The sequence below is a fragment of the Heterodontus francisci genome, chromosome 42 (genome assembly GCF_036365525.1).
Source record: "Heterodontus francisci isolate sHetFra1 chromosome 42, sHetFra1.hap1, whole genome shotgun sequence".
Lineage (NCBI taxonomy): Eukaryota > Metazoa > Chordata > Chondrichthyes > Heterodontiformes > Heterodontidae > Heterodontus > Heterodontus francisci.
Genome location: NC_090412.1, coordinates 23,715,855 through 23,786,627, shown reverse-complemented (window position 1 = coordinate 23,786,627; position 70,773 = coordinate 23,715,855). Strand labels below are relative to the sequence as shown.

General features: G+C 50.7%; 1 protein-coding gene across 1 annotated transcript; it reads left to right on the top strand.

Annotated features, from left to right (window-relative positions):
- The first annotated feature begins 35,559 nt into the window (after window positions 1–35,559).
- On the top strand, window positions 35,560–67,835 carry ghitm (growth hormone inducible transmembrane protein). The gene is made up of 9 exons (XM_068020221.1): window positions 35,560–35,666; window positions 37,647–37,808; window positions 43,439–43,538; window positions 45,396–45,507; window positions 48,049–48,190; window positions 62,734–62,842; window positions 63,089–63,277; window positions 63,367–63,538; window positions 67,532–67,835. Exons 2-9 carry the CDS (start codon window positions 37,677–37,679, stop codon window positions 67,617–67,619), a joined length of 1,044 nt encoding a protein of 347 aa, XP_067876322.1. The 5' UTR covers window positions 35,560–35,666; window positions 37,647–37,676; the 3' UTR covers window positions 67,620–67,835.
- Window positions 67,836–70,773: the final 2,938 nt, after the last annotated feature.

Below are 70,773 nucleotides of genomic sequence, written 5' to 3'. Positions count from 1 at the left end.
ACAAACTGACTCAACGACAAGAGTGCTAAGACTGAGCCTAAATTGACACCCACATAGACAGGCAGTCAAGTCATGAATGGCAACATGTCATTCGAGGAGAAGAGCTGAAAACAGGCAACACTGTGACACAGGATGGCTAACTGGTTGAATATTCAGATGAGGATGATATGGACCCTATTCTCACGGATCTACTACTTTTGATTCAAGAAAGCTTCCTGAACGAAACTATAATTATAACTATAACTTTTGGTGGTCTTTATCTTTGAATCTCTGATCTAAGTGTAAAGGATTCATAGTCTGATATCTGTGCCAATTCTCTCAACGTCTGAATGATTTGACTCCATCAATAGCCATCTGTGAAGATGAAGCTCACTTCCTAACCATTTGGAGAAATGCAAATCTCCTTCTCTGGGCTGATTTAACAAGAAAACTTGGATCTCTCACAGGATTGCAAACACTACGAACAGAACCATCTAATGCCTCTTTCCCATAAATAAATGAATTGATGTCCTGTGGATGATCATAATGCTGGCAATGGAGGCCTAATTCCCAACCAAATCAGCCTGCTTAGTGTGCTAGGAAAACCTATTCAGGATTTTGTATGATTTAGTTGTGGGGAAACAGTTGCCATGGACATGACATGTCCATCTCAGAGAATTCATCTCAATATCCAAAACATAGCATCACGTGCTATGTCACACTACAAACATTATATAACACTATAGGGACAAAATGTAATCCTATTGGATTCAACTGAATGACTGTTTCTGTTGTGACAGCGACCAGTCAATACAAGCCATCAGAGGACGTGTCTTGTTCATTCTAAAATACGTCAGGTTTGTTAACAAGAAACTGCATAATGCGATGTCCCTGAAGGGCAATAGCGATAAAAACATAAATTGTAATGTAATTTGATGAGTCTTTGGATCTCGTTTCTCTTGCCTTTCTCTTGGGTTTAATAGAGCTGATGCTCTTTCTTCACTGATCTCTTGGATAGTGGAGATATACTCTCAGATTTCAAGTCCCACTCAATCATATTCTCTTTCTCCCCATTAGTCTGCTCTTCTCTGGGTCAATTCTTCTCTAAGTTAGTGTTACTATTGTTCCTTCTAAGTAGCAGTTTTTCTCCATTATTAGGTTACAGCTTGTATTCAAAATGTTCCCCTTCTTTTCCTGCTATAAGCAATGTATTTTCCAAAACCAGAATTGCCTTTATTCCTTTTGTTTTTGTCCTACTTTCTAGCCATATTTATTTTCTGTTTCTTTCTTCCTGGTTTCTCCGTTATAGTCTTGTTCTTAGCAGTTGGTATATTTAATTCAAACTTTACACGTTTACTGTTTCAAGGAATGTTTAATTAGCTGTCAAAAAGCTGTGAAAATTTTGGTAAAGAGGCCATTCGGCCCTTTGTATCACTGCTGTTGGTAGCTCCTCTGCCCCTTCATTGGTCCAATCTACCTGACCCATTTCTCTGTTCTTTTTCCTGGATCCTTTGATGTTTTTCTTCTTCAAATATTAATCTAACTTCTTTTAAAATAAAGTGAATAGCTTGGCTTCAACAGTCAGTAGCCATAATATACTCCCCATTCTAATCACCTTTGTATGCCTTTTTGTGTTGTACGACTCTCAAGCTTATGTTCAATTTTTACCAAGTGAAAATATTCTTTCACTATTTGTTCTCTTGAACACTTCCACCAGATCCTGTGAAGTTTAATGTCCTCTTGCACCTCTGATTCGTTTCTTGATTTCTTTTTTGTTCTGGCTCTTTGCACTTCACGCATTTTTTTCAACTTTCCTTCTGTTTCAGCCTGGAGAGTTTTCCCTCTGACTCCCATTGACTTCAGGTTTGCTAGGGCTCCTTGATGCCATACTCAGTCAAATGCTGCCTTGATGCCAAGGGCAGCCACTCTCAACTCACCTCTTGAGTTCAGCTCTTTTGTCCATGTTTGAACCAAGGCTGCAATTTGTGGAGCCACCTCCTCCAGTTAGTTGTTTAATTGTCCACCACCATTCATGCTGGATGTGGCAGGACTGCAGAGCTTAGATCTTATCCGTTGGTGTGGGATCGCTTAGCTCTGTCTATCGCATGCTGCTTACACTGTTTGGCATGCAAGTAGTTCTGTGTTGTAACTTCACCAGGTTCACACCTCATTTTGAGGTATGCCTGGTGTTGCTCCTGACATGCCCTCCTGCACTCTTCATTGAACCAGGGTTGATCCCCGACTTTATGGTAATGGTAGAGTGGGGTATATGCCGAGCCATCAGGTTACAGATTGTGGTTGAGTAAAATTCTGCTACTGCTGATGGCCCACAGCGAGCTATGGATGCCCTGTTTTGCTTTGCTATATCTGTTTGAAATCTATCCCATTTAGCACGGTGATAGTGCTACACAACATGATGGAGGGTATCCTCAATGTGAAGATGGGACTTTGTCTCCACAAGAACTGTGCGGTGGTCACTCCTACCAATACTGTCATGGACAGACGCATCTGTGGCAGGCAGATTGGTGAGGACGAGGTCAAGTATGTTATTCCCTCTTGTTGGTTCCCTCACCACCTGCCGCAGACCCAGTCTAACAGATATGTCCTTTAGGACTTGGCCAGCTTAGTCAGTAATGGTGCTACTGAGCCGCTCTTGGTGATGGACATTGAACTCCCCCACCCAGAGTACATTCTGTGCCTTGCTATCCTTAGTGCTTTCTCCAAGTGGTGTTCAACATGGAGGAGTACTGATTCATCAGCTGATGTTGGGGGGTTGCAGTTGGTGGTAATCAGCAGGAGGTATCCTTGCCCATGTTTGACCTGATGCCAAGAGACTTCATGTGGTCCGGAGTCGATGTTGAGGACTCCCAGAGCAATTCCCTCCTGATTGTATACCACTGTGCCACCACCTCTGCTGGGTCTGTCCTGCCGGTGGGACAGGAGATGGTGATGGTGGTGTCTGGGACATTGTCTGTAAATTATGATTTGGTGAGAATGACTATGTCAAGCTATTGCTTGAAGTTGGGTTTTTCGTTGTCATTTCCGGTGCCTAGGTCGATGCCGGATGGTCCGTCTGGTTCCATTCCTTATCGACTGTAGAGGAGAAGATTCAAAAGTGGAGGAGAGTGTGAAGTATTTGCAGTCTGATTAACAGTCTGAGAAGTCAAGCTATGAACCTCCGTCCATGGCTTTAACCATCCTTATACTGGTCATTAATTATGGCAGGAGAGTAGTATGGGATGCCATAACCCGTGTAATGAGGTGAGGCTACATCCATCAGATGTAAATATCCTGCTAGGTAGCAACCCACAATTCTGAGCTAAAGCTTCAGTCGCTATTCACTGAGTCTGTTGGTGAACCCTTTGCCTTCTGACTCAGTGACAGGAATTTTACCACAAACCCAAAGACACTCTCTGGCAGAGATGAGATGTGTGAATAAGGTAGATCTAAGCAAGTTTTCAAGGATTTCTGTGCAGGTGCAGTGTTGGCTTGATATGCTGGAGGTTTACTTGACTACCCTCAAGAGCGTAGGAAAAAGTTCACATAGTTTATCTTCACGGAGATTGATTTTAGATGATTATTTCTTCAATAAACTTGTAGGTATTGGAGGCAAATTGTATATAGTCTTTACGGAAATACAGTTTAGCATAAACTAGTGCAAACCTATTAAAATACAAAGTTGACCTACCTGTTTTTTCTCCTCTGCCTTGTTTTATATCAGGTCTTCTGATTTTTATGGCCTATACATTTATCAGATCTACACAGGCCTCCTCCGCACTGCACAGTTTCAGCTTTAGTTCCTTGGAAAGTGTTTCCAAAATGGTACAGCTGAAGAGGTAGAGTTCCCCGTCACATTCTCGTTTAGCCATTGCATGGGAGGCGGGGTGCAGGGGAGTGAGTTAGATAGTCACATGGGGCTCCTTCTGACCTTTCTCAAATCACTTCCAGTATTCAACAGTTTGCCATTGAAGTATTAGACTGTAATCCTCTCTAAATCTCGATTTTTGGATTTTGGAAGACTTAGGGTTCCTTAGCACTTTCATCTTTACTTCATCTTTAATTTCATGCATGTGCACATGCCAATCTAGAATGCAAGTAAAATCTGACTGTCATGCTCACGCAAGGACCAATTTTGAAAATAAAGTGGCCTGGAGCAATTATAAACGATAAAAATGAACTGGTGAATTAAACTCCAAAAAATGAATACATTTTGCTGCAGACATGATGTAGTAAGAAATCAGGTGACCATCTCCTGTACTGCAAATATACATTGGACTGTTGGAACCTAAACCATCATCACATCTGAACTAGTTCTGGGGAAGGCACATTAAAATGCAAAACAGGCCATTCAATGTTAAATTGCTCCTATCTCCAAGAATTGGGTTGACAAAGATCTTTGCATGCAAAGGATGCAAAGCCAAGATACAGGGCTGGATTTTACAGAACCCCCGACATTGGGTTTGGGGCGGAGGGGAGCCAGAAAATGCTTCGGGAGAGGGCTGCCATGTACCTTGATGCTGGGAGGGCCTGGCCCGATATTGCTGGCGACAGCGAGGCCTCGTGGTGGCCCCCTCGCCGCTCAGCGATGGGACTCAATTTGCATATTTAAATAAATGTAAATGAATTAATTAATTTTACTTACTCTTCAGCCCGGTGGCCAGCATTTCCGTGCCTTTGGATCCCCGTCCAGGGAAATGAGGTGAACATTTGGGGGAGGGAGGAGGTAAGTTTCTCAGTGCTGTGGGGAGGGGGGAATGGGGTCAAAGTAACAGGTGTAGGGGATGGTGGGAAAGGTTTGAGGTTAAAGTTTTGCATTTTGTGGGGGGGATGGTCAGGTGGACAAGGTAGGCGTTTTTTGGGGGCAGAGGGCATGTAATTAATGTAATTGTTATTGGGGAATGGGAGAGGGGCAGATGAAATGTCTTTATTTTTATTTCCTTGCGCTTTAACTATTTAAATTTAACAGTAGGGGTCAAAACCCTTTAAAAATGATGTCAGCGCCTGCAAACAGGCAGACGACGCCATTGCTGGGAACGGACAGCCCGCCCCCTCCCTGTGATCGGGGAGGGGGCAGCCCGTCCCGGTTGTTTAAATGAGCCGCTGTGCCTAGGATCGCAGCGGCTCTACGACGTGCAGCCCGTGCAGGTGGGCTGCCATTGTTTTTGCCCATCACCAATTTCGGCGGCAGGCTTAAAAAATTTAGCCCACTACGAGGGAATCTTCGCTTTATCAAGAAAAGCCACATTCAAACCCCATTGTGTAACAATGACCCCGCACTAAAATACATTATATGAACACACCAGGGGAGACCATCCATGGTCAACCTGATAAGGTTTTTTCTCAAAAAAGAGATTTGTCTGAAAGACAGAGAGAAAGAGAGGGAGAGAGAGCCAGCAGCTGAAAGATTCCATTTCAGCCAAGAAGAGAATCCTACCTTCGACATCTTTAAAAACCCCCAAGGCAGAAACTGCAGAGGTGACCTTGAAAACTCATCATCTGAGAACTTTTAACATGATTGTCTACCGACGTTAAGTAAGTTTTAAACAAAGGAGTCTGCTATACTTCAGTAAGCCAGGGAATGAAAGATCAGGCCTGCATCGCTGTTAAAAACCCCTCCCAGAGCACCAAGAAGGTTTTTTTTACAGCAATCAGACTTAAAATGCATGCTATCCTCTAATCTCTAGCTCTTGTGTGTGGGTATGTATATGCATGTGTGAGTGGGTGAGGTTGCGAACATTTTCAAGTGTTGTTAAATAAAGTTATCTTTTTTTAAACCCATGAGAAAATCTGTTGTCTGTTTATTTGACCCTTAAAAACATAGGGATTAAAGCACTATATTTGAAAACATAAACTCAAACTCACTTTATTCTGGGCATGGTGGCAGTCCCTCTATAATCTGTGTGAAGCTTGTCCTAGTTTTCAAATTCTTCAATGACCTCATCTCTCCCTATCTCTGTGTCTTCCTCCAGCCCTACAATTTTCCGAGGTCTCTGCACTTCTCCAATTCTAGCCTCTTGTGCATCCCTGATTTTAATCACTCCACCGTTGGCAGCCATGCCTTCAGCTGTCTGGGCCCTAATCTCTGGAATTCCCTCCCATAATCTCTCCAACTCAGTAACTTTCCTTTCTCCTTAAAACCTACTTGTTTGACCAAGATTTTGGTCATCTGCCCTAATATCTCCTTATGTGGCTCAGTGTCAAATTTTGCTTGATAGCTCTCCTGTGAAGCACCTTGAGACATTTTACTACGTTAAAGACACTATATAAATGCAAGTTGTTGCTGATGGCAGCGTCAATGGATGTGGTTGTACTTTCAGACAGAATCAGTGGACTAACTCTCGTCTTGAAATTCTCTTCGCAACCACAACGGAGTGGAGTTCGGTGCTGAAACCTGATTCTAGTAACTAAGGAGCATTCATCCATTATTTAATGGGTCAGTCGTGTCCATTACACAAAATTCTCTGTACTAATTTCCCTGTCGGCCTGCTGTAACTTTATAAGCTCTACTGAGTCGTTTTGTCCTCTTTCACATTTGTGTCCCAAACTGTTTTTTGTTTATTGTTCCTTATTACACCCAAGCTGCCCACAATTCTTATCTGACAGCTTGCATCCAAATTTTCCGTTATCTGCTCAAGATCATCTAATGGCATCAGAATTGTCTTTACTCCTTTTGTTTTTGTCCTAGTTTCTCTGGGTCTCCATTTCCTCCTTGGTTTCTCAGTTACAGTGCTGTTTCCATCCTTGGACTGAGTTAATTTACTCTTTTCTCTGAATAATTTCTCAGTTTGTTTCACTTGTTATTTTCTTTGCACTCCTGTATGTGCAGTCCTCGCCCCTGTCCCTCAAATCCTTTTCTTGATATCTCTCTTAATTCTTCTGTTAACTGCACTTCAATGTTCTGGTCTCTGATTGTCTGTTCATATTCTTCATACTTTTTTGTAGTTCCCTTGTATATTTTAACTGTATTTTTGTGAATTCTTATGCTCATCAAAGTTAGGGTTGTCAGTGCTAGGGACTGGAACATATTCCCAAATTTTGCACTTAATTACAGCATTGAGTATTCATAATTCAGGGGTCATGTGGATTGGATGCATAGTGGAACTCCCTTTACAAAAGCAAGCAATGCGCCTTAAAGAGGATGCTTGTTCTGCTGAATTGTCTTATAACCCTAAACCTATTAAAGCAAGATAGTTCTGGGCGTCTCTCAGTCACACTTGTTGCTCTTTTTCATGTTTTATAGGAAGCTAATTTCATCATGGATGGGAACAGGAAATTTTAGTAGATTTCCCCAACCATGATGTCACAATTCCACAATCTAGTTGTGCCCAGTACTATCTGAGGAATGGCAACATAACTTGCCACGGTGTAGACAATGCAGATCAGGAATAATCAAGGGCTAATGAAGGAAAGGTATCAAAAGCTTTCAATGTGGCTTGAACATAGCACTCTTTCCTTTGAGTCAGGAGATTGTGGGTTCAAGTCCCACTTTAGAATCTTGATCCCAAAAATGTTGGTTAATACTATTGAGGGAGTGTTGCATGATCAGCAGATGCTGTCCTTCAAATGAAACATTCAACTGAGGCTGTCTCTGTCCTCTCAGGTGAATGTCGAAGATCTTAAGGCACTTTCACAGCAATGGATACTTCTTCAAAGAAGTGATCTCTCCAGTGTCCTGGACAAAATCTTATCATTCAACCAACATCATTGAATAGATTATCTGGTCATCATTACATTGCTATCTGTGGGAGCTGGTGTTTGTAAATTGGCTGTTATGTTTTCTACATTATAACAGTGACTACACTTCAAAACAATTTCATTGGCTGTAAAGTGCTTAAGGGTGTCTCGAGTTGTGAAATTTGCTATGTAAATAAAAAGGGCCTGGGGTATAAAGGCCACCTTCAAAAAAAATAAGAAAAAAAGGTTAGATAAGAAAAAAGAAAAAAAAAACGGGGTTAGGTACAGATTAAAGCTCCCTCTACACCGTCCCATTAAATACTTCTAGGGCAGGTACAGCACGGGTTAAATACACAGTATAGCTCCATCTGCACTGTCCCATCAAGACCTGACACATCCTTAAATGAGATTGGCAATTGATTGCACAATTCAGGACAGTTTACATGCTAACGGTTGATTTTTTTGGGGGGACTGTGTTGACACTGTTGCGATTCATTTCACTGAGAGCAGAGACTTTACAAGGGAAAAAAAAACAAAAGTTGAATGCCTTCCCAGTAGCTAATGAGAGCATCAATGCAAAATCACTGCAGCAATTCTCACCATGCATCACACTGAGATGCCAATGGGAATGATTAAAGAAAGCCTTGCAGAGATCAATGCCATCTGGTCAGTGTACATTAACTTTGCAATGAAATTTCTCAGGAAGGGCACAAAAATGTTATCAAAAATGTTACTCTCATGATTTAGCAACGAATGAGTCTGCACCCAATGGTCCTTCCCCTTTTTAAGAATCTCTCTCCTTGAGGCCACATTTAAAGAAACACAGGATCCAATTTATTTCCTATGAAGATTAACAAGGAAAACGTTCAGGCCAAGCTCAATGTGTCCCATACTTTCCCAACCAAGTCATCCATAGTAGTGCCATCCCCCATTGGGAGCCATTCATCAGAAAACAGCCAATTTGATAGCAAGAGAATTCAGCCTCTGGTGCCTGCTCCATCATTCAATAAGATCATGACTGATCCACGAACTGCATTTTCCCATCTTTGCTCCACAACCCTTGATACCCTTACCTAACAATCTCAGTCTTGAAAGATGCAATTCTCCTAGAACCCACATGGTTTTGGAGAGGATGCTCGAGAGTTTCACTCACCTCTGTATGAAAAAGCACTTCCTGATTTTCCTCCTGAATGACCTAGCTCTAACTTTAAGATTATGCCCACTTGTTCTTGATTTCCGCACCAGAGAAAATAGTTTCTCTCTATCCACCCTATCAAATCCTTTTAATATTTACAACATCTCAGTCAGATCATTGCTCAAGTTTCTATGCTCAAAGGAATACAAACTAATTTTATGCAACCTGTCCTCATACTTTAACCCTCGTGACCCCAATGTCATTCTGAATGAAATGCTGTTTGGCATTAACACATTTAAATGAAACCAGATGGTATGATTCAATTTTTTTTTTTCTTTGCACTGACAGGTTTGGGATTAAGGTATATTTGAATGTTGTGTTTTAAAATTAAGTGAGTTCACACATTTAAAATCCACCTAACAAGCATTAAGGTAAAGAGGGGATTGATGTGTTAATGAGCTACTGTTTCCATAATAACCAGAAGCAATAAGTAATTTGTTATCTCACTGCAGACTGCCAGTATAGATCATAAACTGGACAATGGGATTACTGGGGGACATCTGCTAAATCTATACCCTAGGAAAGGAGGTAGACAGCTTGGTAGACAGGAGCTTAGTAATGAATCCCTCAACAGGGAAAGAATCGGCGGAGGGGGCACGGGGGTTGGGGAGGAAACTCTCCCACTTCCTGGGAACACAGTGATTGAAAAAGGATCAAGGAACAACTAAACCGGTCAGTCCCATTAGGTGTGGGGGGTGGGAACATGGTCTAGTGAAGGAAACCCTAGTCACTCTAAGCTCAGGTGGTCAGTAACAGAAGGCTGACTAGGAATATTTGAGTAGAGTGAGCTTTAATTTGAACCGTCATTCTGCAGCTTAATGGTTCGTACCATTTCTTGTCTTACTGGAGTGTTTTCAGTCCACCTACTGGAAGATTGAAGAAGTGCGCTTGATGACACGTGTGAGTGGCACACCAGTTCAGATCACAAGGGGTAGTATTCGTACACCCATTTTTACACTACCCCCAAGTTACGTAGTTGTAAAATTTGATAATGGGATGTACAGACATACAGCTCAATGTCTCTGTGAAGTGCCATGAGATGTTTTTCTACATTAAAAAAGAATAAAAGGCTTGCATTTATGTAGCGTCTTTCACAACTCCAGATTGTTCCCAAAGCATTTCACAGCCAATGAAGTACTTTTGAAGTGTAATCACTGTTGTAATGTAGGAAATGTGGCAGCCAATTTGCACACAGCAAGCTCCCACAAGTAGCAATGACATAAACGACCAGATAATCTGCTTTTTAGTGATGCTGCTTGAGGTATAAATATTAGTCAGGACACTGGGGAAAACTCCCCTGCACTTCTTCAAACAGTGCCATGGAATCTTTCATGACCACCTGAGAGGATAGATGAGGCCTCGGTTTAATATTTCATCTGAGAAACAACACCTCCAACAGTGCAGCACCAACTCAGTATTGCATTGGAACTGTCAGCCTCCATTACGTGCTTAAGTCTCTGGAATGTGACTTGGACCCACAATCTTCAGATTCAGAGGCAAGAGCGTTTCTCACTGAACCACAGCTGACATATATTAAAAGGTGCTAAATAAATGTAGATTGATGCCCATTTACCTATCACTCCCATACCTTCTGACATCCCGATACACCAACTCCTCAATTTTAAAATTCTGATTCCTCCAAATCCCTCCCCGGCCTCACCCAACCCTACCTCTGTAACCTCCTCAAGCCCTACAGTCCTTCGCGATCTCTGTGTTCCTCCAACTCTGGCCTCTTCCAGCTACTCCTACTCCCTTTGTCCCACCATTAGCAGCTGCCCCATCATCTATCTAGGCCCTAAGCTCTGGAATTCCCTCTTTAAACCACTCGTCCTCTCCAGCTCTCTCTCTTCCTTTAAGATGCTCCTTAAAACCTACCTCTTTGACCAAACTTTTGGTCATCTGTCTAAGTAGCTCCTTTTTTGACTCAGTATCAATTTTTGTCTGATAACGCTCATATGACACACACTTGGGATATTTTCCTACATTAGTGGCACTATATAAATGCACATTGTTCTTGTTGTTGTAGCCGTAAAGTCTGGGCACACATATGGGAGTGACCGGAACTATGTATGGGAATGAGCATAATTTCTATCAATTAGACTGATCAACTTGTGCTGTATTCCCGAAATGTACTCCACATCTGGGAAGCACAGCAGAGAAGATGGATACCCAGATCAGGATGTGCCAGGTCTGAGAAAGAAGATGGAAAATTTATGCTGTCCGCACAACATCTGCAGAGTGGGGCGAAGCCCTTTAAAGAGCAGGTGAACAGAATCACTGTTACAGAATCAGTGAATGGAGGCCAATTCCCTCAATCCCAGGACAGCACTACAGGAGTTCCTCAGAGTAATGTCCTCGGCCCAACCATCTTCAGCTGCTGCATCAATGACCTTCCCTCCATCATAAGGTCAGAAGCAGGGATGCTCGCTGATGATTGCATAGTGTTCAGTTCCATTCACAACTCCTCAGATAATGAAACAGTATTGCTTGCATATGCAGCAAGACATGGACAACATTCAGGCTTGACTGATAAGTGGCAAGTAACATTCGCTCCACACAAGTGCCAGGCAATGACCATCTCCAATAAGAGAGAACCTAACCATCCCCTCTTGACATTCAATAGCATTCCGTTCACTTAATCCCCCACCATCAACATCCTGGGGGGTGGGGGTGGGGGGGTCACCTTTGCCCAGAAACTTAACTGGAGAAACCACAAATAAAAAGAGTGTCATCAATTCCCTAATAATATAACTAATATTATAGAAATGGGCAGGGGGGTGAATTTTGACGATACTGGCCTACTGGAAGCTAGGACGGCGGGGGAAGCGGGGTAGGTGAGTGGTGGTGTTGGCAATTAAAATTGTCATAGTCATTTTCTGGCTCTAAAGCTGCCAGGTACTGACCTATGATTTTCACCCCCATCTGTGGGCAGATGCCAAGGATACACAGCTAATGCTGGGGGGGGGGGGGGGGGGTTCCTGTCGACATACGTACGTCAGGTCATCGGGAAATGCTGCAAATTTTATTCGCTGGCCCAAACAAGAAACGGTAGTGAATTTCCTGCCAAGTCTATCCAGCAAATACCATAGAAGAACCATAGAAAAGTTACGGCACAGAAGGAGGCCATTCAGCCCATCGTATCTGCGCCGTCTGAAAAAACTAGCCACCCAATCTAATCCGCCTTCCAACACCTGGTCCGTAGCCTTGCAGGTTACAGCAATTCAGGTGCACGTCCAGGTACCTTTTAAATGAGTTCAGGGTTTCTGCCTTCACCACCATTCCTGGCAGTGAATTCCCGACACCCACCACCCTCTGGGTGAAAAAGTCTTTCCTCATCTCCCCTCTAATTCTTCTACCAATCACCTTAACTCTGTGCCCCCTGGTAATTGACCTCTCTGCTGGGGGAAACAGGTTTTTCCTGTCTACTCTATCTAGGCCCCTCATAATTTTGTACACCTCAATTAAGGCACCCCTTAGCCTCCTCTGTTCTAAGGAAAACAACCTTTGCCAATCCAATCTTTCCTCTTACCTGCAACTTTCAAGCCCTGGCAACATTCTTGTAAATCTCCTCTGTACTGTCTCCAGAGCAATTATGTCCTTCCTGTAGTGTGGTGACCAGAACTGTACAGAATATTCCAACTGTGGCCCAACCAGTATTTTATACAATTCCAGCATTACATCCCTGCTTTTGAATTCTATACCTCAGCCAATAAAGGAAAGCATTCCATATGCCTTCATCACCACTCTATCTACCTGTCCTGCCACCTTCCGGGACCTGTGGACATGCACTCCAAGGTCTCTCACTTCTTCTCCCTTCTCAATATCCTCCCCTTTATTGTGTATTCCCTTGCTTTATTTGCCTTCCCTAAATGCATTACCTCACACTTCTCCAGATTTAGTTTAGAGATACAGCACTGAAACAGGCCCTTCAGCCCACCGAGTCTGTGCCGACCATCAACCACCCATTTATACTAATCCTACACTAATCCCATATTCCTACCACATCCCCACCTGTCCCTATATTTTCCCTACCACCTACCTATACTAGGGGCAATTTCTAATGGCCAATTTACCTATCAACCTGCAAGTCTTTGGCATGTGGGAGGAAACCGGAGCACCCGGAGGAAACCCACACAGACACAGGGAGAACTTGCAAACTCTACATAGGCAGTACCCGGAATTGAACCCGGGTCGCTGGAGCTGTGAGGCTGCGGTGCTAACCACTGCGCCACTGTGCCGCCCTAATTGATTGAATTGCATTTGCCACTTTTGCGCCCACTCAATCAAACCATGGACATCATTCTGGAGTCTACAGCTATCCTCTTCACTATCAACTACAGGGCCAATTTTTGTGTCATCTGCAAATTTCCCAATCATGCCCCCCAACATTTAAGTCCAAATCATTAATATATACCACAAACAGCAAATGACCCAACACTGAGCCCAGTGGAAAGCCACTGGAAACCGCTTTCCATTCATAAAAATATCTGTCAGCCACTACTCTTTGTTTCCTGTCACTGAGCCAATTTTGGATTCAACTTGCTACATTCCCCTTTTTTCCATTGACTTTTATTTTTCTGACCAGTCTGCCATGTGGGACCTTGTCAAATGCCTTAACAAAATCCACGTAGACCACATCCACTGCACTACCCTCATCAATTCTCCTTGTTACTTCCTCAAAAAATTCAATCAAGTTAGTAAGACATGACCTTCTCTTTAACAACCTGGGATACAATTCATCCGGCCCTGACGATTTATCTCACTTTTGAATGCCTCCCACTGGTTTGCCACTGATTTTCCTTCAAGAAACTGTATCCAGTCCACTTTCGCCAGATCACCTCTCAGCTTTGTAAAATTTGCCTTCCCCCAATTTAGAACTTTACTCCTTTTTCATCTTTGTCCTTTTCTATGATTATGCTAAAACTAACTGTATTCTGGTCACTATCTCCAAAATGGTCACCCACTGCTACTTCATCCACTTGCTCAGCTTCATTGCCGAAGACTAAATTGAGAAATCCACTAGAATAAGTGGAATGGGGCCAGAATATGCCCAAAAATCTAAAGCTTATATTTTACTCTACTTTCGTTGTGGGGTCGGGAGGAGCAGGTGTCTTCCCACTGGCCTCCACAATACTGCCCCCATCACGGGTCCCTCACTGGATGGCCCAGCAGCCTAATCCGCTACTTACCTGGTCTCAATGGCTATTCTCCAGGTCTTGCAAATTTTCGCTGTTTCCCATCGATTTCCCACCCGGAATGTAAATTCAATGGGGACTAAGTAGGTTCTGTAGCAGCTGTGTTTTGGGTGCTACGAGGCCTCCTACGGGTGAAAAATGGCATCTGCGATGTGCACTCACTCTTCTGATGGAAAGCATGCTGGATGTCACAATTGTAATTGGGTTTGCATGTGCCCATCTAACAAGCACCAGCAGCATGCAGAGCAGGCAGATCATGACATCAATCAGAGTGAACGTCAACTTGATGCCAGTGCTGCCATTTTGGAGCTCTATGCTGCAGTCTATGCCTTTCTTAAACTTGCATGGTTGAACACAACCTTCAACGGCTTGAAGGACTCCCCACCAGCGTTACTTAAAGCAATCATAAACCACTTACAGGTTTGATTATTGCAACAATTCTACCCTTTTTTGGAGCTTTCCTATACTTGTCTAAAGTTTGAATAGTCCACAGAGAAGGTCTGGCCAGTGCTGAAGTCCTTTTTTTGGTGAATTAAAGGCTTGTGCCGAAACCAGTTGCTCCCAGACATGGGTGGCCAAGTTGAAATTGAAGATGGCGGGGAGAATGAAAATTGTGCCTGGTGTTTCGCCACATGCATGACCCTATATCATCCTCTCCTTTAAAATATATGTAGTGTTAGTATCTGAGCTGGTGGCTAGGACTGTGAAATCGAGTGATGGTGTCTCTTCATCCTCACTTTTTTCTTCCTCTTCCTCCACTGCTTGGGCAGGTTCCAGTTCTTGGGTATCTGAAATGAAAAAGGGACAATGTTTGGGTGGGGTGAGGGGAGACAAGAAAGTAAGTAGTGCATGCTGATACCATCTTCAGCTTCTCAGTCAGAAGCGATTGAGGGATGAGGAAGAAGTGAGATGGGAGAAGGCAGTTTTGGTATACGGATACCCTCATCATCAATTGCCTCAGCCCCACTGGTTGCCATGGTCTCAGTAATGCCCTTCCCATGAAGGCCAGTATTGTCTCCGCCATGGGAGTTTGAACATTTAGGCCTCTCCACCTCCAGTTAATTCCTGTTGTTTTGTGCCACCTTCGTCTGCAAGAAAGAGCCAAGTGTGGCAGTGAGTGTCCTACAATATGTTTGCGTGATGTGACTGTAATGGTTGAATAGCTGCCAGTCTGTGAGTTGTGTGTACGAAGCTTGCAACAGTATTAAATGTGTGAGGGTGAGGTAAAGCATTGCTACAGTCAGGTGGTAAGGGGTGTGGATGGTTCCCACTCTTCACCTCCCAGCCGACCGCAATCACGCATTTTCTCAAATGAGTTAGCCTCTGAGTGTTTTTAGGGGCAAATAAACAGACAAACAACAGGCTTTCTCATAGGTTTAAAACAGAAGATGAACTATTTGTTCAACAATATTCATTCCCCGAAATGTTCACAACACCATTCACGCACGCATTCACTCTCACATGCATTCTCAGGAGAAGATAGATAGAAGATAAAGAGTAAGAGTTCAAGGTGTGCTAGATGTTTGTGGTTTACGGTAAACCGTTGAATCTTCTTATGTAGGGCAGTCTCTTTTAAAGGTGCAGGCCTGGGTATTTACCATTTTGAACTTGTTGAGGTGTTGTAGATTTCTGATGGTTAAGATTTCAGACTGGATGTGGAGGTCACTTTCAGTTCTCTGCTGCACCAAATTGAAGTGTAGAATTAGCACCAGGGCTGCTTCTTCTTGTTTAGGCTGGATCTTTCCACAGTCCCTTTTCTGTGATGTTGCTGTGAACACTCCCTCTGCCTCCAGGGGTTTACATTTTAAGGTCAAAATTGATCATATTACCCTGTCCATTATTTGACAACTGGCATTCTCCCCTGCTGTGATCACACAATGGACCGGGATGTGGAATCTATGGTTATCTATTGCTGTCTGGTTCATAATCATTTTGTTAAGATGTGGCCACTTCACACCTTCTTTGTCTCAGAAATGTCTAGATGGTTCTCGGATGGCTGTAGTCGACATCTGTTAGTCGGGAATGTATCCTTTTGAGACAGTGAGGCAGTTTGAATACACAGGCCAGGTAATCTGACCTTCGGTGGCCATCTTGCAGCACTTTGCCCACTTTTTTAAAGGAAAAGTCAATTTCAAAGAGTCCACATTAAATAAAGTTTGTATCTTAAAAGTAGGAATATTATATGTCTTTACTGGGCATGACAGCATATAAATGGTAGGGTTGAGTCCTGATTGATAGAGATCATTGGTAGATGGGGGATAGGGGTGTAGTGAATTAAGCAGTGGATGGGACTAGTGGTGCAGTTGGTAGAATATGGTATTTGATGATAAACTTACTTACTTTGACAACTTGTGTGAGATTATTAAACTTCTTCCTGCACTGCATCCAAGATCTTGCTGATATACACCTGGCCTTGACTTCTGCCAGTATCTCTTCCCACTGCCTCTGGAGTATGTGCCTGGAGGGTCTCCTGCCCTCCTGCAGATAAAGGATATCTCTCCTCCGTTAGATTGGAAAATAGCAAATGTAACTCCTTTATTCAAAAAGGGAGGGAGACAGAAAGCCAGGCCACTTAACTTAACATTTGTCTTAGGGAAAATGTTAGAAGCTATTTTTAAAGACGTTATAGCAGGGCAGTTAGAAAAATTCAAGGAAATCTGGCAGAGTCAACATGGTTTTGTGAAAGGGAAATCATGTTTAACCAATTTATTGGAGTTCTTTGAGGGAGTTACATGTGCTGTGGATAAAGAGGAACCAGAAGATGTATTGTACCGAGATTTGTAGAAGGCATTTGATAAGGTGCGACATCAAAGGTTATTGCGGAAAATAAAAGTTCATGATGTAGTGGGTAACATATTGGCATGAAAAGAAGATTGGCTAGCCAACAGGAAACAGAGAGTAGGCATAAATGGGTCATTTTCTGGTTGGCAAAATGTAACAAGTGGTGTGCCACAGGGATCTGTGCTGGGGCCTCAACTTTTTACAATTTATATAAATGATTTAGATGAAGAGACCGAAGGTATGGTTGCTAAATTTGCTGATGACACAATGATAGGTAGGAAAGTAACTTGTGAAGAGGACACAAGGGGGTTACAAAGGGATATAGATAGGTTAAGCGAGTGGTAAAGACCTGGCAAATGGAGTATAATGTGGGAAAGTGGGAAATCGTCCACTTTTGGCAGGAAGAATAAAAAGATGCATATTATCTAAATGGTGAGAGATTGCAGAGCTCTGAAATGCAGAGGGATCTGGGTGTCCTAGTGCATGAATCGCAAAAGGTTGGTATGCAGGTACAGCACATAATTAGGAAAGCCAATAGAATGTTACCATTTATCGCGAGGGGAATTGAATACAAAAGTAGGGATGTTCTGCTTCAGCTATACAGGGCATTGGTGAGACCACATCTGGAGTACTGTGTACAGTACTGCTCTCTTATTTAAGGAAAGATGTAAATGCATTGGAGGCAGTACAGAGAAGGTTTACTAGACTAATACCTGGAATGGGCAGGCTGTCTTACGAGGAAAGATTGGACTGGCTAGGCTTGTATCTGCTGGAATTTAGAAGAGTAAGGGGCGACTTGATTGAAACATATAAGATCCTGAGGAGTCTTGACAGGGTGGATGTGGAAAGGATGTTTCCTCTTGTGGGAGAATCTAGAATTATTTAAAAATAAGAGGTCGCCCATTTAAGACAGAGATGAGGAGAAATTGTTTCTCTCAGAGGGCCGTGAGTCTTTGGAATTCTCTTCCTCAAAAGGCGGTGGAAGCAGAGTCTTTCAATATTTTTAAGGCAGAGGTCGATAGATTCTTGATAAGCAAGGGGTTGGAAGGTTATTGGAGATAGGTGGAAATGTGGAATAATTAGTTCAGCCATGAACGTATTGAAAAGCGGAGCAGGCACGAAGGGCCGAGTGGCCTACTCCTGTTCCTAACTTCTATGATCATATATTGCAGCTCTCCCACCAAGACCACCAGTGCATTATCGGAAAACCATGATTCACGCTCTCTTCCATGGTCAGACATTGGTCAATGTTCCACTGCAGACTTTTGGAAACACAGTCACCACCAGCTACAATTCACCTCTCCTTCAGGAGGTGCAGGCTGGCCTTACATAGTGCTGAAGAGAGGGAATAGAGCAGGGAGTAGGGATAGGGGGATAGAGGAGGGTGGGTTTGGAAGTTGAGGCGGGGGGAATATAGGGAGTGGGGGCAGTGGTGATAGAGTGGGGAGGGAAGGGTGGAGTGGGAAGGCAAAGGAGTGGGGTCATGAGGAAGGGGTCAGATTGAAGAGTGGGATGGAGGTGGGAGATTGAAGAGGGCAAGGGGGTGGGGAGGAAGTGAGGAGGTGGGGTGGAGAAGGGGTGAAGAAGGGGGGGTGGAGGAGGGGGGCGGAGGAGGGGGGGCGGAGGAGGGGGGGCGGAGGAGGGGGGGCGGAGGAGGGGGGGCGGAGGAGGGGGGGCGGAGGAGGGGGGGCGGAGGAGGCGGGGCGGAGGAGGCGGGGCGGAGGAGGCGGGGCGGAGGAGGCGGGGCGGAGGAGGCGGGGCGGAGGAGGCGGGGAGGAGGAGGCGGGGAGGAGGAGGCGGGGAGGAGGAGGCGGGGAGGAGGAGGCGGGGAGGAGGAGGCGGGGAGGAGCAGGCGGGGAGGAGCAGGCGGGGAGGAGCAGGCGGGGAGGAGCAGGCGGGGAGGAGCAGGCGGGGAGGAGCAGGCGGGGAGGAGCAGGCGGGGAGGAGGAGGCGGGGAGGAGAAGGGGGGGAGGAGGAGGCGGGGAGGAGAAGGGGCGGAGGAGGAGGCGGGGAGGAGAAGGGGCGGAGGAGGCGGGGAGGAGAAGGGGCGGAGGAGGCGGGGAGGAGAAGGGGCGGAGGAGGCGGGGAGGAGAAGGGGCGGAGGAGGCGGGGAGGAGAAGGGGCGGAGGAGGCGGGGAGGAGAAGGGGCGGAGGAGGCGGGGAGGAGAAGGGGCGGAGGAGGCGGGGAGGAGAAGGGGCGGAGGAGGCGGGGAGGAGAAGGGGCGGAGGAGGCGGGGAGGAGAAGGGGCGGAGGAGGCGGGGAGGAGAAGGGGCGGAGGAGGCGGGGAGGAGAAGGGGCGGAGGAGGCGGGGAGGAGAAGGGGCGGAGGAGGGGAGGAGGAGGGGAGGAGGAGGGGCGGAGGAGGGGCGGAGGAGGGGAGGAGGAGGCGGGGAGGAGAAGGGGCGGAGGTGGGGGGGAGAAGGGGCTGAGAAGGGGTGGGGAGAAGGGGCTGAGAAGGGGTGGGGAGAAGGGGCTGAGAAGGGGTGGGGAGAAGGGGATGAGAAGGGGTGGGGAGAGGGGATGAGAAGGGGTGGGGAGAGGGGATGAGAAGGGGTGGGGAGAGGGGATGAGAAGGGGTGGGGAGAGGGGATGAGAAGGGGTGGGGAGAGGGGATGAGAAGGGGTGGGGAGAGGGGATGAGAAGGGGTGGGGAGAGGGGATGAGAAGGGGTGGGGAGAGGGGATGAGAAGGGGAGGGGAGAGGGGATGAGAAGGGGTGGGGAGAGGGGATGAGAAGGGGTGGGGAGAGGGGATGAGAAGGGGTGGGGAGAGGGGATGAGAAGGGGTGGGGAGAGGGGATGAGAAGGGGTGGGGAGAGGGGATGAGAAGGGGCGGAGGAGGCGGGGATGAGAAGGGGCGGAGGAGGCGGGGATGAGAAGGGGCGGAGGAGGCGGGGAGGAGAAGGGGCGGAGGAGGCGGGGAGGAGAAGGGGCGGAGGAGGCGGGGAGGAGAAGGGGCGGAGGAGGCGGGGAGGAGAAGGGGCGGAGGAGGCGGGGAGGAGAAGGGGCGGAGGAGGCGGGGAGGAGAAGGGGCGGAGGAGGCGGGGAGGAGAAGGGGCGGAGGAGGCGGGGAGGAGGCGGGGAGGAGGCGGGGAGGAGGCGGGGCGGAGGAGGCGGGGAGGAGGAGGGGCGGAGGGGGCGAGAAGGGGAAGGGGCGGAGGAGGCGGGGAGGAGAAGGGGCGGAGGAGGCGGGGAGGAGAAGGGGTGGAGAGGAGAAGGGGCGGAGGAGGCGGGGAGGAGAAGGGGCGGAGGAGGCGGGGAGGAGAAGGGGCGGAGGAGGCGGGGAGGAGAAGGGGCGGAGGAGGCGGGGAGGAGGCGGGGCGGAGGAGGCGGGGCGGAGGAGGCGGGGCGGAGGAGGCGGGGCGGAGGAGGCGGGGCGGAGGAGGCGGGGAGGAGGCGGGGCGGAGGAGGGGCGGAGGAGGCCGGGAGGAGAAGGGGCGGAGGAGGCCGGGAGGAGAAGGGGCGGAGGAGGCGGGGAGGAGAAGGGGCGGAGGAGGCGGGGAGGAGAAGGGGCGGAGGAGGCGGGGAGGAGAAGGGGCGGAGGAGGCGGGGAGGAGAAGGGGCGGAGGAGGCGGGGAGGAGAAGGGGCGGAGGAGGCGGGGAGGAGAAGGGGCGGAGGAGGCGGGGAGGAGAAGGGGCGGAGGAGGGGAGGAGGAGGGGAGGAGGAGGGGCGGAGGAGGGGCGGAGGAGGGGCGGAGGAGGGGAGGAGGAGGCGGGGAGGAGAAGGGGCGGAGGTGGGGGGGAGAAGGGGCTGAGAAGGGGTGGGGAGAAGGGGCTGAGAAGGGGTGGGGAGAAGGGGCTGAGAAGGGGTGGGGAGAAGGGGATGAGAAGGGGTGGGGAGAGGGGATGAGAAGGGGTGGGGAGAGGGGATGAGAAGGGGTGGGGAGAGGGGATGAGAAGGGGTGGGGAGAGGGGATGAGAAGGGGTGGGGAGAGGGGATGAGAAGGGGTGGGGAGAGGGGATGAGAAGGGGAGGGGAGAGGGGATGAGAAGGGGTGGGGAGAGGGGATGAGAAGGGGTGGGGAGAGGGGATGAGAAGGGGTGGGGAGAGGGGATGAGAAGGGGTGGGGAGAGGGGATGAGAAGGGGTGGGGAGAGGGGATGAGAAGGGGCGGAGGAGGCGGGGATGAGAAGGGGCGGAGGAGGCGGGGATGAGAAGGGGCGGAGGAGGCGGGGATGAGAAGGGGCGGAGGAGGCGGGGAGGAGAAGGGGCGGAGGAGGCGGGGAGGAGAAGGGGCGGAGGAGGCGGGGAGGAGAAGGGGCGGAGGAGGCGGGGAGGAGAAGGGGCGGAGGAGGCGGGGAGGAGAAGGGGCGGAGGAGGCGGGGAGGAGAAGGGGCGGAGGAGGCGGGGAGGAGGCGGGGAGGAGGCGGGGCGGAGGAGGCGGGGAGGAGGAGGGGCGGAGGGGGCGAGAAGGGGAAGGGGCGGAGGAGGCGGGGAGGAGAAGGGGCGGAGGAGGCGGGGAGGAGAAGGGGTGGAGAGGAGAAGGGGCGGAGGAGGCGGGGAGGAGAAGGGGCGGAGGAGGCGGGGAGGAGAAGGGGCGGAGGAGGCGGGGAGGAGAAGGGGCGGAGGAGGCGGGGAGGAGAAGGGGCGGAGGAGGCGGGGAGGAGGCGGGGCGGAGGAGGCGGGGCGGAGGAGGCGGGGCGGAGGAGGCGGGGAGGAGGCGGGGCGGAGGAGGGGGGGAGGAGGCGGGACGGAGAAGGGGCGGAGGAGGCCGGGAGGAGAAGGGGCGGAGGAGGCCGGGAGGAGAAGGGGCGGAGGAGGCGGGGAGGAGAAGGGGCGGAGGAGGCGGGGAGGAGAAGGGGCGGAGGAGGCGGGGAGGAGAAGGGGCGGAGGAGGCGGGGAGGAGAAGGGGCGGAGGAGGCGGGGAGGAGAAGGGGCGGAGGAGGCGGGGAGGAGAAGGGGCGGAGGAGGCGGGGAGGAGAAGGGGCGGAGGAGGCGGGGAGGAGAAGGGGCGGAGGAGGCGGGGAGGAGAAGGGGCGGAGGAGGCGGGGAGGAGAAGGGGCGGAGGAGGCGGGGAGGAGAAGGGGCGGAGGAGGCGGGAGGAGAAGGGGCGGAGGAGGCGGGGAGGAGAAGGGGCGGAGGAGGCGGGGAGGAGAAGGGGCGGAGGAGGCGGGGAGGAGAAGGGGCGGAGGAGGCGGGGAGGAGAAGGGGCGGAGGAGGAGAAGGGGCGGAGGAGGCGGGGAGGAGAAGGGGCGGAGGAGGCGGGGAGGAGAAGGGGCGGAGGAGGCGGGGAGGAGAAGGGGCGGAGGAGGAGAAGGGGCGGAGGAGGAGAAGGGGCGGAGGAGGAGAAGGGGCGGAGGAGGGGCGGAGGAGGAGAAGGGGCGGAGGAGGGGCGGAGGAGGCGGGGAGGAGGCGGGGAGGAGAAGGGGCGGAGGAGGCGGGGAGGAGAAGGGGCGGAGGAGGCGGGGCGGAGGAGGCGGGGAGGAGGCGGGGCGGAGGAGGCGGGGAGGAGAAGGGGCGGAGGAGGCGGGGAGGAGAAGGGGCGGAGGAGGCGGGGAGGAGAAAGGGCGGAGGAGAAGGGGCGGAGGAGGCGGGGCGGAGGAGAAGGGGCGGAGGAGGCGGGGAGGAGAAGGGGCGGAGGAGGCGGGGAGGAGAAGGGGAGGAGGAGGGGAGGAGGAGGGGCGGAGGAGGCGGGGAGGAGGAGGGGAGGAGGAGGGGAGGAGGAGGGGAGGAGGAGGGGAGGAGGAGGGGCGGAGGAGGGGCGGAGGAGGGGCGGAGGAGGGGCGGAGGAGGGGAGGAGGAGGCGGGGAGGAGAAGGGGCGGAGGTGGTGGGGAGAAGGGCTGAGAAGGGGTGGGGAGAGGGGATGAGAAGGGGTGGGGAGAGGGGATGAGAAGGGGTGGGGAGAGGGGATGAGAAGGGGTGGGGAGAGGGGATGAGAAGGGGTGGGGAGAGGGGATGAGAAGGGGTGGGGAGAGGGAATGAGAAGGGGTGGGGAGAGGGGATGAGAAGGGGTGGGGAGAGGGGATGAGAAGGGGTGGGGAGAGGGGATGAGAAGGGGTGGGGAGAGGGGATGAGAAGGGGCGGAGGAGGCGGGGAGGAGAAGGGGCGGAGGAGGCGGGGAGGAGAAGGGGCGGAGGAGGCGGGGAGGAGAAGGGGCGGAGGAGGCGGGGAGGAGAAGGGGCGGAGGAGGCGGGGAGGAGAAGGGGCGGAGGAGGCGGGGAGGAGAAGGGGCGGAGGAGGCGGGGAGGAGAAGGGGCGGAGGAGGCGGGGAGGAGAAGGGGCGGAGGAGGCGGGGAGGAGAAGGGGCGGAGGAGGCGGGGAGGAGAAGGGGCGGAGGAGGCGGGGAGGAGAAGGGGCGGAGGAGAAGGGGCGGAGGAGGCGGGGAGGAGGAGGCGGGGAGGAGGAGGCGGGGAGGAGGAGGCGGGGAGGAGGAGGCGGGGAGGAGGAGGCGGGAGGAGGAGGCGAGGAGGAGGAGGCGAGGAGGAGAAGGGGCGGAGGAGGGGCGGAGGGGGCGAGGAGGGGAAGGGGCGGAGGAGGCGGGGAGGAGAAGGGGCGGAGGAGGCGGGGAGGAGAAGGGGCGGAGGAGGCGGGGAGGAGAAGGGGCGGAGGAGGCGGGGAGGAGAAGGGGCGGAGGAGGAGAAGGGGCGGAGGAGGCGGGGAGGAGAAGGGGCGGAGGAGGCGGGGAGGAGAAGGGGCGGAGGAGGAGAAGGGGCGGAAGAGGCGGGGAGGAGAAGGGGCGGAGGAGGCGGGGAGGAGAAGGGGCGGAGGAGGCGGGGAGGAGAAGGGGCGGAGGAGGCGGGGAGGAGAAGGGGCGGAGGAGGCGGGGAGGAGAAGGGGCGGAGGAGGCGGGGAGGAGAAGGGGCGGAGGAGGCGGGGAGGAGAAAGGGCGGAGGAGGCGGGGTGGAGGAGGCGGGGCGGAGGAGGCGGGGCGGAGGAGGCGGGGCGGAGGAGAAGGGGCGGAGGAGAAGGGGCGGAGGAGAAGGGGCGGAGGAGAAGGGGCGGAGGAGGCGGGGCGGAGGAGGCGGGGCGGAGGAGGCGGGGCGGAGGAGGCGGGGCGGAGGAGGCGGGGCGGAGAAGGGGCGGAGGAGGCGGGGAGAAGGGGCTGAGGAGGCGGGGAGAAGGGGCGGAGGTGGCGGGGAGAAGGGGCGAGAAGGGGTGGGGAGAAGGGGCGAGAAGGGGTGGGGAGAGGGGATGAGAAGGGGTGGGGAGAGGGGATGAGAAGGGGTGGGGAGAGGGGATGAGAAGGGGTGGGGAGAGGGGATGAGAAGGGGTGGGGAGAGGGGATGAGAAGGGATGAGAAGGGGCGGAGGAGGCGGGGATGAGAAGGGGCGGAGGAGGCGGGGAGGAGAAGGGGCGAAGGAGGCGGGGAGGAGAAGGGGCGAAGGAGGCGGGGAGGAGAAGGGGCGGAGGAGGCGGGGCGGAGGAGGCGGGGAGGAGGAGGCGGGGAGGAGGAGGCGGGGAGGAGGAGGCGGGGAGGAGGAGGCGGGGAGGAGGAGGCGGGGAGGAGGAGGCGGGGAGGAGGAGGCGGGGAGGAGGAGGCGGGGAGGAGGAGGCGGGGAGGAGGAGGCGGGGAGGAGGAGGGGCGGAGGAGGAGGGGCGGAGGAGGCGGGGAGGAGAAGGGGCGGAGGAGGCGGGGAGGAGAAGGGGCGGAGGAGGCGGGGAGGAGAAGGGGCGGAGGAGGCGGGGAGGAGAAGGGGCGGAGGAGGCGGGGAGGAGAAGGGGCGGAGGAGGCGGGGAGGAGAAGGGGCGGAGGAGGCGGGGAGGAGAAGGGGCGGAGGAGGCGGGGAGGAGAAGGGGCGGAGGAGGCGGGGAGGAGAAGGGGCGGAGGAGGCGGGGAGGAGAAGGGGCGGAGGAGGCGGGGAGGAGAAGGGGCGGAGGAGGCGGGGAGGAGAAGGGGCGGAGGAGGCGGGGAGGAGAAGGGGCGGAGGAGGCGGGGAGGAGAAGGGGCGGAGGAGGCGGGGAGGAGAAGGGGCGGAGGAGGCGGGGAGGAGAAGGGGCGGAGGAGGCGGGGAGGAGGAGGGGAGGAGGAGGGGAGGAGGAGGGGCGGAGGAGGGGCGGAGGAGGGGCGGAGGAGGGGCGGAGGAGGGGCGGAGGAGGCGGGGAGGAGGAGGGGAGGAGGAGGGGAGGAGGAGGGGAGGAGGAGGGGAGGAGGAGGGGCGGAGGAGGGGAGGAGGAGGGGAGGCGGGGAGGAGAAGGGGCGGAGGTGGTGGGGAGAAGGGGCTGAGAAGGGGTGGGGAGAAGGGGATGAGAAGGGATGGGGAGAGGGGATGAGAAGGGGTGGGGAGAGGGGATGAGAAGGGGTGGGGAGAGGGGATGAGAAGGGGTGGGGAGAGGGGATGAGAAGGGGTGGGGAGAGGGGATGAGAAGGGGTGGGGAGAGGGGATGAGAAGGGGTGGGGAGAGGGGATGAGACGGGGTGGGGAGAGGGGATGAGAAGGGGTGGGGAGAGGGGATGAGAAGGGGTGGGGAGAGGGGATGAGAAGGGGTGGGGAGAGGGGATGAGAAGGGGTGGGGAGAGGGGATGAGAAGGGGTGGGGAGAGGGGATGAGAAGGGGTGGGGAGAGGGGATGAGAAGGGGTGGGGAGAGGGGATGAGAAGGGGTGGGGAGAGGGGATGAGAAGGGGTGGGGAGAGGGGATGAGAAGGGGTGGGGAGAGGGGATGAGAAGGGGTGGGGAGAGGGGATGAGAAGGGGTGGGGAGAGGGGATGAGAAGGGGTGGGGAGAGGGGATGAGAAGGGGTGGGGAGAGGGGATGAGAAGGGGTGGGGAGAGGGGATGAGAAGGGGTGGGGAGAGGGGATGAGAAGGGGTGGGGAGAGGGGATGAGAAGGGGTGGGGAGAGGGGATGAGAAGGGGTGGGGAGAGGGGATGAGAAGGGGTGGGGAGAGGGGATGAGAAGGGGTGGGGAGAGGGGATGAGAAGGGGCGGAGGAGGCGGGGAGGAGAAGGGGCGGAGGAGGCGGGGAAGAGAAGGGGCGGAGGAGGCGGGGAGGAGAAGGGGCGGAGGAGGCGGGGAGGAGAAGGGGCGGAGGAGGCGGGGAGGAGAAGGGGCGGAGGAGGCGGGGAGGAGAAGGGGCGGAGGTGGCGGGGAGAAGGGGCGAGAAGGGGTGGGGAGAAGGGGCGAGAAGGGGTGGGGAGAGGGGATGAGAAGGGGTGGGGAGAGGGGATGAGAAGGGGTGGGGAGAGGGGATGAGAAGGGGTGGGGAGAGGGGATGAGAAGGGGTGGGGAGAGGGGATGAGAAGGGATGAGAAGGGGCGGAGGAGGCGGGGATGAGAAGGGGCGGAGGAGGCGGGGAGGAGAAGGGGCGAAGGAGGCGGGGAGGAGAAGGGGCGAAGGAGGCGGGGAGGAGAAGGGGCGGAGGAGGCGGGGCGGAGGAGGCGGGGAGGAGGAGGCGGGGAGGAGGAGGCGGGGAGGAGGAGGCGGGGAGGAGGAGGCGGGGAGGAGGAGGCGGGGAGGAGGAGGCGGGGAGGAGGAGGCGGGGAGGAGGAGGCGGGGAGGAGGAGGCGGGGAGGAGGAGGCGGGGAGGAGGAGGGGCGGAGGAGGAGGGGCGGAGGAGGCGGGGAGGAGAAGGGGCGGAGGAGGCGGGGAGGAGAAGGGGCGGAGGAGGCGGGGAGGAGAAGGGGCGGAGGAGGCGGGGAGGAGAAGGGGCGGAGGAGGCGGGGAGGAGAAGGGGCGGAGGAGGCGGGGAGGAGAAGGGGCGGAGGAGGCGGGGAGGAGAAGGGGCGGAGGAGGCGGGGAGGAGAAGGGGCGGAGGAGGCGGGGAGGAGAAGGGGCGGAGGAGGCGGGGAGGAGAAGGGGCGGAGGAGGCGGGGAGGAGAAGGGGCGGAGGAGGCGGGGAGGAGAAGGGGCGGAGGAGGCGGGGAGGAGAAGGGGCGGAGGAGGCGGGGAGGAGAAGGGGCGGAGGAGGCGGGGAGGAGAAGGGGCGGAGGAGGCGGGGAGGAGGAGGGGAGGAGGAGGGGAGGAGGAGGGGCGGAGGAGGGGCGGAGGAGGGGCGGAGGAGGGGCGGAGGAGGGGCGGAGGAGGCGGGGAGGAGGAGGGGAGGAGGAGGGGAGGAGGAGGGGAGGAGGAGGGGAGGAGGAGGGGCGGAGGAGGGGAGGAGGAGGGGAGGCGGGGAGGAGAAGGGGCGGAGGTGGTGGGGAGAAGGGGCTGAGAAGGGGTGGGGAGAAGGGGATGAGAAGGGATGGGGAGAGGGGATGAGAAGGGGTGGGGAGAGGGGATGAGAAGGGGTGGGGAGAGGGGATGAGAAGGGGTGGGGAGAGGGGATGAGAAGGGGTGGGGAGAGGGGATGAGAAGGGGTGGGGAGAGGGGATGAGAAGGGGTGGGGAGAGGGGATGAGACGGGGTGGGGAGAGGGGATGAGAAGGGGTGGGGAGAGGGGATGAGAAGGGGTGGGGAGAGGGGATGAGAAGGGGTGGGGAGAGGGGATGAGAAGGGGTGGGGAGAGGGGATGAGAAGGGGTGGGGAGAGGGGATGAGAAGGGGTGGGGAGAGGGGATGAGAAGGGGTGGGGAGAGGGGATGAGAAGGGGTGGGGAGAGGGGATGAGAAGGGGTGGGGAGAGGGATGAGAAGGGGTGGGGAGAGGGGATGAGAAGGGGTGGGGAGAGGGGATGAGAAGGGGTGGGGAGAGGGGATGAGAAGGGGTGGGGAGAGGGGATGAGAAGGGGTGGGGAGAGGGGATGAGAAGGGGTGGGGAGAGGGGATGAGAAGGGGTGGGGAGAGGGGATGAGAAGGGGTGGGGAGAGGGGATGAGAAGGGGTGGGGAGAGGGGATGAGAAGGGGTGGGGAGAGGGGATGAGAAGGGGCGGAGGAGGCGGGGAGGAGAAGGGGCGGAGGAGGCGGGGAAGAGAAGGGGCGGAGGAGGCGGGGAGGAGAAGGGGCGGAGGAGGCGGGGAGGAGAAGGGGCGGAGGAGGCGGGGAGGAGAAGGGGCGGAGGAGGCGGGGAGGAGAAGGGGCGGAGGAGGCGGGGAGGAGAAGGGGCGGAGGAGAAGGGGCGGAGGAGGCGGGGAGGAGGAGGCGGGGAGGAGGAGGCGGGGAGGAGGAGGCGGGGAGGAGGAGGCGGGGAGGAGGAGGCGGGGAGGAGGAGGCGGGGAGGAGGAGGCGGGGAGGAGGAGGCGAGGAGGAGAAGGGGCGGAGGAGGCGGGGAGGAGGAGGGGCGGAGGGGGCGAGGAGGAGGAGGGGCGGAGGAGGCGGGGAGGAGAAGGGGCGGAGGAGGCGGGGAGGAGAAGGGGTGGAGAGGAGAAGGGGCGGAGGAGGCGGGGAGGAGAAGGGGCGGAGGAGGCGGGGAGGAGGAGGCGGGGAGGAGAAGGGGCGGAGGAGGCGGGGAGGAGAAGGGGCGGAGGAGGCGGGGCGGAGGAGGCGGGGCGGAGGCGGGGCGGAGGAGGCGGGGAGGAGGCGGGGCGGAGGAGGCGGGACGGAGAAGGGGCGGAGGAGGCGGGGAGGAGAAGGGGCGGAGAAGGGGCGGAGGAGGCGGGGAGGAGAAGGGGCGGAGGAGGCGGGGAGGAGAAGGGGCGGAGGAGGCGGGGAGGAGAAGGGGCGGAGGAGGCGGGGAGGAGAAGGGGCGGAGGAGGCGGGGAGGAGAAGGGGCGGAGGAGGCGGGGAGGAGGCGGGGCGGAGGAGGCGGGGCGGAGGAGGCGGGGCGGAGGAGGCGGGGAGGAGGCGGGGCGGAGGAGGGGGGGAGGAGGCGGGACGGAGAAGGGGCGGAGGAGGCCGGGAGGAGAAGGGGCGGAGGAGGCCGGGAGGAGAAGGGGCGGAGGAGGCGGGGAGGAGAAGGGGCGGAGGAGGCGGGGAGGAGAAGGGGCGGAGGAGGCGGGGAGGAGAAGGGGCGGAGGAGGCGGGGAGGAGAAGGGGCGGAGGAGGCGGGGAGGAGAAGGGGCGGAGGAGGCGGGGAGGAGAAGGGGCGGAGGAGGCGGGGAGGAGAAGGGGCGGAGGAGGCGGGGAGGAGAAGGGGCGGAGGAGGCGGGGAGGAGAAGGGGCGGAGGAGGCGGGGAGGAGAAGGGGCGGAGGAGGCGGGGAGGAGAAGGGGCGGAGGAGGCGGGGAGGAGAAGGGGCGGAGGAGGCGGGGAGGAGAAGGGGCGGAGGAGGCGGGGAGGAGAAGGGGCGGAGGAGGAGAAGGGGCGGAGGAGGCGGGGAGGAGAAGGGCGGAGGAGGCGGGGAGGAGAAGGGGCGGAGGAGGCGGGGAGGAGAAGGGGCGGAGGAGGAGAAGGGGCGGAGGAGGAGAAGGGGCGGAGGAGGGGCGGAGGAGGAGAAGGGGCGGAGGAGGGGCGGAGGAGGGCGGAGGAGGCGGGGAGGAGGCGGGGAGGAGAAGGGGCGGAGGAGGCGGGGAGGAGAAGGGGCGGAGGAGGCGGGGCGGAGGAGGCGGGGAGGAGAAGGGGCGGAGGAGGCGGGGAGGAGAAGGGGCGAGGAGGCGGGGAGGAGAAAGGGCGGAGGAGAAGGGGCGGAGGAGGCGGGGCGGAGGAGAAGGGGCGGAGGAGGCGGGGAGGAGAAGGGGCGGAGGAGGCGGGGAGGAGAAGGGGAGGAGGAGGGGAGGAGGAGGGGCGGAGGAGGCGGGGAGGAGGAGGGGAGGAGGAGGGGAGGAGGAGGGGAGGAGGAGGGGAGGAGGAGGGGCGGAGGAGGGGCGGAGTAGGGGTGGGGAGAAGGGGCTGAGAAGGGGTGGGGAGAGGGGATGAGAAGGGGTGGGGAGAGGGGATGAGAAGGGGTGGGGAGAGGGGATGAGAAGGGGTGGGGAGAGGGGATGAGAAGGGGTGGGGAGAGGGGATGAGAAGGGGTGGGGAGAGGGAATGAGAAGGGGTGGGGAGAGGGGATGAGAAGGGGTGGGGAGAGGGGATGAGAAGGGGTGGGGAGAGGGGATGAGAAGGGGTGGGGAGAGGGGATGAGAAGGGGCGGAGGAGGCGGGGAGGAGAAGGGGCGGAGGAGGCGGGGAGGAGAAGGGGCGGAGGAGGCGGGGAGGAGAAGGGGCGGAGGAGGCGGGGAGGAGAAGGGGCGGAGGAGGCGGGGAGGAGAAGGGGCGGAGGAGGCGGGGAGGAGAAGGGGCGGAGGAGGCGGGGAGGAGAAGGGGCGGAGGAGGCGGGGAGGAGAAGGGGCGGAGGAGGCGGGGAGGAGAAGGGGCGGAGGAGGCGGGGAGGAGAAGGGGCGGAGGAGGCGGGGAGGAGAAGGGGCGGAGGAGAAGGGGCGGAGGAGGCGGGGAGGAGGAGGCGGGGAGGAGGAGGCGGGGAGGAGGAGGCGGGGAGGAGGAGGCGGGGAGGAGGAGGCGGGGAGGAGGAGGCGAGGAGGAGGAGGCGAGGAGGAGAAGGGGCGGAGGAGGGGCGGAGGGGGCGAGGAGGGGAAGGGGCGGAGGAGGCGGGGAGGAGAAGGGGCGGAGGAGGCGGGGAGGAGAAGGGGCGGAGGAGGCGGGGAGGAGAAGGGGCGGAGGAGGCGGGGAGGAGAAGGGGCGGAGGAGGAGAAGGGGCGGAGGAGGCGGGGAGGAGAAGGGGCGGAGGAGGCGGGGAGGAGAAGGGGCGGAGGAGGAGAAGGGGCGGAAGAGGCGGGGAGGAGAAGGGGCGGAGGAGGCGGGGAGGAGAAGGGGTGGAGGAGGCGGGGAGGAGAAGGGGCGGAGGAGGCGGGGAGGAGAAGGGGCGGAGGAGGCGGGGAGGAGAAGGGGCGGAGGAGGCGGGGAGGAGAAGGGGCGGAGGAGGCGGGGAGGAGAAAGGGCGGAGGAGGCGGGGTGGAGGAGGCGGGGCGGAGGAGGCGGGGCGGAGGAGGCGGGGCGGAGGAGAAGGGGCGGAGGAGAAGGGGCGGAGGAGAAGGGGCGGAGGAGAAGGGGCGGAGGAGGCGGGGCGGAGGAGGCGGGGCGGAGGAGGCGGGGCGGAGGAGGCGGGGCGGAGAAGGGGCGGAGGAGGCGGGGAGAAGGGGCTGAGGAGGCGGGGAGAAGGGGCGGAGGTGGCGGGGAGAAGGGGCGAGAAGGGGTGGGGAGAAGGGGCGAGAAGGGGTGGGGAGAGGGGATGAGAAGGGGTGGGGAGAGGGGATGAGAAGGGGTGGGGAGAGGGGATGAGAAGGGGTGGGGAGAGGGGATGAGAAGGGGTGGGGAGAGGGGATGAGAAGGGATGAGAAGGGGCGGAGGAGGCGGGGATGAGAAGGGGCGGAGGAGGCGGGGAGGAGAAGGGGCGAAGGAGGCGGGGAGGAGAAGGGGCGAAGGAGGCGGGGAGGAGAAGGGGCGGAGGAGGCGGGGCGGAGGAGGCGGGGAGGAGGAGGCGGGGAGGAGGAGGCGGGGAGGAGGAGGCGGGGAGGAGGAGGCGGGGAGGAGGAGGCGGGGAGGAGGAGGCGGGGAGGAGGAGGCGGGGAGGAGGAGGCGGGGAGGAGGAGGCGGGGAGGAGGAGGGGCGGAGGAGGAGGGGCGGAGGAGGCGGGGAGGAGAAGGGGCGGAGGAGGCGGGGAGGAGAAGGGGCGGAGGAGGCGGGGAGGAGAAGGGGCGGAGGAGGCGGGGAGGAGAAGGGGCGGAGGAGGCGGGGAGGAGAAGGGGCGGAGGAGGCGGGGAGGAGAAGGGGCGGAGGAGGCGGGGAGGAGAAGGGGCGGAGGAGGCGGGGAGGAGAAGGGGCGGAGGAGGCGGGGAGGAGAAGGGGCGGAGGAGGCGGGGAGGAGAAGGGGCGGAGGAGGCGGGGAGGAGAAGGGGCGGAGGAGGCGGGGAGGAGAAGGGGCGGAGGAGGCGGGGAGGAGAAGGGGCGGAGGAGGCGGGGAGGAGAAGGGGCGGAGGAGGCGGGGAGGAGAAGGGGCGGAGGAGGCGGGGAGGAGAAGGGGCGGAGGAGGCGGGGAGGAGGAGGGGAGGAGGAGGGGAGGAGGAGGGGCGGAGGAGGGGGCGGAGGAGGGGCGGAGGAGGGGCGGAGGAGGGGCGGAGGAGGCGGGGAGGAGGAGGGGAGGAGGAGGGGAGGAGGAGGGGAGGAGGAGGGGAGGAGGAGGGGCGGAGGAGGGGAGGAGGAGGGGAGGCGGGGAGGAGAAGGGGCGGAGGTGGTGGGGAGAAGGGGCTGAGAAGGGGTGGGGAGAAGGGGATGAGAAGGGATGGGGAGAGGGGATGTGGAGAAGGGGATGAGAAGGGATGGGGAGAGGGGATGAGAAGGGGTGGGGAGAGGGGATGAGAAGGGGTGGGGGAGAGGGGATGAGAAGGGGTGGGGAGAGGGGATGAGAAGGGGTGGGGAGAGGGGATGAGAAGGGGTGGGAGAGGGGATGAGAAGGGGTGGGGAGGGGATGAGAAGGGGTGGGGAGGGGATGAGAAGGGGTGGGGAGAGGGGATGAGAAGGGTGGGGAGAGGGGATGAGAAGGGGTGGGGAGAGGGGATGAGAAGGGGTGGGGAGAGGGGATGAGAAGGGGTGGGGAGAGGGGATGAGAAGGGGTGGGGAGAGGGGATGAGAAGGGGTGGGGAGAGGGGATGAGAAGGGTGGGGAGAGGGATGAGAAGGGTGGGGAGAGGGGATGAGAAGGGGTGGGGAGAGGGGATGAGAAGGGGTGGGGAGAGGGGATGAGAAGGGGTGGGGAGAGGGATGAGAAGGGGTGGGGAGAGGGGATGAGAAGGGGTGGGGAGAGGATGAGAAGGGGAGAGGGAGAAAGGGGTGGGGAGAGGGATGAGAAGGGGTGGGAGAGGGGATGAGAAGGGGTGGGGAGAGGGATGAGAAGGGTGGGGAGAGGGATGAGAAGGGTGGGGAGAGGGGATGAGAAGGGGGGAGAGGATGAGGGTGGGAGAGGGGATGAGAAGGGTGGGAGAGGGGATGAGAAGGGGCGGAGGAGGCGGGGAGGAGAAGGGGCGGAGGAGGCGGGGAGAGAAGGGGCGGAGGAGGCGGGGAGGAGAAGGGGCGGAGGAGGCGGGGAGGAGAAGGGGCGGAGGAGGCGGGAGGAGAAGGGGCGGAGGAGGCGGGGAGGAGAAGGGGCGGAGAGAAGGGGCGGAGGAGGCGGGGAGGAGGAGGCGGGGAGGAGGAGGCGGGGAGGAGGAGGCGGGGAGGAGGAGGCGGGGAGGAGGAGGCGGGGAGGAGGAGGCGGGGAGGAGAGGCGGGGAGGAGGAGGCGAGGAGGAGAAGGGGCGGAGGAGGCGGGGAGGAGGAGGGGCGGAGGGGGCGAGGAGGAGGAGGGGCGGAGGAGGCGGGGAGGAGAAGGGGCGGAGGAGGCGGGGAGGAGAAGGGTGGAGAGGAGAAGGGGCGGAGGAGGCGGGGAGGAGAAGGGGCGGAGGAGGCGGGGAGGAGGAGGCGGGGAGGAGAAGGGGCGGAGGAGGCGGGGAGGAGAAGGGGCGGAGGAGGCGGGGCGGAGGAGGCGGGGCGGAGGCGGGGCGGAGGAGGCGGGGAGGAGGCGGGGCGGAGGAGGCGGGACGGAGAAGGGGCGGAGGAGGCGGGGAGGAGAAGGGGCGGAGAAGGGGCGGAGGAGGCGGGGAGGAGAAGGGGCGGAGGAGGCGGGGAGGAGAAGGGGCGGAGGAGGCGGGGAGGAGAAGGGGCGGAGGAGGCGGGGAGGAGAAGGGGCGAAGGAGGCGGGGAGGAGAAGGGGCGGAGGAGGCGGGGAGGAGAAGGAGCGGAGGAGGCGGGGAGGAGAAGGGGCGGAGGAGGCGGGGAGGAGAAGGGGCGGAGGAGGAGAAGGGGCGGAGGAGGCGGGGAGGAGAAGGGGCGGAGGAGGCGGGGAGGAGAAGGGGCGGAGAGGCGGGGAGAAGAAGGGGCGGAGGAGGAGAAGGGGCGGAGGAGGAGAAGGGGCGGAGGAGGGGCGGAGGAGGCGGGGAGGAGAAGGGGCGGAGGAGGCGGGGAGGAGAAGGGGCGGAGGAGGCGGGGAGGAGAAGGGGCGGAGGAGGCGGGAGGAGAAGGGCGGAGAAGGGGCGGAGGAGGCGGGGAGGAGAAAGGGCGGAGGAGGGGCGGAGAAGGGCGGAGGAGAAGGGGAGGAGAAGGGGAGGAGAAGGGGAGGAGAAGGGGCGGAAGAGGCGGGGAGGAGGCGGGGAGGAGAAGGGGCGGAGGAGGCGGGGAGGAGAAGGGCGGAGGAGAAGGGGCGGAGGAGGCGGGGCGGAGGAGGCGGGGCGGAGGAGGCGGGGAGGAGGAGGCGGGGAGGAGGAGGCGGGGAGGAGGAGGCGGGGAGGAGGAGGCGGGGAGGAGGAGGCGGGGAGGAGAAGGGGCGGAGGAGGCGGGAGGAGAAGGGGCGAGGAGGCGGGGAGAAGGGGCGGAGGTGGCGGGGAGAAGGGGTGGGGAGAGGGGATGAGAAGGGGTGGGGAGAGGGGATGAGAAGGGGTGGGGAGAGGGGGTGGGGAGAGGGGATGAGAAGGGGTGGGGAGAGGGGATGAGAAGGGGTGGGGAGAGGGGATGAGAAGGGGTGGGGAGAGGGGATGAGAAGGGGTGGGGAGAGGGGATGAGAAGGGGTGGGGAGAGGGGATGAGAAAGGGTGGGAGAGGCGATGAGAAGGGGTGGGGAGAGGGATGAGAAGGGGTGGGGAGGAGGGGATGAGAAGGGGTGGGGAGAGGGGATGAGAAGGGGTGGGGAGAGGGGATGAGAAGGGATGAGAAGGGGCGGAGGAGGCGGGGAGGAGAAGGGGCGGAGGAGGCGGGGAGGAGAAGGGGCGGAGGAGGCGGGGAGGAGAAGGGGCGAAGGAGGCGGGGAGGAGAAGGGGCGAAGGAGGCGGGGAGGAGAAGGGGCCGGGGAGGAGAAGGGGCGGAGGAGGCGGGAGGAGAAGGGGCGGAGGAGGCGGGGAGGAGAAGGGGCGGAGGAGGCGGGGAGGAGACGGGGCGGAGGAGGCGGGGAGGAGACGGGGCGGAGGAGGCGGGGAGGAGACGGGGCGGAGGAGGCGGGGAGGAGACGGGGCGGAGGAGGCGGGGAGACGGGGCGGAGGAGGCGGGGAGGAGACGGGGCGGAGGAGGCGGGGAGGAGACGGGGCGGAGGAGGCGGGGAGGAGACGGGGCGGAGGAGGCGGGGAGGAGACGGGGCGGAGGAGGCGGGGAGGAGGGGCGGAGGTGGTGGGGAGGAAGGGCGGAGGTGGTGGGGAGAAGGGGTGGAGAGAGGGGATGGAGGGGATGAGAAGGGGTGGAGGGGATGAGAAGGGGTGGAGGGGATGAGAAGGGGTGGAGGGGATGAGAAGGGGTGGAGGGGGGTGGGGAGAGGGGATGAGAATTGGTGGAGGGGAGTGAGGACGGGTGGAGGGATGGTGTTGGGGTGAGGAGAGGGGATGAGGAGGCGTGGAGTGAGGATGAGGATGGGTGGGAGGATGAGGATGGGTGGGAGGATGAGGATGGGTGGGGGGATGAGGATGGGTGGGGAGGATGAGGGAGGGGAGTTGGGGTGGGGAGAGAGGATGAGGAGGGGTTGAGGAGGGGTAGAGAGGGGATGAGGAGGGGTAGAGAGGGGAAGAGGAGGGGAAGAGGAGGGGTAGAGAGGGGTAGAGAGGGGATGAGGAGGGGTAGAGAGGGGATGGGGAGGGGTAGAGAGGGGTGAGGAGGGGTAGAGAGGGGATGAGGAGGGGTAGAGAGGGGATGAGGAGGGGTAGAGAGGGGATGAGGAGGGGTAGAGAGGGGATGAGGAGGGGTAGAGAGGGGATGAGGAGGGGTAGAGAGGGGATGAGGAGGGGTGGGGAGAAGGGGGTGGGGAGAAGGGGGTTGGGAGGTGCAGGGAGGATGAGGAGAGTGTTTGAGGTGGGGAGAGGTTGGGAAGTGCAGGCAGGATGAGGAGGGATGGAAGGAGCAATAGCGGCGAAGCCTCTCTCAGGCCTTGTTGCCGGGGAAACAGTTTGGTTTCCTGCTGGGAACGAATCACAGGCGACAACTGATGACGTCTCCCCACCCACCAATCACAAAAGGGTTCACCCAGCACGTGATCTCCCGCTGCCTTCAGGCATTCCGGGAATTGAAGTGCTGGTGTGACGCATGCGCAGAATAAGTGGAAGAACAATCCAGAAAAGGAAGCGGAGGCTGAAGGTGCGCCGCAGCCGGACAGAGTGGTGAGGCCTGGGGAGAGTGTGTACTGACTGGAGGAGGAGGAGGGAGACTTGGACTGTGTCCCCACCTGGGGGAGGGATCAGGGGAATGGGGTGTGTGTACCCACTGGAGGAGCGAGAGGGAGATAGAGGATACGTAATAGGGGTTTTGTGCACTCACCCAGGGGGAGGGGGAGTTGTGATGGGTGGCGTGTGTACCCAGCTGGCGAGGATGGAGGGGTGGTTGAGACAGGGGGTGTGTATACCCACCCGGGGTGGGGTTTGTGTGATGGGGTTGTGTATCCACTTGTGCACTGGTAGAAACAGTGTTGTGGTTTCTGTGCCAGGGCAGGTTGGTTGGTTAATAAAAGCAAAATACTGCAGATGCTGGAAATCTGAAATAAAAACAAGTAATGCTGGAACCACTCAGCAGGTCTGGCAGCATCTGTGGAACGAGAAGCAGAGTTAACGTTTCGAGTCAGTGACCTTCAGGTTGGTTTCCAACCACATCAGCCAGTGATCCTCTGTTCACCAGTCTGAAATCAGAATATAAACAGTCCTACGAGTACTTGTGAATTTGATTCCAATACCCTTTCACATGCTACTTTTTGAAGTCCTGAATTTATGTTCCTGTGTTTGTTAATCCTTTGGCCTCATTCTGTACTAATTGGAAGGCCAGAATTGCAGTTGTAGGAAGCATCTGACTGTGACACAGTGTTGCATCATGTGCTTATTGTTGTCCTCAGCACTAAATGCTACTCTGATGCAGAATCAAACTAGATGTCTCTTGCATCATTTTGTTTGTGCTTGAGGTCACCTCCTCCTGTCATTGTTGCATGTGAGCTCTTTCTTCATAACTAGAAGGAGCTGTTTTGTAATGATATTTTGCTGTAACTTTTCTCAATCACATTTCAGGAAAGCCAGTGTTTTATCATGTTATTTACTTGTAAGGCGAGTGGGCATTCTGTGCAAAGTGAGATCTCACCAGCAGCAGTGAATTGAATAATCAGTTAATCTGCTTTTGGAGAATTTCTGGATAGGGTACTGGAGAAATCCCAGTTGTTTGTGTGGCACCCTGGAATCTTGAGCACCAGGCGAATCACTTGAAATGGCAGCCAAAGCACTGGATAATGCCCTGTGCACAGGACAACACTTCCGACAGCTGTCCCTCAATATACGGTCCTGGAGTTCTGGAACCCCAGACTGTACTTGAATCAGCAACCTGCTCTAGTTCCGAGGCAGGAGCGTTACCAACTGAGCCAAGCTGATAGACTTACTGGAAGGACTGTGTATCTTGTAACACTGTTTTCCAGGGTATAATATTCCTTGATGTAACACATTTAGATTATTTTGTTTCCAACTCTAATTTATTCTTTGTCTGGACCACAAAACAATGAAGACCTTTCGTCTATCTTTTTGTACAGCAGCTGCAGGCTTTTCAAACTCTAGCTGAGCATCGCTGCCCTCTGATTTACCCCTCTCCTGTTCTTTCTGACCTCAGTTGCGTCATACACGATAGGCCATAACCCCTCTCATCTGGCTTCCTCAATTTTCTCATCTGTTTGGAATTGTACTGTCGTATAGAGGTATGATCTAATTGTATATGTTTTAAGTTAGTAACTGTACACAGCAGGCGAAATAGGCAGAGATGATCTCCTGTTATCAAACCAGATGACTAAACAAGCTATGATCAGAGATTTATTTGTACTAATGAAGGAGATATTGCACTTTTATCACGCAATGTCCTTCACAGAGGAATAAAAATCTTCAGTTGTTGGTGTTCTAACTGCGTTGATCAGAATTTAGAGAAACACAAATTCCTTCAAGTGAAATTATTCATATTATTAACTCACTGAACTCACAGTCTCCTTATACTCATCAAAAGTTTCTCTAACATGGAGTTTCCGAGGAGTAACTCAGCAATATTGCTCACTGAAAACCACCATTGTTAGGTGTTTGCAATCTCTGTAGGGTCCTAACATAGTCCCTTTGCTTTCTTGGCAGTTACTGATCAGATTTAGATGCTGTGACAACATGTTGGCGGCAAGGTTCGCTTGTCTGAGGAATTTACCAGCACTGAGCCTGCGGCCTGTTCTCACCCAGGGGAGTCCAGCATGGAAGAGTTGCAACCTGAAAACTACTCAATGGCTTCTGCAACCCAAGCAGGTGAGTCAAAGTTGTCTCTAGAATTAAATCATGATTCAATAATGAAGAACATGCTGTGCCCACTTGAGTAGGTAGAAACATAGAAAATAAGAGCAGGAGTAGGCCATTCGGCACTTTGAGCCTGCTGCGCCATTCATTATAATCATGGCTGATCATCCAACTCAATAACCTGTTCCCGCTTTCGCCCCATACCCTTTGATCCCTTTAGACCCAAGAGCTATATCTAACTCCTCCGTGAAAACATAGAATGTTTTGGCCTCAACTGCTTTCTGTGGTAGCGAATTCCACAGGCTCACCACTGTCTGGGTGAAGAAATTTCTCCTCATCTAGGTGCTGAAAGGTTTACCCCGTATCCTTAGACTCTGACCCCTGGTTCTGGACTCCCCCACCATCGGGAACATCCTTCCAGCATCTACCCTGTCAAGTCCTGTTAGAATTTTATAGGTTTCTGAGATTCCCCCCTCAATCTTCTGAATTCCAGCGAATCTAATCCTAACCGACTCAATCTCTCCTCATACATCAGTCCCGACATCCCAGGAATCAGTCTGGTAAACCTTCGCTGCACTCTCTCTATAGCAAGAACATCCTTCCTCAGATAAGGAGACCAAAACTGCGCACAATATTCCAGGTGTGGCCTCACCAAGGCCCTGTATAATTGCAGCAAGACATCCCTGCTCCTGTACTCGAATCCTCTCGCTATGAAGGCCAACATACCATTTGCCTTTTTAACCGCCTGTTGACCTGCATGCTTACCTTTAGTGACTGGTGTATGAGAACACCCAGGTCTCGCTGCATATTCCTCTCTCTGTTTATAGCCGTTCAGATAATCTGTCTTCCTGTTTTTGCTACCAAAGTGGATAACCTCACATTTATCCACATTATACTGCATCTGCCATGCATTAGCCCACTCACTCAACTTGCCCAAATCACCTGAAGCCTCTCTGCATCCTCCTCACAACTCACCCTCCCACCTAGTTTTGTGTCATCTGCAAATTTGGAGATATTACATTTAGTTCCCTCATCTAAATCATTAATATATATTGTGAATAGCTGGGGTCCTAGCACCAATCCCTGTGGTACCCCACTGGTCAATGCCTGCCATTTGGAAAAAGACCCATTTATCCCCACTCTTTATTTCCTGTCTGCCAACCAATTTTCTATCCATTGCGCTTTACTACCCCCAGTCCCATGCACTTTAATTTTACATGCTGATCTCTTATGTGGTACTTTGTCGAAAGCCTTCTGAAAGTCCAAATAAACTACATCCACTGGCTCCCCCTCGTGTCCAAGACAGAGCAGTTTGTGCTTTAAAGGGAAATTGGAAAAGCTGGTGTTCCTATCGCATTGCTGCTATTGTTCACTCTTATCGATCCTGTCTTAGAGAATCTCCTGCAGTGGCTTCTAATCCCATCTCTGAGATACTACCTTGCAGTCCACCAAGTTCAATCATTGGTTTCCCTCTTATTTCTCGTGCATGTATGTTGACAACACCCAGCTCTACCACTTGCCACTGCTCTGTGTTGTAATACTGCATGCCAGACAGCCAGTCCTGGACGAACCACCATTTCCTCCAATTGAACATTGGAAAGACTGAAGCCATTGCTGCAAATTCTGTTCCTTCACCGCTGATGCAGACCTCCTCCCTGGTCAGTGTGTCAGACTGCACCAGTCTTTTCACAGTCTTGCTGTCCTATTTGACTAATCCCATATTTTCTCCTTCACAAAGGCTGCATACTTCCACCTATCTAACAATATGCATCTCCACTCCTGCCTCAGCTCACCTGCCGGAGCCTTCATCCATGCTTTTGTAACCTTCAGACTCGACAGCTTCTCTGACTGGCCTCCCATTTCTCACCTTCATAAAGTTGAACTCTGCTGCCTCGATCCTACTCGCACCAAATCCCACGCACCCCTTGCACTGTGCTCACTGACATAAATTGATCCCCTGGTCCATCAACCCCTCCATTTTAAAATTATCATCCTGATGTTGAAATTCCTCCATGGCCTTGCCCCTCCCTATCTCAGTAACCTACAGCTTTCCAAGATCTCTGTTAGTCCAACTCTGGCCCTTTGTCCATCCCTCACTTCTTTCACCTCATCATTGGCACATGTGTCTTTAGGTTCTGGGCCCTAAGCTCTAGAATTCGCTGTCTAAAAATGTCTATTTCTCTCTCCTTTTAAGACTCTCCTTAAAACCTACTTCTTTGACTAAGCCTTTAATCACCTTTATTATCTCCTTTGGCTGGTGTCTTTATTTGTCTGATTATGCTCTAGTGAAATGCCCTGGAATGTTTTCCTATGTAAACGTTCCTGGTGGTACATGCCGCATGGCTGGGAGGTGCTGTTGAAGTAAGCTTGGTGAATTGTTGCAGCGGATCCTGTAAGTAGTACATTCTCCAGGCACATTGCAGGAGAGGGTTCATGTTGAGTCTAGTGGCTGGGCTGCTGATAAAGCAGACTGAGATGATGTCAACCATTCAAGCAATTGATTACTATTTCACCACATCACTAACTTGTAGGTGCAGCTTTGAGGGGGCAGTAGGTAAGCCATTTTGCTCAGCCTCTGTCGTAGCCACGATGTTCATGTGACTGTTAGTTTTTGGTCATTGTCGACCCTTAAAAAATTGAAGATGTGGAAACTTGGCACTGGTGCTGTTGAAGGCCAGATGTGGGTGGTTAGATTTTTTCTTCCTGGCACTGCAGCTTCTAATGTTTATGGTGCTTGTCGAATCAAGTACTGGTTGAATTACTCTAATCTCATTAATTAAGCTGAAGATTTACCATTTGGAGAGACTTCCAGAGATATGGGGCAAGGTGACTAAATGTACTGTCATTGTGGGTGGAGTGCAGATAAGTGGAAAGTTCAAAGAGTGGAGGATGCAGGCAGGGAACTAGGGTTGAATGGCATGGCCAGGGTTGGGTGGTACGATGCTATGAATGTGTTTGTTACTTAAGATTTTGAAGTCCATTCACTGAAGGCTGGCGAGCCCTTGGCTATTGCCAAGGATAAAGGCAAAAGATCTCAGCTTTTGCATAAAATAGGAGACAAATAGTGGAGTTCTGGATGAGCTGATAAAGGATGGAATAAAGACGGAGACAAAGGATCCTGGCTCGGAAAATCAAGGTGCAGAATCAATTTGGTTGAAACAAAGAAACAACCAAAATACTGGGAGTTGTTTATAGGCCCCCTAACAGTAGTTGTAGCCTCAGCTGGAGTATAAATCAGGAAGTTGGACGTGCATGTAATTAAATGTAATACCATAATCATGGGGGACTTTAATCTTCAACTAGGCTGGGCAAACAAAGCTGGCAATGTGAAGGATGAATTCATAGAGTATATTCTGTTCTGATGTGGCTACTTCACCTATTCACCCTGGTTTTGTTGAATGTCTTAACATCACCCTCCCACCCACCCCCTCAGGATGAATGTTTTGTTGTCTCAGAAGAAACCCATTCAATTCATGAATGTTTCTTGATGGTTTCAGGATGGGTATAGCTGGTGCTTCTTAGTCTGGAATGTATCCTTTTGTCCTTTGGAGACAGTAAGACAGTTTTTGAATGCACAGGCCAAGTCATCTAATCTTTGGCAGCCATCTTTACAGCACATTGTCCACTTTTTTTTTAAAGGAAAAGTCAATTTCAAAGCGTCCACATTGAATAAAGTTCATATCCAAAAAGTTAGGAATATGATCTGCCTTTACTGGGCATAACTGGGAACGAGAGGCTAGTTAGCCTGACAGCAGTTGCAGGGAAAATGCTAGAATTTACAGGTATGTGATAACAGGACACTTAAATCATATTAGGCAGAGTCAACAAGGGTTTGTGGAAAGGAAATTGTGTTTGACAAATTTATTTTTATTTGGCTGTAACCAGCAGAATAGATAAGGAGGAGCCAGTGGATGTAGTGTATTTGTGTGGTAGTGTTTTGAAAATCCAATCAGTTATTATACAGGATTAGAGCTCATTGGATTGGGAGGTAATATGTTGGCATGAATTGAGGATTGGTTAATGGACAGAAAACAGAGTAGGAATAAACAGGCCATTTTCGAATTGACGGGCTTAGCTAGCGAGGTACCACGAGGATTGGTGCATGTGCCTATTTGCAGTCTCTATCACTTTAGGTGAGAGGACTGAGTGTAATGTATCCAAGTTTGCTGATGGTACAAAGTTGTGTCTTACTCACAACTTACTTCCCACATAAGAGTATAGACTGTAAAGTGGGCGAAGACATGGCACATAGAATATAATGTGGGGAAGTGTGACATTATCCACTTTGGTAGGAAAAATAGAAAAGCTGATTTTTTTTATTCAATGTGGAGCCTGGGAAATGATGGTATTCACAGGGATCTGGGTGCCCTTGTACATGAATCACAAATTAACATGCAGATACAGCAAGAAACTAGAAAAGGATATGGTATGGAAACTTTTATTACAAAGGAATTGGTGTATAACAGTAAATAAGTCTTACTGCAATTGTATAGGGCTTTGAGACTAAACCTGGATTACTAGTTACAGTTTTGGCCGCCTTAGCTAAGGAATGGTATACTTGCCTTGGAGGGAGTGCAACAAAGGAGTGATTCCTGCAATGAGGAGATTGTCCTATGAGGCAAGATTGAGTATGCTAGGCCTAAATTCCCCAGAGTTAAGAAGAATGGGAGGTGATTTCATTGAAACATAAAATTCTTAGAGGGCTTAACAGGGTAGATGCTGAAAAAATGTTGCCCTGGGCTGAGGAGTCTAGAACACCAGGGTCACAGTCTCAATAAGGGGTCACCTATTTAGCACCAAGATGAGAAACTTTTTCACTCAAACTTCGTGAACCTTATAATTCAGTACCACAGAAGGCTGTGGATACCCAGTCATTGAGTACGTTCGAGCCAAAGATTGCTAGATTTTTAGATACTAAGGAAATCGAGATGCATGGCTAACATGGGTAGGTGTAGCTGAGGTAGACCATCACCCATGATCTTATTGAATGGCAGAGCAGGCTCAAAAGGCTGAGTGGCCTACTCCTGGCCTTTTCTTATGTTCCTGTAATTTATGTATGGTAGAGTGCGGTAGAAGTGTTGGTGGAGGTAATCATCTTTGCAGGTGACAGATATGAATGATTTGAGTGGGGTTTGAGATATAACTGGAGACAGGCAATGCTTCAGACATGGGCGTAGACCATTTTGATGGGTTGTTTTGTGTGGTTTGATGCTCAGCTGAGTGTCAGGTGGAACACTGAGGCTGCACGCTGTCAGTTTGGAGGTGAATGGCCATCCTTTGAAAGGAGGATTGGATCAGGGCCTAAAGTTTGGAGTTTCTGGCAGGCTCTAAACAGGACGGCCCATGAATACTTTTATATTGAACAGACAATTGGACGACTCCTTAGCAGATTTGGAGCGATAAAGCTGGAGTGAAAATACTGGATATTGTCCCTGACCTAACTAAACTGATCTCGTGCTCTGGATAATGTCACCAAAGGGCAACCTCGGCTGCAGACTACAAGTGCCCCCGCCCCCAGCTCTTTTGCTGCACCCCCCACGTGCTCTGGCGCCCCCACCCTCCCCTCCCCACACCGCCACGCGCTCTCACTTCACAATGCATACTACTGAACCAGTATTAACTACCACCTTTTTCTGTTCCAGAATTATGCCACCAAGTCACGTGTTGATGTGCGACGGGCAAAAACAATGCGTGAAAAGATGAAGGAAACAGTGAGGCCTTCACTGGAGACTGCAGCCAAATGTAAGACCACAGTTTAGGAGATTGTCCTTGTTGAAAATATCTGATACTAGAAGCGAATTGGAAATTTCTGTGTTGTAAAAGAAATGTGCTTGTGACAGCTTGGCACTCCAATGCACATTAATGTAAGGCACTGAGAAATGGAACACCTTCTGTTCACCCAGTGTCTACCTGTATTGTATTTAATGGTTCAACCTCTGACTCTCTCACCAACCTCCCATCAGTTTAAGCTTTTCCAGCTCCCTGTTATCTCTTACACTGTTCCTTCTCTGTGACAAGAGCATAACAAGAAATAAGAGCATGAGTAAGCTCTTCGAGCCTGCCATGCCATTCAACAAGGTCATGGCTGATCATTTATCTCAACTCCACCTTTCTGCACTAACCCCAAATCCTTTAATTCCTTTAGTACCCAAAAGTCTATTAACCTCTGTCTTGAATATACTCAATGAGTATCCACAGCGCTCTCATCTAGAGAATTCCAAAGATACACAGCTCTTTGTAGAAATTTCTCCTCATCTCAGTCCTTTATAGCCAACCCTTTATTCTGAGACCGTGACCTTGTGTTCCAGATTCCCCAGCCATTGGAAACATTTACTCAGCATCTAACCTGTCAAACCCCTTAAGAATTTTATGTTTCAGTTAGATCACCTCTCTTCTAAACTCAAGGGATCTCCTCCATCATCCAATCGTATGTTCATCAGCATTCTTCAGAGCACACAACCTTCATTTCTCTGAGGGCAATGAGTCACTTCATCTTGATGTCCATGGAGCTTGGAAACATATTTCTTTAAAATTGTTTTTCTTCATGCAAGTTCACCAAAGATCAAATACCCCTTACATTAGAGTCACCCTTAATGCTGCTCTTGCTTTGATATTCTTGGCCTTGCCTCTTATTTTAAATGGAGCCTTACAGCACCCCTATAATAGTGCTCCCTACATGAAAATTGGTTTTCCTCTTTATGCCAAAAAAACTTACTTTTTCTCAGCACCTCTAGAGTCTAGATCTTGCTGAACTCCAATATTGGCAGCTGTGCCAGCACCACCCCTGCGTTCCTTGTCAGCGGTTAGATAATCCTCTCACTTCTAATCCCTCTCTATCCATTATAATCTTTTCTGTATTTATTCTGTACTTCTGTGGCCATTGCTCCTCTTCAGTTTTCCTCTTCCCAAGTTGCAAATCCAGTCCTGCACACTTTCTCCTCTACATATCCTTACTTGGAAGCAAAACTCATCAGACCAACTCCTACTTCTCCCTCATTCTTTGCCAAGACGTCAAAATTGTGCAATCCTTACTTGCTCAAACACCTTTTACAGTCCGCGGTCTTATAAGGGTGGACCTCAACTGACCGCTAATCGCTCCTTCCTGGTTTACCTCATCTCTCTCTTAATTTTGATATCCTTCATGAGGTCCTGCAAGTCGGGTATTTAATTCTTCAATTAGACTTCCCTTTTTTTAAAAAATAAAAGTGTCAATATTGAGAACATTTGGGTAAGGTACAGTATGGGTTAAATGAAGATCCAAATTCTATCTACTGTGTGGGTGCTCGCAGGTTGGATGCAAGATAAAGCTTTCTTGCCATTTGTATAAAATGCTTTGACTAATCTGACTTCAATGTTTACTACCTTGGTGACCCTTGAGTAAAATTGCCCATTAAATCTGTATTATGGACCATTATGCAGTATGGAGCCAAGCAGCCTAGTTATCAGGCTAGATTATCCCAAATCAACATTTAATGTGTGTGAAAGACTTAACTGACGCACTGTGTTGCCTGATGTGCTCACTAGACCTTTTGATTCTACCGATATCCAATTCGCTTGTAACACAGTGTATTCTGATAAATCTGAGCTGTTGTGTTTCAGTTGACTTCGCAGGAAGATTGTTTGTAGCTGGAGGAGCAGCTGTTGGTCTTGGGGCACTTTGTTACTATGGATTGGGAATGTCCAACGAGATTGGAGCCATTGAGAAAGCTGTGTAAGTTTATATCTCAGCGAGCAGCGATGTGGAATAATAAAACAGTTTGTCATAAATTTAGATTAAACTTCTCATTAATTTTAAACCATTATTTACTTGTAATGTTCAGGGTAGATGCTCAGCATTCAATCCTCACCATATGGTAAAGATTTCATGTCCTGCTCTCTTCCCAGCACCACACCCCTCCCACTGCCCTCAAACTGTAGTCTACCTTGAGTTAATGGTAATTATTATTTGTGCATAGTATTAATTGTTAGACTATTTGATCAGTGTGTGGGGGTGGGGGGCAAAGCAACACCAATCACAACTGAGCCTGGTCCTGTACCTCCTCTGGTCCCGAGCGAGCCCATTCCTGTACCCCTCACAAAGCCAATTGTTGCCCTTGCAGTAGAGGTCACTGAATGGTGATCAGGAGTGGGAATCCGAGCTTCTGCACTCCAGCTCTGCACCATTCAAGCTACAGGCACTGAGACTAATTGTAGGAGGTCCACTACTACCCTGCCTGTGATCAGCATGGGAATTAAACCTGGGTCCTTCTAAAGTTCATGGCTCAGAAGCATGTGGGTCTTTTAATTTACAGCCTCATTCTTATGGTTCTGTGTAATATCCTCCCACTATTGATGTAACATTTTAACTTAGTTTGCACAGCAAGATTTTGACAACTTCAAATTGCAAACTTTGGACTCTTGGAATTAATACGATATAGACAAATTGAACATTAATATTTAGCACATTACTAATTCTAAAGAGGGAAAACTCTCAATTATAGGGAGAATGAAAAGACAGTTTAGATTTAACTACTTTTTAAAATTCATTCATGGGATGTGGGCGTTGCTGGCTAACCTGCAAAAGTTGATGTCTGCAAAAGTCTGGCAAAGGAATGTACCGGCAAATTCGAAAGAGTTAGAAACAAAGGTCTGGGATGACTACCCTGGTGGAAATGTATATACGAGCTAGTGTTTGATGATATTTCCTTGAGTCTAGGATCAGATGGATGGAACAAGATGGGTCTGTTCCAGTTATGTAAATTTTTATGTAACCATCAGTAATTATTGCAGGCAAAGGCCATGTGCGAAGAGCTTTGTGCAGTGGGAGGCAACAAACCAAATCCATTTACTAAGCAGCAATATTACTACTTTAAGATTGCTATTACTTATTGTGATTTTTATTGTGTATGAAGGAAGGACAGAAATGCTACTAAGTTCAACTCCTTGGCCGGGATCATTATGGGCTGGGAAGAGCATTGAGGAGAATTTGTACTCCAAGATAACATAATCCGGTTATTTCAGATCTCCCCATTTCATTTATCTCTGGCTGTTTCCTAGGGTTCATTGTTGTGTTCCCTTGCTTTGTGCCAAGTAACCAGTCTCAGAGGGCAGGCTTGGTGTTGCTGTTACATCAGCTGCCAGGAGGCATGGTGAGTGGCACAGGGTGATTTGCTTGGCAAAGCGTAGGGAGAACTTCCTCCTGCCACATCCTTCTGGAATATTTCTTTCACAGCCTGCCGGGACTTTTACCTCCCAGGCACCTGGTTCGCTGGTTCAGGCATGAGGCAAGTGAAAATGGTGGTGGGGTCAGGGGGTGGGGGGAAGGAAAGCCCCCTGATTTTCCTCCCCTTCGCTGGGCTGCAGTTTCACAAGCGCCAACAGTACTCTAGTACCCAGACTTGTGGCCATTCTTCCTGTGACTTCAGTCAGGTGAGTGTTAGTGAGATATTGAGTCAAGGAAGATACCACAACCAAACTTGATCCTATTCTTGCCCAAGATTTACACAGTGCAAATAGTGACAATTTTTGAACTTACACTAAAGATGCCAGTTAGGATTAAATATCTTAAAACTTTGAAATAGATGTGAGGCTAAAGCGTAGCTGCTAAGTAATTGACAACCTCTGGAACAGGAGTTCAAAACTGAAGCAGATGAATAAAGTTTTAGTTATGCAAACTCCATATTATTTCACATAGCCTCGAGCTGCCTGAGAAAAATAAAGAGTTGACATTTTCAGAAAATTTTTTGAAAAGACTAGAATAAAAATGTGGAACGCAACATTAAATCTGGATTTTCTTTTTCCTCAGGCCAATTTCAAAAATTGGGAAGAGCCTAGACTAAAATTAGCACTATATTTCCTATCAAAAGCAAACAACTAGTACATGATCGAAATCCGCAATAGAGATGAGTATAAAACTAAAACTGCAATTATTTCTAGGACTGAAATATTAGTTGTGCAATCCTTCTCTAGGATTGGTCACTTGGTGGTCATTTGTTATATGGCCATGGCTGCAGGTTTTCTCATCCCTAACTCGGGGCACTGAGACCAGTTGCAGCACCCAAGTACAACTTTGACTGAGATCAGCTAACTCAACACAGTACTAAAGCTGGGACTTCCTTGGACTGTTTGATCTAGTGGTTGTGTAGTTACTGTGGTTATTGTGGTGCTATGGGATGGGTGGTGGCAGCGGGGGGAGGGGGAAAGAGAGACTGAGAAATCTTTTTCATCTAGAATCTGATCTTATGAAATGCCACTAACTTGATCTATCCTGCAGCATCTGGCCACAGTATGTGAAGGAGAGGATCCAATCCACTTACATGTACTTTTCAGGAAGTATAGGGCTGACTGCACTGTCTGCTGTAGCGATCAGCAGATCACCAGCAATCATGAATCTCATGATGAAAAATTCCCTTCTGGTAAGTTGTTGCGAATAATTATAAGCATTTATTTCCTATTCGTTAAAAGTGGTCACTTAGTAAAGCTCCCATGATGATCTGCTGTTTGATGCTTGAATGCTTTGAGGGTAGATTTTTTTTTTAAGCCATCTTGAAGATTTAAAAAAAAAAAATCTTCCTGCTATGAGATTCACATTTTTTCAAATGTTTGATATTTGAATTAATAAAAGGTTACATCACAGAAGGAGGCCATTCAGCCTGTTGTGTCTGTGCTGACTCTCTGCATGAACAACTCGCCTAGTCCCACTCCCCCTCCTTTTCCTCATAGCCCTGCAAATTATTTTGCTTCAGATAATTAACCAATTCTCTTTTCAAGGTCTTGATTGCCTCTACCACCCTCTCAGGCAGTGCATTCCAGATCCTAACCACGTGCTGTGTATAAAAAAAAAAAATTCTAATATCGCAGTTACTTCTTTTGCCAGTCACCTTAAATCGGTGTCTGTTTTTTAACCCTTCCACCAATGGGAGCAGCTTCTCTCCATCTAATCTGTTTAGACCCCTCATGATTTTGAAAGCCTGTATCAAATCTCCTCTTAATCTTCTCCAAAGAGAACAGCCCCAGTTTCTCCAATCTAGCCATGCAACTGAAGTTCCTCATTCTTGGAATCATTCTTGTGACTCTTTTCTGCACCCCCTCTAATGCCATCACAGTGCGGTGCCCAGAACTGGATACAATACTCCAGTTCAGGCCAAACTAGGGTTTTATACAGTACATCATAACTTCCTTGCTTTTCTACTGTATGAGGCTTTATTAACCACTTTCTCAACCTGCCCTGCCACTTTGTGATTTGTGCACCCATACCCCCAACTCCCGCTGCTCCTGGACCCCCTTAGAATTCTGCCCTTTATTTTATATTGCCTCTCCTCGTTCTTCCTAGCAAGATGAATCAATTCACACATCTCTGCATTAAATTTCATCTGCCACCTGGATGACAGTGATAGAGAGTAAGATTAGGCTAAAAAAATTTGTATATGACAGAGGTCTGGTGGATAATACGAATGACAACAAGGTCGAATAAAGATTTTAAGTCCTCTTGAAGTTTATCACGATCTTCCTTACAGTTCACAGTACTTCCTGGTTTTGTGCCATGTACACCAAAGTCAAGGTCATTAATATAGGCCAAGAAAAGCAGTGGTCCTAACACTGACCCTGGGGAACCCCACTATATATCTTTCTCCAGTCTAACAAACAACTGTTCACCGCTGCTGTTTCCTGTCACTCAGCTAACTTCGTATTCATGCAGCCACTGTCCCTCTTACTCCAGGGACTTTAACTTTCTGATAAGCCTGTTATGTGGCACTTATTAAATGCCTTTTGGAAGCCCATGCACACCACATCAGCCGCATGACCTTCATCAGCCTCTCTTTTATATTATCAAAAACTCTGGAAAGTTAGTTAGGCACAATTTGCCCTTAAATCCACATTTGTCCAAGTGACTGTTAATTTTGTCCTGAATTATTGTTTCTAAAAGCTTTCCCACTATCCTGGCAAAACTGACTGGCCTATAGTTGCTGGGTTTATCCTTACACCCTTGTACAAGGGTGCCAGAGGACTGGAGAATTGCAAATGTTACACCCTTGTACAAGGGGTGTGACATATGCAATTCTCCAGTCCTCTGGCACCACCTCTGTATTTAAGGAGGATTATAGCCAGTGCCTGTGCAATTTCCACCCTTCCTTTGATATCCTTGGATGTATCTCATCTGGCCCTGATGACTTATCAACTTTAAGCACAGCCAGCCTAGCCAGTACCACCTCTTTATCAATTTTTATCCCATCCAGTTTCTCAACTACCACCTCTTTCACTATGACTTTGGCAGCATCTTCTTGCTTAGTACAGGACAGATGCAAAGCACTCATTTAGTATCTCAGCCATGCCCTCTGCCTCCTTGCATAAATCCCCTTTTTGGTCCCTAATTGGCCCCACTCCTGCTTTTACCACTCTTTTTACTATTTATATGCCTATAAAAGACTTTTAGATTCCCTTTTATGTTAGCTGCCATTCTTTTCTCTTACACACTCTGCTTATTTTTTCACTTCCCCTCAGAACTTAAAATCTTTATTTGACCTTGTTGTCATTTGTATTATCCACCAGACCTCTGTCATATACAAATTTTTTTAGCTTTATCTTACTCTCTATCACTGTCATCCAGGGAGCTCTGGGTTTGTTTGTCCTACTTTACCCACTTGTTGGAATGTACCTCGATTGTACCCAAACACACTCCACTTTGAGGGAAGCCCATTGTCGTCATACAGTTTTGCCAGCCAATCTCTGATTTCAATTTACCTGGACCAAATCTGTTCTCACACCCATTGAAGTTGGCCCTCCCCTAGTTAATTTTTATTTTGGATTGCTCCTTGTTCTTTTCCATAGCTAAGCAAAATCTTTCGATAATATGATTACTGTCCCTTAAATGTTCCCCTACTGACACCTTCCAAACCCGTGATCTCTGCCACATAGAAGGACAAGGGCAGCAGATGCATGGGAATGCCACCACCTGCAAGTTCCTCTCCAAGTCACACACCATCCTGATTTGGAACTATATTGCTATTCCTTCACTGTCGCTGGGTCAAAATACTGAACTCCTTAACAGCACTGTGGGTGTACCTACCCCACATGGACTGCAGCGGTTCAAGAAGGCAGCTCACCACCACCACCTCAAGGGCAATTAAGGATGAGCAATAAATGCTGGCCTAGCCAACAATGCCCACATCCCATGAATGAATTTTTTAAAAACTTGATCCACTTCACCCACCTCATTCCCCAGAACCAAATCCAACAGAGCTGACCTAGAAAATTCTCCTAAATACAGTTCACAAACTCTTTCCCCTCTCTGCTCTTTACACTATTACTATCCTAATCTATATTAGAATAATTAATATCCCCCATTATTACTAAGAACATAGGAGCAGGAGTAGGCCATTCAGCCCTTCGAGCCTGCTGTGCCATTCTAGACCATGGCTGATCGTCTACCTCAATGCCATATTCCCGTGCTATCCCCATATCCCTTGATGCAATTAGCAACTAGAAATATATCAATCGCTGTCTTGAATTTACTCATTGACTGAGCTTCCACCACCCTCTAGGGCAGAGAATTCCAAAGGTTCACCACCCTCTTAGTGAAAAAGTTCCTCCTCATCTCAGTCTTAAATGGCTTGTCCTTTATTCTGAGATTGTGTCCCCTGGTTCTAGACCCCACAGCCAGGGGAAACATCATTTCCGCATCTACCCTGTCTACCCCTTTAAGAATTTTGTAAGTTTCTATGAGAACGCCTCTCATTCTTCTGAACTCCGGAGAATACAGACCCAGTCTCCTCCATCTCTCCTCATGGACAATCCCACCATCCCAGGAATCAGTCTGGTGAATCTCCCCTGCAACTCCCTCTGTGGCAAGTATATCCTTCCTCAGACAAGTGGACAAGAACTGCGGCCTCACCTATGTTCTGTACAATTGAAGCAAGATTTCTTTGCTCCTATGCTCAAATCATCTTGTGATAAAGGCCAACGTACCGTTTGCCTTCCTAATTGCTTGCTGCACCTGCATGCTTGTTTTCAGTGACTTATGAACAAGGGCACCTAGGTCCCTTTGGACATCAACACTTTCCAGTCTATCTCCATATAAGAAATACTCTGCAGCTCCATTCCTCCTACCAAAGTGGATAACCTCACAATTATCCACATATTCTATTTGCCATGTTCTTGCCCACTCACTTATCCGGTCCAAATCCCCTTGAATCCTCTTTGCATCCTCCTCACAACTCACATTGTTACCTAGTTTTGTGTCATCCACAAACTTGGAAATATTACAATTGATCCCCACATCATTGATATAGATTGTGAACAGCCAGAGCTGTTCTTGTTCTTCTAGGTGGAAGTGGTCGTGGGTTTGGCAGGTGCTGTCAAAAGAGGCATGAGTTGCTGCTGTGCATCTTGTAGATGGTACACACTGCTGCACTGTGCATTGGTAGTGGAGTGAGTGAATGTTTAAGATGTTGTTTGCCACTTATCTGCCCAAGCCTGAATGTTGTCCCAGTCTTGCTGCATATGGAGATGGGCTGCTTTAATCTCTGAGGTTTTGCAAATGCTGCTGAACATCGTACAGTCATCAGCAAACATCCCCACTTCTGACCTTAGGATGGAGGGAAGTTCATTGTTGAATCACCTGAAGGTGGTTGGGCCTAGGACACTACCCTGAGGAACTCCTGCAGCAATGTGCTGGGGCTGAGATGATTGACCTCCAATCATCTTTTGTGCTTGGTATGACTCCAATAAGTGCAGAGTTTTCCCCTAGATTCCCATTGGCTTCAGTTTGGCTAGGGCTCCTTGATGCCACACTCGGTCAAATGCTGCCTTGATGTCCAGGGCAATCACTCTCACCTCACCTCTTGAGTTAAGCTCTTTTGGACCAAGGCTGTAATGAGGTCAGGAGCCAAGTGGCCCTGGTGGAACCCAGACTGAGGGTCGGTGAACAGGTTATTGTTGTTTAAGTGGCACTCGATAACACTGTCGATGACACCTTCCATCAGGTATCCTTCCTGAGGTTACGGGACCAAAACTGCACACAGTACTCCAGGTGCTGTCTAACCAAGGTTCTGTACAATTGAAGCAAGACTTCACTACTCCTGTACTCCAATCCTCTTGCGATAAAGGCTAACATACCATTAGCCTTCTTAATTGCTTGTTGCACTTGCATGTTAGCTTTCAGTGACTTATTGAGAGGGCACCCAGGTCCCTTTGTACATCTACACTTGCTAATCTCTTACCATTTAAGAAATGCTCTGTTCCTCCTACCAAAGTGGATAACCTCACATTTTTCCACATTATATTCCATCTGCCCACTCACTAAGTCAGTCCAAATCCCCTTGAAGCCACTTTGCATCTTCCTCACAACACACATTCTGACCTGGTTTTTTGTCATCCATGAACTTGGAAATATTACATTTGGTCCCTACATCCAAATTATTGATATATTTTGAACAGCCCAAGTACTGATCATTGCGGTACCCCACTAGTCACAGCCTGCCAATGCGAGAATGACCTGTTTAACAGGCAGAAAACAGAGCAGGAATAACCAATCCTCAATCCACGCCAGTATAAGTGCCTCCTATCCCATGTGCTTTAATTTTGCTAACCAACCTTTCTGAAAAACAATTGATTCAAGCTTCTGAAAACCAGTTTAAGCCAGCTTCTAAGTAACTAGTGGCCGCTGGTCCCAGAAAGCTTGTACACCCCTGTTTTAAGGTTGGAATAAAACTTCACTTCTCTTGACTCGAGTAATTTTTGGTTAACTGCTAAATTGAAGAAAAAAACTAGACTTTAGATAGAAATTAACCGTTAAAACTCCTTCTCACTGGACTTACCAGACTCAGCAGGGCTCAGTTCAAACTGAGAAAGATTTAAATTTTTTGAAAAATTCTGAACTCTTATTCTAACTTTCCTTTGTTTAATTTAAACTTTATCCCTAGATCTGATTGAGCACGGATTGTTTTAGACTTAGTTTTAGGAAATGAAGATGGGCAGGTGGAAGGAGTGGCAATGGGAGAGCATTTTGGTGGTAGTGATCATAATTCAGTCAGTTTTAACATAATTATGGAAAGGACAGAAATCGAACAGGAGTAAGAGTTCTCAATTGGGTCAAGGCCAATTTTACTAAACTGAGTGATTTAGCAAAAGTAGACTGGAAACAGCTGTTTGAAGGTAAATCAGTGTTATAACAGTGGAGAGCATTCAAAAGGAAGATTCAAGGGGTTCAGAGTAAACATGTTCCCACAAAGAAAAAGAGTGAGAAGGCCACATCTAGAGCCCCGTGGATGTTAAGGAGCCTACAGGGTAAGATGAGGCAGAAAAAGAAAGCTCACGTCTGACACCAAGAACTCTACTACAGAAAGCCAAGAGGAGAATAGAAAGTGGAGGGGTGAAATCAAAAAGGAAATTAGGAAAGCAAAGAGAGGGCAGGAAAGAATATTGGCAAGCAAAATCAAGGTGTACTCAAAGACATTTTATCAATACATTAAGAGTAAGAGGATAACTAAGGAGAGACCAAAAAGGTAACCTGTGTGTAAGGGTGGAAGATGTTAGTATGGTTCTTAATGAATACTTTGTGTCTGTCTTCGCAAAAGAGGGGGACAATGCAGATATTATAGTTGAGGAATATTAAGTATTGGTTTGATAAACACGGGGAGAGAGGAACTTTAATGGGATTAGCATCCTTGAAAGTTGAAAAATCACAAGGGCCAGATGAAATGTTAAAAGAAGCAAGAGAGGAAATAGCAGACGGTCTGACCATCATTTTCCAGTCCTCACTGGATACAGGTGTGATTCTGGGGGATTGGAGAACTACTAACGTACTTCCTTTTAAAAAGGGAGCAAAGGATAAACCGATTACAGGCCAGTCAGTCTAACCTCAGTAGTGGGCAAATTATTGGAATCGATTCTGAGACCAGACAAACTGTTACTTAGGCACAGGTTAATCATGAATAGTCAGCATGGATTTGTTAAGGGAAGATTTTGTTTGACCGACTTCATCGAATTTTTTGAAGTAACAAGGAACACTGATGAGGGTAGTGCAGTTGATGTGGTCTACATGGATTTTAGCAAGGCTTTTGACAAGGTCCCACAGGGCAGACTGGTTAAAAAAAAAAAATCCATGGGATTCAGGGAAATGCAGCAGGTGGATACAAAATTGGCTCAGTGGCAGGAAACAAAGGGTAACTGTTGACGGGTGTTTTAGCAACTGGAAGGCTGTTTCCAGTGACGTTCTGCAGGGCTCAGTGCTGGTCCCCTGCTTTTTGTGGTATATATTAACAATTTGGACGTAAATGTAGAGGGCATGATCAAGAAGTTTGCAGATGACACAAAGATTGGCCACTTGGTAGATAGTGAGGAGGATAGCTGTAGGCAATATTGATGGTCTGGGCAGAAGAGTGTTTTTAGTTTTAGAGATACAGCACTGAAACAGGCCCTTCGGCCCACCGAGTCTGTGCCGACCATCAACCACCCCTTTATACTAATCCTACACTAATCCCATATTCCTACCACATCCCCACCTCATCCCCACCTGTTCCTATATTTCCCTACCACCTACCTATACTAGGGGCAATTTATAATGGCCAATTTACCTACCAACCTGCAAGTCTTTTTGGCTTGTGGGAGGAAACCGGAGCACCCGAAGAAAACCCACGCAGACACAGGGAGAACTTGCAAACTCCACACAGGCAGTACCCAGAATTGAACCCGGGTCGCTAGAGCTGTGAGGCTGCGGTGCTAACCACTGTGCCGCCACTGGCAAATGGAATTCAACCTGGAGAAGTGTGAGGTGATGCATTTGGGGAGGTCAAACAAGGCAAAGGAATACAGAATAAATGGGAAAATACTGAAGTGTAGAGGAAGCAAGGGACCTTGGAGTGAATGTCCACAGATCCCTAAAGAACAGTACAGCACAGGAACAGGCCATTCGGCCCTCCAAACCTGCGCCGATCTTGATGCCTGCCTAAACTAAAACCTTCTGCACTTCCGGGGTCCGTATCCCTCTATTCCCATCCTATTCATGTATTTGTTAAGATGCCTCTTAAACGTCTCGATGGTACCTGCTTCCACCACCTTTCCCGGCAACAAGTTCCAGGCACTCACCACCCTCTATGTAAAGAACTTGCCTCGCACTTCCCCTCTAAACTTTGCCCCTCTCACCTTAAACCTATGTCCCCGAGTAACTGACTCTTCCACCGTGGGAAAAAGCTTCTGACTATCCACTCTGTCCATGCCGCTCATAACTTTGTAAACCTCTATCATGTCGCCCTTCCACCTCCGTCGTTCCAGTGAAAACAATCTGAGTTTTTCCAACCTCTCCTCATAGCTAATGCCCTCCAGACCAGGCAAAGTCCTGGTAAACCTCCTCTGTACCCTCTCCAAAGCCTCCACGTCCTTCTGGTAGTGTGGTGACCCGAATTGCACGCAATATTCTAAGTGTGGCCTAACTAAAGTTCTGTACAGCTGCAGCATGACTTGCCTATTTTTATACTCTGTGCCCCGACCGATTGAAGGCAAGCATGCCGTATGCTTTCTTGACTACCTTATCCACCTGCGTTGCCACTTTCAGTGACCTGTGGACCTGTACGCCCAGATCTCTCTGCCTGTCCATACTCCTAAGGGTTCTGCCATTTACTGTATACTTCCCACCTGCATTAGATCTTCCAAAATGCATTACCTCACATTTGTCCGAATTAAACTCCATCTGCCATTTCTCCACCCAAGTCTCCAACCGATCTATATCCTGCTGTATCCTCTGACAATCCTCATTACTGTCCACAACTCCACCAACCTTTGTGTCGTCCGCAAACTTACTAATCAGACCAGCCACATTTTCCTCCAAATCATTTATATATACTACAAACAGCAAAGGTCCCAGCACTGATCCCTGCAGAATACCACTAGTCACATCCCTCCATTCAGAAAAGCACCCTTCCACTGCTACCCTCTGTCTTCCATGACCGAGCCAGTTCTGTATGCATCTTGCCAGCTCACCTCTGATCCCATGTGACTTCACCTTTTGTATCAGTCTGCCATGCGGGACCTTGTCAAAGGCTTTACTGAAGTCCATATAGATAACACCCACTGCCCTTCCTTCATCAATCATCTTTGTCACTTCCTCAAAAAACTCAATCAAATTAGTGAGACACGACCTTCCCTTCACAAAACCATGCTGCCTCTCGCTAATAAGTCCATTTGTTTCCAAATGGGAGTAAATCCTGTCCCGAAGAATCCTCTCTAATAATTTCCCTACCACTGACGTAAGGCTCACCGGCCTATAATTTCCTGGATTATCCTTGCTACCCTTCTTAAACAAAGGAACAACATTGGCTATTCTCCAGTCCTCTGGGACCTCACTTGTAGCCAATGAGGATGCAAAGATTTCTGTCAAGGCCCCAGCAATTTCTTCCCTTGACTCCCTCAGTATTCTGGGGTAGATCCCATCAGGCCCTGGGGACTTATCTACCTGAATGCTTTGCAAGACACCCAACACCACCTCCTTTTTGATAATGAGATGACTGAGACTATCTACACTCCCTTCCCTAGGCTCATCATCCACCAAGTCCTCCGTCTTGGTGAATACTGTTGCAAAGTACTCATTTAGTGCCTTGCCCATTTCCTCTGGCTCCACACATAGATTCCCTTCTCTGTCCTTGAGTGGGCCAACCCTTTCCCTGGTTACCCTCTTGCTCTTTATATATGTAAAAAAAGCCTTGGGATTTTCCTTAATCCTATTTGCCAATGACTTTTCATAACCCCTTTTAGCCCTCCTGACTCCTTGCTTAAGTTCCTTCCTACTGTCTTTATATTCCTCAAGGGATTCGTCTGTTCCTAGCCTTCCAGCCCTTACGAATGCTTCCTTTTTCTTTTTGACGAGGCTCACAATATCCCGCGTTATCCAAGGTTCCCAAAACTTGCCAAACTTATCCTTCTTCCTCACAGGAACATGCTGCTCCTGGATTCTAATCAACTGACGTTTGAAAGACTCCCACACGTCAGATGTTGATTTACCCTGAAACAGCTGCCCCCAATCTAAATTCTTCAGTTCCTGCCTAATGTTATAATTAGCCTTCCCCAATTTAGCACCTTCACCCGAGGACTACTCTTGTATCCTTATCCACAAGTACCTTAAAACTTATGGAATTATGGTCACTGTTCCCGAAATGCTCCCCTCCTGAAACTTCGACCACCTGGCCGGGCTCATTCCCCAATACCAGGTCCAGTACGGCCCCATCCCTAGTTGGACTATCTACGTATTGTTTCAAGAAGCCCTCCTGGATGCTCCTTACAAATTCTGCCCCATCCAAGCCCCTAGCACTAAGTGAGTCCCAGTCAATATAGGGGAAGTTAAAATCACCCACCACTACAACTCTGTTACCTTTACATCTTTCCAAAATCTGTCTACATTTCTGCTCCTCTACCTCCCGCTGGCTGTTGGGAGGCCTGTAGTAAACCCCCAACATTGTGACTGCACCCTTCCTATTCCTGAGCTCCACCCATATTGCCTCGCTGCATGACTCCTCCGAGGTGTCCTCCTGCAGTACAGCTGTGATATTCTCCTTAACCAGTAATGCAACTCCCTCTATCCTGCCTGAAGCTTCTAAATCCTGGAACATTTAGCTGCCAATCCTGTCCTTCACTCAGCCAAGTCTCTGTAATAGCAACAACATCATAGTTCCAAGTACTAATCCAAGCTCTAAATTCATTTGCCTTACCTGTTATACTTCTCGCATTGAAACAAATGCACTTCAGACCACCAGTCCCACTGTTCTCTGCAACATCTCCCTGCCTGCTCTTCCTCTTAGTCTTACTGGCCTTATTTACTAGTTCCCCTTCACTTATTTCACTTGTTGTCCTACTGCTCTGGTTCCCATCCCCCTGCCACACTAGTTTAAACCCTCCCGAGTGATGCTAGCAAACCTCGCAGCCAGGATATTTGTGCCCCTCCAGTTTAGATGCAACCCGTCCTTCTTGTACAGGTCCCATCTGTCCCTGAAGAGATCCCAATGGTCCAGATATCTGAAACCCTCCCTTCTACACCAGCTGTTCAGCCACATGTTTAGCTGCACTATCTTTCTATTTCTAGCCTCACTGGCATGTGGCACAGGGAGTAATCCTGAGATTACAACCCTGGAGGTCCTGTTTTTTAACTTTCTACCTAACTCCCTAAACTCCCCCTACAGGACCTCATCATTCTTCCTGCCTATGTCGTTGGTACCAATGTGTACCACAACCTCTGGCTGTTCACCCTCCCCCTTCAGAATGCCCCCTGTCCGTTCAGAGACATCCTTGTCCCTGGCACCAGGGAGGCAACATACCATCCTGGAGTCTCTTTCATGTCCACAGAAGCGCCTATCTGTGCCCCTGACTATAGAGTCCCCTATAACTATTGCTCTTCTGCGCTTTGTCCCTCCCTGCTGAACAACAGTGCCAGCCGTGGTGCGACTGCTCTGGCTGCTGCTGATTTGCCCTGATAGGCCATCCCCCCCAACAGTATCCAAAACGATATACTTGTTAGAGATGTTAAAGCAGCATCATCAGCAAAGAGGAGTTCTCTGTCCTCATCAGAGAACTCCTCTTTGCTGACGATGCTGCTTTAACATCTCACACTGAAGAGTGCCTGCAGAGTCTCATCGACAGGTTTGCGTCTGCCTGCAATGAATTTGGCCTAACCATCAGCTTCAAGAAAACGAACATCATGGGGCAGGACGTCAGAAATGCTCCATCCATCAATATTGGCGACCACGCTCTGGAAGTGGTTCAAGAGTTCACCTACCTAGGCTCAACTATCACCAGTAACCTGTCTCTAGATGCAGAAATCAACAAGCGCATGGGTAAGGCTTCCACTGCTATGTCCAGACTGGCCAAGAGAGTGTGGGAAAATGGCGCAATGACACGGAACACACAAGTCCGAGTGTATCAGGCCTGTGTCCTCAGTACCTTGCTCTACGGCAGCGAGGCCTGGACAACGTATGCCAGCCAAGAGCGACGTCTCAATTCATTCCATCTTCGCTGCCTTCGGAGAATACTTGGCATCAGGTGGCAGGACTATATCTCCAACACAGGAGTCCTTGAAGCGGCCAACACCCCCAGCTTATACACACTACTGAGTCAGCGGCGCTTGAGATGGCTTGGCCATGTGAGCCGCATGGAAGATGGCAGGATCCCCAAAGACACATTGTACAGCGAGCTCGCCACTGCTATCAGACCCACCGGCCGTCCATGTCTCCGCTATAAAGACGTCTGCAAACGCGACATGAAATCGTGTGACATTGATCACAAGTCGTGGGAGTCAGTTGCCAGCATTCACCAGAGCTGGCGGGCAGCCATAAAGACAGGGCTAAATTGTGGCGAGTCGAAGAGACTTAGTAGTTGGCAGGAAAAAAGACAGAGGCGCAAGGGGAGAGCCAACTGTGCAACAGCCCCGACAAACAAATTTCTCTGCAGCGCCTGTGGAAGAGCCTGTCACTCCAGAATTGGCCTTTATAGCCACACCAGGCGCTGCTTCACAAACCACTGACCACCTCCAGGCGCATATCCATTGTCTCTCGAGATAAGGAGGCCCAAAAGAAAGAAAAGAAAAAGAATACTTGTTAGAGAGGGGGATAGCCACAGGGGATTCCTGCACTGACTGCCTGCCCCTTCTAGCGGTCACCCATCTATCTGCCTGCACCTTGGGTGTAACCACTTCTCTAAAACTCCTGTCTATGACACTTTCTGGCACTTGCATGCTCCTAAGTGCATCCAGTTGCCGCTCCAACCGATCCATGCGGTCTGTGAGGAGCTGCAACTGGGTACACTTCCTGCAGATGTAGTCGTCCGGAACGCTGGAAGTGTCACGGACCTCCCACATCTCAGGTGAAGCACTTCACCCCTCTGACTGTCATTTCTAGCACTAATTAGTTAATTAATATAAAATAAATAAATAATTATTAAATCCTTACTAAATTGTTATAATTAACTATATGGTCCCTAGTGCTAGATTTCTATTATAAATATTAAATGCTAACTAAATACAGTAATCTCCTCCCTCTGGTTTAGTTACGCTACTTATTAATTCGTTAATTAAGGGTTTTAATCAATTTTTACCAATGTTTTATTTTCAAATTCATTTCAAATTCCCTACCAGCCAATCAGGTCACAGCTTTCCTGTGACGTCACTTTTCAGGTTTTTTTTACCCACCCGAAGTAACTTACTGGTCCGGAACTCCGCCCTCCGAGTCTTCTCCAAGAATGTGGCAGGGCAGGTTGATAAGGTGGTTAAGAAGGCATATAGAATCCTTTCCTTTATTAGACGAGGTATAGAATATAAGAGCAGGGAGGTTATGCTGGAACTGTATAAATCATTGGTTAGGCCATAACTTGAGTACTGTGTGCAGTTCTGGTCAGCTCATTACAGAAAGGATGTAATTGTACTAGAGAGGGTACAGAGGAGATTTGAGTATGTTGCCAGGACTGGAAAAATGCAGCTATGAGGAAAGATTGGATTGGCTGGGGTTGTTCTCCTTGAAACAGCGAAGGCCGAGGGAGGATCTGATTGAAATGTACAAAATTTTGAGGGGCTTGGATTGAGTGGAGGTAAAGGGTCTATTCACGTTAGCAGAGAGGTCAGTGACAAGGGTGCACAAATTTCAAGTGTTGGTAGAAAAATTTGGAGGGGAGATGAGGAAACATTTTTTTCAGCCAGAGATTGTTGGGGGGTCTGGAACTCACTGCCTGAAAGGGTAGTTGAGGCAGAAACCCTCAACTCATTCAAAAGGAGTCTGGACATACACCTCAGGTGCTGTAATCTGCAGGGCTACGGACCAAATGCTGGAAGGTGGGATTAGAATAGGTGGATCGTTTTTCAGCCGGCACAGACACAAAAGTGGCCTCTTTCTGTGCCTTAAACTTTCTATGATTCTGAATTTTCAAAATTGGTTTGTTTTTTTTACTATTTGTACTAATGAATCAATCTAGCCTTTTTATAGTTGATTAACTTAAATTAAAATCTCTACTCCCTCCACATGACTCCTCGTCCTGTGATGTCATTTGGCTCCCGGGACAGTGTAATCTGCTCCGCTCTGACTCTCGGCTCCCGCTCTTTTTAAATCTTATTCCTTAACCCCTGTATTACGCAGGATTTTATTGAACCAGCCAATTCTGATTTAATGTTTCACTAGTTTTGCTTCTTGCCATATCAGCAAGACTTTGCCTTGACTGTGAAACTATCCTGGACCTCAAATGAACCCTTCGCACAGAAGGAAGACTTAATTCATATCCAAAATGCGTTTATCACATTTCTGATCTCCATTATGTGTATAACAGTTCTGATAACTTCTGACACAAATGGGCATGTAACATGTGACTACCATCCCTTACATGCTAATTCATATTGGTAACACCTGAGATCGATGGGTACTAGGCATGTCAGTAACTAACTACCTTGTATTTGTTGAGCGAAGGAGTCTCACTTGGGCTGGTAAATTAACAGCTGCAAAACTGTACCTCCTGCTATGAAGGGAATCCTAAGGCATTATTTCAAGTTCTCATTTTGGGATGTTGACATAATTTGAATCCACTGCAGATCACCATTTGGATTTGCTGGCACAGTTTTAATTAGTACCTCATTGGTAGACTGTATTTGATCTTAATGCAATGTTTGCCATTCGAGCAGTATAAATCCAGTAGTTTAAATTAACTGTAACAAGGCTTTAAAACAGTTCAGTTGTTGAAGTGGGAAAGTTGTTACTTTTGTTGGTAACATTTTAACATGGGGTCACTGAGAAATGTTTTATTTATAATTGTTTTAATTAACTTTTGATTTTGTCAGTGGCTCTGAGAAAGACTTAAACTGCCCACCGACTAGTTCACATTTTAAGGCAAATAATAAAGATTGTCTGTTCTGCAAAGATTGATGGTGTGTAACATTCTGCAGATTAGTTTGTGTTGAATTAGTTCCCTGAGGTTCATTGGGTTCTTTATTCTCTGTTAACAGGCAATAGGAGCAACGTTTGCAGCAATGATAGGAGCAGGTATTTTGGTGAGGTCTATACCTTACGAGAAAGGACTGAATGCTAAACACCTAGCCTGGATGTTGCATGCCGGTGAGAAATGTGTTAAACTGTTTGATTTTAAAGTATACTGGCTAATAACTGTTAAAATTTCAGACAAAGGAATTTCATTCAATTATATGAATATTTGCAATATAGTTTCAGGGACCTTTTTGTTTATTTAGATGTTTTGACATCCAAGTCTAACTTTAAAAGGAAACGGAAGGTTTCCATTTAAACTGAACTTCAGTAGGATTTGGGAGCTGGGATTTATCAAGCCATGTTTTTATTTTCATTCAGGTGTGATGGGAGCTGTAGTTGCTCCATTAACCCTTCTTGGTGGCCCCATACTGATGAGAGCTGCTTGGTACACAGTAGGGATTGTGGGTGGTCTCTCCACTGTTGCTATGTGTGCCCCCAGTGAGAAGTTCCTGAACATGGGTGGACCATTGGCTGTTGGGCTGGGATTGGTCTTTGCTTCCTCCGTAGGTAAGTGACTTGGGTGCGAGTACATGCCTTTTGAGGGTTTAATCCATTGGTGAACCAATTCTCATTGGTAAATTCATGTACTCTTCTAGGCTCCATGTTCCTGCCCCCTACAACTGCATTCGGTGCTGGTCTGTATTCTGTGGCTATCTATGGAGGTCTGGTGCTTTTTGGCATGTTCCTGCTGTATGATACCCAAAACGTGATTAAACGAGCAGAGATCTACCCATTGTATGGAGTTCGGAAATTTGATCCCATTAATGCGTAAGTATTAGAATTTTTTTTCTTTGCTTTTTTTCATTTGCAAAGGAAACAAGAAGGAACTTGCAATTATGTAGCGCCTTTCCTATCTTGGGGATGCCTCAAGCATTTTACAGACAATAAAGTACTTTTGAAGTGTAGTCACTGTTTGTATTGTAGGGAAGCAGAGCAGGTTCTCACAAGCTACAAGGAGATTAATGACCAGATCATCTGTATTAGTGAAATGGTTTGAGGGGTAACTGGCCAGGATGGCAGATGAGGCCGTGATTTAATGCCCCATTATTACATGAATGAAATTTCCTGAAACTTATTGGAAACTGGAATATGCCAATAATTTCATAAGCAAAGCACCATGCATGTAGCTCCTTTTTCTCATCTACATGGTGCTCCTTGGCAACATCATTCAAAGACATGTCAGGTATCACATGTACGTTGATGACACCCACCACCACCCCTCTCGACCCCACCAATGCCTTTGTATTAGCTGGTCTGACATTCAGTCCTGGGTGAGCAGAAATTTCTTCTAATTAAACATTGGGAAGACTGAAATTATCATCTTTGACAGCTGACCCCACCCCCTTGCACCATTTTCTTAGGCTGAACCAGACTATTCACAACCTTGGCATCCTATTTGACCCATCTCCTCTCCATTACAAAGATTGCCTACTTTCACCTGTGCATTTCTTTGCTTTTCCCGCAGTTCATCTGCCACTGAAAACCTCATCTGTGCTTTTGTTAGCTCCACAATCGACTGTTCCAGTGCTGTCCTTGCTGACCTCCCCACTTCCAGCTCCATAAACTTGAGCTCATCCAAAACTCTTGCCGCATCCTAAATCGCACCAAGTCCCATTCACCCTTCACCCATGTGCTCGCTGACCTACTTTGGCTTCCAGTCCACTAATGCCATGATTTTAAAATTCGCGTTCTCATGTTTAAATGCTGCAGTGGCCTTTGCCCTCCCTATGTCTGTCACTTCCAGTTCAACAACCCTCCAAGAACTCTGCTTTCCTCCAACTCTTGAACTCTCGTGCATGCCCTACCCTCTTTGCCCAAAACTAGCAACCGTGCCTTCAGCCATCTAGGTCCTACTGTCTAGCATTCCCTCCCGATATCTCTGTGCCTTGAACCCCTCTCTCCTAAGATGCTGTTTAAAACTCACCTCTTTGGCTGAGCTTTAAGTTACCTTTTCTGACATTTGCTTTCACTCCATGTCAGTATTTGTCTGATTATGATCCTGTGAAGCCTTTATCAGAATGAAGCATCATGATAAACACATATTGTTTCAGTATCCTGTGTTCAGTTGACCATCCAACCAGGACTTTGCTCAAATATTTTTCTAGAAGATGAGGCCCCTTGGTTAATATTCTGTCCTTTTACCTCTTCTGCTTGGATTCATTCTTGGGATATGACTTTCTTTACACTGGCTGACACTGGCACTTAGGATCCTATGGCGCTGTCAATTACTTAGTAATCCAGGAATCATGGATTATTAGTTCTGTATAATCTCCCCAGACCATGAACATGCCCACACAGGTTCAGTGAAGAAACAGGAGTTGACAGTCAAAAGCAATAGACCTGAGGAACCATTTTAATGACAAATCATTACGAGCATTAACTGTTGTAAAAGCACCTTTGTGGATGAATACAAACTACTGATCCTGCTTCATCTCCCTATTGACTGTCTTGGTCCCACTGCATTATCATTTATCTTTTCAGCAGCACAAATGTTCCAGTTAGGTTCCAGATACCTGTGTATACAATCAGTTATTGCGTCAACCTAAACCTCATACTAATGCCACATTGCTCGAAACCTCAAAAGAAGCAGAGATCACCACTGCCAGAGAGGTTTACATCCCCTTTTGAAACTGGTCTAATATGTTTCACTTGCTCGTAAAGAGCAATGGACAGTTGGAAATGGCATCTTTTTGCACTCAGCACCATGAGGCTTTTGAATAACAGAACAGCACAGTACAGGCCCTTCGGCCCACGATGTTGTGCCGACCCTTTAACCTACTCTAAGATCAAACTACCTACATACCCTTCATTCTGCTATCATCCATGTACCTATCCAAGAGTCGCTTAAATGTCCCAAATGTATCTGCTTCTACTACCAGCGCTGGCAGTGCATTCCACGCACCCACCACTCTCTGTGTAAAGAACCTACCTCTGACATCTCCCCGAAACCTTCCTCCAATCACCTTAAAATTATGCCCCCTGGTGATAGCCCTTCCCGCCCTGGGAAAAAGTCTCTGGCTATCCACTCTATCTATGCCTCTCATCATCTTGTACCCCTCTATCAAGTCACATCTCATCCTTCTTCATTCCAATGAGAACAGCCCTAGCTCCCTCAACCTTTCTTCATAAGACATGCCCTCCAGTCCAGGCAGCATCCTGGTAAATCTCCTCTGCACCCTCTCTAAAGCTTCCACATCCTTCCTATAATGAGGCGACCAGAACTGAACACAATATTCCAAGTGTGGTCTAACCAGGGCTTTATAGAGCTGCAGCATAACCTCGTGGCTCTTAAACTCAATCCCCCTGTTAATGAAAGCCAACACACCATACGCCGCCTTAACAACCCTATCAACTTGGGTGGCAACTTTGAGGGATCTATGGACGTGGACCCCAAGATCCCTCTGTTCCTCCACAATGCCAAAAATCCTATCTTTAAGCCTGTATTCTGCATTCAAATTCGATCTTCCAAAATGAATCACTTCACACTTTTCCAGGTTGAACTCCATCTGCCACTTCTCAGCCCAGCTCTGCATCCTGTCAATGTCCCGCTGCAACCTACAACAGCCCTCCATACAGATTCCACAACCCACAGTCTAGATTCTTTTAAGGAGCATCTGTACTGAGCACATCAGTTCTAGTAGATGGTCCAAACCCTGCTGTGGCCAGTTGTGTGCCTGAAACAGTAGGCCTTCTAGTTTCTTACTAATCATGGATTCTTGGGTGACAAGCAATGGCTATACCACATACCTGTATAGTTTTTGAGAGGAACCCTTGCATTTCCAGGAGGGTGTGATCTTTGAGCCAATTCAAGAATATTAAGGCATATAATAGCCAACTGAATGCATGTACCATTCATGGTGCTGGTAAATGACCTTACCAACAGTGAGTAATGCAATTTATGCTAAAGTCCCTGTCAGTGTCTCTGGTAGAAAGCGATTTCCTTAGGCCAGTGTTTCAACCAGTTGTGTCTAGGACCAGTGTTATTGGTTGCACTCCTACGAAATATTCTTCTAGGACATATCGAATTCAACTACTTTCGCTCTTATCTTGGATCTGTTTTTCCAGAATAAATTCTTCTAACTCCAATGTGATCAAAATGTTACAGGGGTTTCTGGTTAAAAACTGAATAAGATCTTGTTAATATTTAGTTGAAGAATGTTCTGTCCTATTCAGGACAGGCAGCCAGATAGGACAACCACAGGTGTACAGTTGAGGCTGGAGAAATGGCATTGGTGTTGGGAGCATATATGCCAAAGCTGATCCTGTACTACTATACGGCGTCACCACAAAGATTCTTTGAGCAACTTGGAGGAGACCAGCAGGTGTAGGAGGAGTGCCACAAAGTAAAAGTCACCCTTCAGTATACTAGTGACCATTCTTCATGTGCAATCTCAGACAGTTGTATTGGTCCACTATGGACATAACATAGCCAAGATCGACTTTAATCCTCATCTGACATGCACACTCATTTTCTTGTTGGTGTCATTGGTCAAGTTATTTTTTTTTTATTCATTCATGGGATGTGGGCATCACTGGCCAGGCCAGCATTTATTGCCCATCCCTAATTGCCCTTGAGAAGGTGGTGGTGAGCTGCCAGTTATTACTGGGCATCTTGGCTGATTTTCTTTCTCCCTCCCTAATAACACTGGCCAATGATAATCCCCTACTGCGACCCTGCCTGAGATGTGGATGTACTTTACTCAAGTACGAAGGGACTTTGTTTGGACTATTAGTGTTAACATTTGTGCTGCTTTGTTGTAGATGCATGGGGATTTATATGGATACGTTAAACATCTTCATTCGAGTAGCAGCTATACTGTCGAGCGGTGGTACCAGTAGGAGGAAATGATGGGAAACGAGACTGACTGACGGACACTGTGAGGGACTTCCTGTGAATCAGCTTTTTAAAGTGTTTAAATTGCATGATCATCACTGGGCTGTACCTGCTAATCAGAAAGAGCCAAGCATAACCTTCTGCTGTAACAGCTAACAGGGTCAATGGATTGACCTGGAACAACTTGCCACCTCTTGTTTTCTGTGAAGAATAAAATCAGTTATAATCTGGTCTGTTGTGTTCTATGTGCAATATATTTCCATATGTGTGTGAGGCGATGATATTACTATGTTTTAAAGGGTAGAAAGCCATTTTCCTACAGTTTCAAAAATAATTTTTGAACTTTCTATAATAAAAACTTATCAAATGTAATTGTGTGCAATTTTCGCCTCCTTATCTGAGGAAGGATGTTCTTGCTATGGAGGGAGTGCAGCGAAGGTTCACCAGACTGATTCCTAGGATGGCAAGACTGACATATAAAAAGAGATTGGGTTCATTAGGCTTGGTATTTGCTACAGTTCAAAAGAATGAGAGGGGGTCTTATAGAAACCTACAAAATTCTAACAGTACTAGACAGGCTAGCTGCAGGAAGGATGTTCCTGATGACAGGGGAGTCCAGGACCAGGGATCACAGTTTAAGGATAAGGGGTAAGTCATTTAGGACTGAGATGAGAGATTTCTTCAGCCAGAGAGTGGTGAACCTGTGGAATTCTCTACCACGGAAAGCAGTTGAGGCCAAATCATTAAATATATTCAAGAAAGAGTTAGATATAGTTCTTGAGGCTAATGGATAAGGGGAGAAAGCGGGAACAAGTTACTGAGTTTGGATGAGCAGCCATGATCATATTGAATGGCGGAGCAGGCTCGAAGGGCCGAATGGTCTATTCCTGTTTTTCTATGTAACAGATTAATAGTTGTAACATTTCACCATGGTGAAAAAGATATTACAAAGTTCTGGAAATTTTATTTCATGCTGCAATCTTGTGGGAGAAAGGTGATGGCGTGCATTTGAATTGTCACTGCAGATGCCTTGAAATGAAAGAAGGAATTGGCCATACCAAGGCTCCTTCAACAGCACCTTCCAAACCTGCAACCTCAACCACCTAGAAGGACAAGGGCAGCAAATGAATGGGAACACCACCACCTGCAAGTTCCTCTCCAAACCACGCACCATCCTGACTTGGAACTATATTGCAGTTTCTTCACTGTCATTGGGTCAAAATCCTGGAACTACCTTCCTAACAGCACTGTGGGTGTACCTGCACCCCAAGGACTGCAGTGGTTCAAGCAGGCAGCTCACCACTACCTTCTCAAGGGCAATGCGGGATGGGCAATAAATGCTGGCCTGGGCAGTGATGCCCATGTCCCATAAACAAACAACGAAACACTTGCTCCACAAGCTACCCTGTGCAGTTGTATGGTCAAGTGACTGCTGTTCTGAATGACAGCAATTTTCTGTCTGCTCTTGATACTCGTGAGAATGTAGACTTCTTGGATTCCTTTTGGGCGGAGAGTCATAGCAGCTCTTCAAGAAACAGTGGCAGAACCTTGACAATTCCTCAAATGGGTCAACATGGGCACTCTATCCAACCCGTTCAAGCATACCTCTCAAAGGCTGGGCAATGTTGCATCAGGCTTAAAAAGGGGTGTTGGGGGGAAAGGGCTCTTCCATTGACATTCCACAGCCCCTCTCGTTGAGGTCAGATCACTCTAGCCCAGGTTGGCTGTTTCCCATTTGGAAGTCTGCTAGAAGAGTTCTATTCCCATTTCAGCACCAAAATCCCTTACGTTAATGAGTACAGCATTTAAATAAAAAGTACACCTTTGACAGACCCCTTTGGTTCACAGTGGAAACAAGTTTTGATTTGGAGGCCACAGCGTTTCCATATTTAAGGATTGCTCATTCTGCATTTGTCTCACAATGGCATCCCCCAGTTGCTCCCCAGCTCTATACTTTAACATGAGCAGGCATGGGATGCTGATCCTTTGCTAGAGGTGCTTGTGTTCAAGTTCCTCAAATAGTTTGATGTGTGGTGTAGCACTGAACAAGAAGATCTCACGGGGCTTTGTCATGTTTTCTCAATGTAGCAGTGAGGATTGTGCAATGCATCTCCCTATGTCTGCCTAGCACTGCATCAAGTGAGGGGAGAATTATCCACAGCATCTTGTAATTGCTATGCAGTTAGTGTCGCTGAAAATCTTGTGTACATGTTGTCTGGTGAGAACAGGATCATAAGAATTCCAAATAATTTAACAGGTTACCAGTACAAGGATGCCTCAGAACATCCCACTGTGTGCTACTGCTATTGGAGGAGAAAAAGCTGCCATTCCAGGATGAAGGAAATACTAGATCAGCAAAAGTCACTTGTGCTCCATCCTGATTGTTTATTAATTTATCATGGAAGTGTCTTGGTTAGAGGTGCTCAACTTCTGCAGTGGTTCAGTGAGTAAATGCAGTGCCTGCTTAGATGCTGACTGCAACATGATTTAAGTCAGTCAACTAGTCACCCATCTCGTACTGACAGCTGAAGAGGTGAATTCAGGCCGATGTACTGACCTGATAGTGTTTCTATGTGCAGAGGTGAGTTCTGCATTCACCCTATTATTTGTTGGTTGAGGTCTCTGATGGCACCGTTAAGTTTGCAGGCAGACCCCAGTAAGTCCTCTTACTTGCAGCACGAGTTGCTGCTAGTTCCAAAAACCTCAAGAGGGTGCTGTGTTGCTCGAGATGGGGATCAGAAGAGGTTTTTCACATTGGTTACAACTTCAACTATGGCCCAGAACTTTCTGCCAAAGTTAAGGTGTGTTCACACTGTGCTATTGGCCTGCAATTTGCTGGGAAAGTAACACATCATCTATGTGTAAATCGTATGGTGAGGAAGAGATACCCTGTGACTTGATCATTTGTGCTGCTCTGCCGTTCGCCTCAACCTCCCTGTGAGCTTGCTGCATTTGCACATTAATTTTTTTTTATTCGGTCATTGGTCCATCAAACTCCGCAGAAAGTCAAGGCTGGAGCTTAACAGTGTAATTACCTTTTTAATGATGAGATTTATGTTCCTGAAAGCCACTCAACCTCTCCAGCCCAGAAAGGGAACAATTTAAACTATTATGTCTCATTTCTGTATGCAGTAAATTATTGGAGATTTTTTTTAAAATTACACATTTC

What these genes read in the sequence shown, in the direction of transcription:
- ghitm (XM_068020221.1), top strand. Translation starts at nt 37,677, where the DNA reads ATGTTGGCGGCAAGGTTCGCTTGTCTGAGGAATTTACCAGCACTGAGC. An exon ending in GGCTTCTGCAACCCAAGCAG is followed by an intron (nt 37,809 to 43,438) that starts GTGAGTCAAAGT and finishes TTTCTGTTCCAG; the next exon opens with AATTATGCCACCAAGTCACG. An exon ending in TGATGAAAAATTCCCTTCTG is followed by an intron (nt 48,191 to 62,733) that starts GTAAGTTGTTGC and finishes CTCTGTTAACAG; the next exon opens with GCAATAGGAGCAACGTTTGC.